Source organism: Schistocerca americana, chromosome 5 (genome assembly GCF_021461395.2).
Source record: "Schistocerca americana isolate TAMUIC-IGC-003095 chromosome 5, iqSchAmer2.1, whole genome shotgun sequence".
Classification (NCBI taxonomy): Eukaryota; Metazoa; Arthropoda; class Insecta; order Orthoptera; family Acrididae; genus Schistocerca; species Schistocerca americana.
This window is the reverse complement of record NC_060123.1, coordinates 78,423,493-78,495,581: the sequence shown is the minus strand read 5'-3', so window position 1 is coordinate 78,495,581 and position 72,089 is coordinate 78,423,493. Positions and strand designations below refer to the sequence as shown.

General features: G+C 42.6%; 1 protein-coding gene and 1 pseudogene across 1 annotated transcript; one reads left to right on the top strand and one right to left on the bottom strand.

The window, feature by feature from the left end:
* Positions 1–20,800: 20,800 nt before the first annotated feature.
* On the bottom strand, positions 20,801–20,918 carry LOC124616906 (annotated as a pseudogene).
* A 16,226-nt stretch (positions 20,919–37,144) lies between these two features.
* On the top strand, positions 37,145–69,451 carry LOC124616062 (ejaculatory bulb-specific protein 3-like). Its single transcript, XM_047144297.1, has 2 exons — positions 37,145–37,417; positions 69,202–69,451. Exons 1-2 carry the CDS (start codon positions 37,207–37,209, stop codon positions 69,384–69,386), a joined length of 396 nt encoding a protein of 131 aa, XP_047000253.1. The 5' UTR covers positions 37,145–37,206; the 3' UTR covers positions 69,387–69,451.
* The last annotated feature ends 2,638 nt before the right edge of the window (positions 69,452–72,089 follow it).

The window sequence follows — 72,089 nt, the reverse complement described above, 5'->3', positions numbered from 1 at the left end:
TACGCGATGTTACACTCTACCGTTATTAAAATTTGATACTAACCCTTTCTAATTCGAAAATACGCAAAGATCCGAAAAATTTCATCACGCAAGCACACAAACACACAAAGTAATTTGAATTAAATCTGCGGAACTAATACGAAAAACTGAATATACGACTAGTTTCTGCTACTGCTGCTCGCACATGTCACTCTGCAAGCACAGATGAAACTGCACTGGCCTCTGTCTGCTGCTAACTGACTCTGCGAAATAAATAGAAAGCACTGGCTATCCAAAACAAACAACTGACTAATGACTCCGCGAATTTATACTTTACAGCTATCAATAAGCAATATAACTCCTCTCAAATACGAGAATACTCAAGGATTTTATGTAATTAAATATGCAAGCGCACAAACACTCGGAAAGAAATTAAGAATCAAACTACAAACCAAATATGAAAGCTAAATATGCGACTCCCTACTGCACTACTGCTGCACTACTGCTGCACTGATTCTTTACCAGCGGCTGCTCAAGGCTCACATTTAAAGTACTCTTAATGTGCTCATCGCACTCAATAGAATAAACTTTTTCATAGTTTAGAGTAGGCAAATATCTAATAAGTAGCGGGTTATTTTATCAAGCAAACTGACTGTTGTGAACGGCGAATTTCTGAAACAATTCTAACTTAAAGCTATTTGAAATTAATTCTCTGCCTGCGAATTCTTTGGTATCAACTATATTTCATATAGAGTTACTGCTCAATAGAGACTGCCGGATTAACCAGTTCGTTTATCTAAGCACTCTAACTAGTCCGAGTAAACCTGTACGTCATGCTGTCTACATCACTATAACGGAATTCACTGAATTCGTCACCTTATGTTAGCCAACATTACTGGATTCCCACAACGTGGAGAACGAGAAAACGGGTAGTCGAGAGCAGTGTTGTGCCAAGGCTTGTAATACTTACATGCATGTCTGAAAGAACACACACCGAGCGAGGTGGCACAGTGGCTAGCCCACTGGACTCGCATTCGGGAGGACGACGGTTCAATCCCGCGTCCGGCCATCCTGATTTAGGTTTTCCGTGATTTCCCTATATCACTCCAGGCAAATGCCGGGATGGTTCCTTTGAAAGGGCACGGCCGACTTCCTTCTCTCCGTCCTTCCCTAACCCGATGAGACCGATGACCTCGCTGTTTGGTCTCTTCCCCCAAACCAACCAACCAACCAACCAAAGAACACACACTGTTAGTAACAATTCACAGCTGTGCAAAATAATTCGAAATCGGGCATAAATTGGGCAGTATAAATTTACATAATACAACAGATCTCAAGTAATTTGGATTCAGAGAATTAATTTCGAATCATAGCCACTGTTAGCTCGTTTCTCATACCCTGGGAGCCTAAAATGGCAACACATCATTCTACCAGCAGTGTGAAAGAATACTATTGGCTTATTTTGCTAGATTATTTGTTTTAGATACAATTGTTGTGTGCAGAATGTGCCAAAATATATGTGTATTGACCTTGTTAACTGCGAAACAGATGCATAGTCCATACTTAGCTTCATTTTTTATTTAGAAGTTTATGAGAGAAAACTGATTTGAAGTTATAGTCATCTCCACAGCTAAATCAATTACCTATTTTTGTTTGTCACTTGAGTCTACAAAGAAAACAACTAGAGGAAATAACTGCAACGCTAAAAAAATCTGACTTAAGCAACACTTAAGGCTCAATGATATAAAGGAGTATGTGCATAAAACAAAGACCTATCATAAAAATATAATGATGAACTTAAGTCTGCCCCACTATTAGATCCATATGATACTCAAGAAACGCATTAAAATGTCAAAAACGTACTCACAAAACACAGAGCAAAACATAAAAAAACGAGCAGCAACAATACTCAGAAGTAATCCCAATATACATAAACACAACAGCCTTATGAGACCTGTTACCAGTTTCAATAATGCGCCCACATACTACATTGCAAAGTTAAAACACTAATACTCAGTTGTATATTACAAACTACAGAACAATAAAACTTATTTAACACTTCTTTTCGTTAGTTCGAAAAATAACATATCCCATCAACTGCGACACTGATTACCTTTGATGTTCAGTACACGTGCACTGTAATCCCACTTGGTGACACAGACAGCCACCATAAAAGAATAGCTGCAGAAATCCCCATTTAGAATAACTGTTGCAAATCATAAAAATAACTGCGAAGCAAACCTACAGTTTGTTTGACAATTCAACAATTTAGAAAGGAAGGCTTCGCAGTGGAATGCCCACTCTCATATGTGCCAACTAATATTTTAATGAATCATACTAAATACAGAATTTTCGTAGAAGTTGGCGAAACGAAGAAGAAAAATATGAAGACTTACATTGGCATACATATGTAAATGATACCATATGCCTCACAGATGAACCATAAGAATATATAAACAGTTTGCACATGCAGATATGTAACATACACCATAACAATTTATTCACTATGGAAACAGAAGCAACAACACATTATCTTGACCTCAATGTCACAAAATCAAACAGCAGACAGAGCTTAAACATATTAAGAAAAGAAAGAGATAGTTTTCGTAGTTATCTGTTTGCTTTATCTATCAGGTACCATAGGACTGTGGGATTGTTTAGGTAATTTTCTATCTGTAGGTGCAGATTGTATAGCTATGACAATGAGCTAAAAATTATGAGCAAACCATAAATGGAAGAAAAAGGAAAAGAAGAAGAAGATGAAAATCAACCTCAGTGTGCGATAATGTTGCGAAAAAAATAGATTAAAATTTTTAATGTAGCGAATAGCAAAGACTTTTCTTCATACCACTTGATGTGACTATTGTACAGTTACTATTAATAAATTATTTTCGAAGAAAACTAGCATACTGTTGACTAATTTCGATATTTAACCAAGACCATTGTGCTTCTAATTTAGCTTTGTGTACTGCTTGAGAGTCGATACGTTACTTTACATAAGTGTAATGTACAACCAAATGATACTGATTACAATTTTAGTTGAATTTCACAATGTTTCTTGTCATGTAGTGTTGTGTGAGGATCTTCTAGTATGTGTTGTTGGTCAGCGATGGAAATTATTGACAGACAGTAATAATATCGTGAATATTTGCAGGCATTCTTTACTGAAGTTGTTGCTTCAGCTATTTTCGTCATGTAATTAAGAACAAATGCTATGCATTCCAATGGAACACAACCTCAGATAGGTCGAAAATCGAAACTAATGAACAGCTATATTAGTCAATCAATAATGTCAGCTATATTTTTCTACTGTGGTACGTGATGTATATTACCTTCTGCCATCAAACCGTGTTTGGTAAAGCAAAAAGCTACTGATAAATTTCTAGAAACATCAGGTGATGATGGTTTGGTTTTTGTAGCTATCTCTCCTTGAAAGTAAATGGCAATAACAAATACTGCCCTCACATCGCAGACAACGCTACCATGAAAATCCTGCACATTTTAGCTGCACAACTGTAGTATTTAGTAAATAAACAACCATTTTACATTTTCACCACAAATAATGTAAAAAATAGCAATGTAGGTTCTTGATTCCATCTTTCCCACAAAATGTTAAAATAAAGAATAAATTTAAAATTGTTTGAGATGCTTACAAGGGTAACACAAGCGTTTAAGTGCATACAGCTCACAGCTGCTATCTTTTAAAGAGAAAGTATAGCACAACGAGCCAACAATATCCACTCACAATAGTATTTGGCTCCCAGACTCGAAACCAACAATAGGGGACTATCAACTATTATTTGCTAGAAAACAAAACATTTATAATTTTTCTGTTGCAGAACATGACGTGTTATAATCTTCTGTCTTAAATTGATGCTTGGTGAAGTGAACCATTATTGAAATTTTTTTGAAAAAACCGCAGATTATGAAAGTTCGTTTTTTATCACTAATGGAACACCCCGACTAGACCTAAAATAGATACTAATACAAAGACATAAGAACCAGTCAACAATGTCAGTTATACATTTCTGTTAGTGTAGAACGTGATGCAGTAGTAGCTTTCCTCTAAACTGGTAACTGGTGAAGTGAATCATTAATTAAAAATCTGTAAATATGTTAGGTGTTAAATATCGATTTTCATACACAGTGTCCTTGAATAATGTTTGTAGTAATAGATATTGCCCCTCTCCACCCCTTTGGACCCCCCCCCCCCCCCGTCACACTGCACATAACACTATTATCAGTACTGGGCTCGTTTTACTTGAAATACAATGACTTAATAGTCCAAAAAACTAATTATATAATTGTAAACAAACCATTTTGCAGCATACATGTCAGTAAATAAAATTGACTTTCAAATATGGCAATGCTATTAACAACCAAAAAGTAGGTTATTGATTTCGTTAGGAATGACAGTAACATCAAATCTTTTTGTTTTGTTTTGAAAACGTCTAAATACAAAATAAAGCGAACTAGATCATCATGCTAGACTTTGTTTTTCACATCCACTAGGTCAACAAACATAAATTGACAAACATACTGCTCACGGTTGCAACATCTAAAACAGAAAATTTAGAAAAATAAGGCAATAATATCCATTCAAATTGCTGATTGTACCATTTTAGGCCCACATGCTACGCAAAAGGAACCAACATTGGCATTGGTATGAATATATTTGAGGCTATGCATACATTATGGTATTGCCAAAATCAGGTAAAAAGTATTTGTGCCTTTTAGACACATTAGGAATTGTATATTTTGAATTAAATAGGTTGAAGGGAGAAAGAGACATTGGGAGCTGAGAAGAGGTGAAAAATAAGAGAAAGGAGAAAGCCTCAGAAATTAACCATTCAAATTCCGGTTAGCAATCAGTATGACTTGTTACATGAAGGAAGAGAAGAGTCTCAACCAGTTTTTTTTACCTACATACAGTGGAGCAAATTCATAGGAACGACGATTAAGGTTATGTTGGTAGAAAAGTCACGTAGAAAGAAATGAATCTTACTGCTAAGTAGCAGTCACAGGAGCGGTGTAGGCCGATTATTGAGGAAAAACGTGGTGTGAAATATTACATCACAAGAATCGTGAAACCTAGCGCCAAACTCAGCCAGGTCACAGAGAATGCAGGATCCTTGTGTGTAGATTTTGATGGAGAGGATAAGTTACGTATAGCAGGAGTAGCAAGAAACAGTCTGGATAGCAACTTAGAATATAGCAATAAAGGAGACATGGAGGAAATAGGAGCAGCAGCAGCACACACTCGTGTGGTGTTTGTGGAGGGCTTGGAGAGGCATGACCAGTCCTAGGTTAACAGACTGTAAACCTTGTGAACAAAGATCAGGGCGAATTGCTTTTGACTAAAGCAAAGTCTCATATCTGCGCCGTGACTATTGCTGCAGTTGGGAGGTGGAGATACAGTGGTCATTCCCTACACCTAAATGGGAGATCGAAGGAAAGATAAGCTGAACGTCTTGTAGGAAGTGTAATGGGAGCCGTAACCACACATGACAAAATCACTGTGATTACTGGAGTCAAAGGGGCACGTTTTTTGGTTTGGCTCTGAGCACTATGGGACTTAACATCTTAGGTCATCAGTCCCCTAGAACTTAGAACTACTGAAACCTAACTAACCTAAGGACAGCACACAACACCCAGTCATCACGAGGCAGAGAAAATCCCTGACCCCTCCGGGAATCGAACCCGGGAACCCGGGCGTGGGAAGCGAGAACGATTTTTTGTTCGAATCAGGTTACAGACAGAGAGTATTGAAAGAAGTTAGAGTAGGACAGGATCTTATATACGTAGCAGTCTCCAGAAAAATAAAATTAACCTGATTTGTGGGAACATTAGAGAGTTGAAAAAACTGGTAGATGAGCTTTTTGTATGGCTAGGAGTTGTAGAAAATTCTGAAATGATAGCTGTTCTGTGCCTCTCTGTGCATCACGTAGCCAAAGGGATGGAGAAGTTAAATATCATGGATTGTTCACTAGCATCACTATCATGTAGACATAACTTGGAAAAAGGAGAAATTGTAACATATGTAAAAGTTGGACAGAAAGTGAAAAATAATGAAATAAGTAGTTTTTGTGTTGATGAGAATTTAGAAGCATGTCGTTGTGAGTTGTTACTGCAGATATTTGTCTGATAATTGTAACAGTCTGCAGATCGCGTCTAGAAGAAATGTAGATGCCTTATTGAGCAACCCATTGGACATGAAGAAACAATTAGTAGTTTATGGAGATTTCAATTTAGATTTATTAAAAAATACACACAGGAAAAATGAACTAAAATCATTATTTGGGTGTTTCAATCCAATGTAAGTGATCAGTTTTCCTTCTTGCATGCAGGAAGATAATAGCACACTGACTGACAACATTTTTACACATGGTGCTCAGGCTTAAACAACTAATCTGTACCCTGTCGTTAATGGGCTACCTAATTATGATATAATATCAATGAAAATAAACAATGTGACACATTCAACCCTGAGGGTTCATACGAAGCAGAGAGGCTTATTAATGAGAACAGGATACAATATTTTTATAGTAATTCAAAAGGCATGGTACAGGATGGGGTATGTATAGAAAGAGATGCTAATGTCAGATTAATTTTACTCCATAGTGAATGTGTATCAATATTTGAAGTTTCTTTCCTGGAAACTTATTAAGAAGGTCCATTAAGAAAAATAATGAGCAATGGATAACTAAGAGAATTAGAATCTCAAGCAAGAAGAAGAGGAAAATTCATATAAAAGCCAGAGGAAGTCAAGACCTGACATTACTTGCATACTGAAAAAACTAATGTTGTATTTTAAGGAATGTCATTAAAATGTCCAGAAGTATGCTCATCCTAAAAGAAATAAATAATATGGATAGTGAGATTAAAATTATATGGGATATTGTCAAATGGGAGACAGGACAGCCAGTCACTGTACAAGAATACATAAGAATTAAACTAAATGCCAATGTTGTGACTGATAATTCATAAGCTGTGACTGTTTTTAACAATCACTTTTTAAATGCAGCAGCAAAAATAGTATTAAATGATTCAGTTGAAGAAGCAAAATATTATATTAAGGATGACATACAACAAACCTTTAAGCATCTAGAAGAAGCACCTACATCCTTCGCTGAAATTCGTAGAATTATAAAAATTTTAGAACATAAAGGCTTATGTGGTGCTACTGGAATAAAAAAAAAATCTGAATAGTTCTTCCAACGTACTGAGTGATGTCCTCAATGATATGTGCAGCGAAACATTGGCACATGGAATCTTTCCAGACATGTTGAAACATAGTATTGTTAAACTTATTGATAAGAAAGGTGACCAGACAGCACTTAACAACTGTCATCCACTTCCCTTAGTAACACCTTTTTCCAAAACACCGTAGAAAGGCACGGGTTCAAGAAAGTCTCACTCGTAACTGCCAACAATTTACTTAACATAACAGAGTTTGGATTCGAGAAGGGTTGCTCAACTGAGAATGCTTTTTATATGTTCACTCATCAAACAGTACAAGGCTCTAGTGTCCGCCCCCGATAGCTGAGTGGTCAGCGCGACAGACTGTCAATCCTAAGGGCCTGGGTTCGATTCCCGGCTGGGTTGGAGATTTTCTCCGCTCGGAGACTGGGTGATGTGTTGTCCTAATCATTATTATTTCATCCCCACCAACACGCAAGTCGCCGAAGTGGCGTCAAATCGAAGCACCAGGCGAGCGGTCTACCCGCCGGAAGGCCCTCGTCACATGCCATTATTATTATTATTATTATACAAGTCTTTAGCAATAAAGTATCGGCAGTTGATATTTTCTGTGATCTTTACAAGGCATTTGATTATGTAGATTATGTTACTCACTTACAAAGAAGTCAGATTTTATGAAATTGATGGCGTTTCACACAGCTGGTTTGAATCACACTTAACAAACAGAATGCTGAAGATTGCACTGACAAATTAAAAAAAATGTAAGAAGGGTAGAAAACTTTAGTGACTGGGGAGAAATCACAAAGCTAGCCCCAAAGAGTTAAACTTGGGTTCACTCCTGTTCCTTACATAGGTGACTAACTTCCACTTAACATACAACAAGCAGAATTGGTACATTCTGCAGATAATTCTAATGTTATAATAAATCCTGTTACAGAGAAAACAACAGAAGATATGGTAAAAGATATTTTCCAAAGAATTATAAAGCGATTCTCACAAAACAGACTCTCCCTAAATTTTGAAAAAGAGCCACACTATATTCAGATCTGTTCAACAAACTGAGTCATAATAACAACTGAAACAGTATATGAGAGGAGTAAGTAAATTTGGTAGAATGCCTCAGATTTGTGGATATAAAGTTTCACAAACACTAGAACAGGAAGAATCATATTATCAAGGTTCTCAAACAATTAAGTGCAGCTTATCATCATGAGGTTGAAGTTCTTTTGCCTGTGTTTGCTTTAACAATCCATATATTTCTGGGTAAATAAATAACAATAATAATGAAAAATCCTCAAACCTTCTCTCTCTCTCACACACACACACACTCTCACGCACACACACACAAACAAAATGTCACATACATCTGTGAAAGATTCAAAACAGCTGCCAGGAACACCTTCAACTATTCTACTGTCCGCCATCTTGTTTTCACACCTTCAACTGTTCCACTGCCCGCCACATAATGTAAATAGACACACACACACACACACACACAAACACACACACAAAACCTTCCACTTAAAATTAATTAAGAATTTTTTACAAGTTGCAGCCCTGTCAGCAACTGTGATAAATTAATATGTCAAAAATCCGTCTCAGTTGCGAAATGTTACTGGTCTTTATCCAGGTTTCAGCTAGAGTAATCTAGCATTCTTCAGAAGCACAAAATAAAGTAATACATGCCAGAATAAGGTACGTTCAAACATAGAAAGCTAAAGTACCGCAGTACCATGTCAAGCTACGTCACTTAGCTGAGGAACAGCCCCGACCCCACTTCGTGGAAAGCGGTCGGTAAGCCGCGGACGCTACGTTGGAACTGACTGTGGCACGTGGATGTGCACCGAGAAAGACGGCGGATCACGCGCATGCGCGCACGGAAAGTGAAAGGTGCCTGCCATTGGCTGTCTTTATGTTATGTACTGGAAAATGTTAAACTGTAAATTTGTGTGCACGTAGGCAGTCCGGTGTTTATGATCAAATTTGTTCCAGAATGGACACACCCTTCCTCCCGTGATCCAAAATGACTATTGCTCTCCTCTCATGACCATAATGCCCACTGAACTCTTACTTTAGGTCAAAAAAGAGTGGTTTTCACCTGCTGCTGACAAACTGGATTTAGCGATGACAAAAGTGCACCAGTTAGGCCTAGATACAGTTCCCCAACCATCGTGTTACATGAACTACAGTACACTCCACTCCTGTTTTCTCACCGAGAGTAATTCTTATAGGTAAAAAAATTGCTTTTTGTTCCACTGATATAACATACTGGAGTGAAGAACCCCTCGACGAATGAAGATGTTACCTGCGACGTAAACTAGAAGTTGAAGAGCCGAATACAACAGATTTCCTGGTGGAATTAAAAAAAGTTGAATCCAGTTCATCGAGTTCGAGTATATTACGTTACACTTTTTTTCGAAAGTGTATTTAACAACGCACTCTTTCACGACTAATATTATTGAGGAAATATATCTGGTTGTCAGCCGAGTGGTAGCGACATCTTAAAGCAACATTCAAACGAATTTATTACAACACATATCAAAAAAAAGTTTTGCATCAGCTCGATTCCGAGAGTTCCGGAACCTGTACAGAAAATTGGAATCGAGATCAACATAAACATCACTTCTGCCCTTTTTATTACTCATGAAAACTACATAATTCATGTTGTACCACCATACAGCGTGAGCTTCGAAGGTAGTGGTCCAGATCGCTGTACTCACAGGTACCTCTAATACCCAATAGTACGTCCTCACGCCCTCTTGCACTAATGCATGCCTGTATTCGTCGTGGCATACTATTCACAAGTTCATCAAGGCACTGCTGGTCCAGGTTGTCCCACTCCTCAACGGCGATTCGGCGTAGATCCCTCAGGGTGGTTGGTGGGTTAATCTATCCCAAGCATGTTCGATAGTGTCTGGAGAACATGCTAACCATTCTAGTCGAGCGATGATATGGTTGCACTATCGGTCGGAGGATGGCATTCACGTATCGTACAGCCGTTAAGGCGCCTTCCATGAGCACCAGCGACGTACGTCGGTCCCACATAATGCCATCCCAAAACAGCAGGGAACCTCCATCTTGCTGCACTCGCTGGACAGTGTGTCTAAGGCGTTCCGCCTGACCGGGTTGTCTCCAAACACGTCCCCGAAGATTGTCCGGTTGAAGGCACATGCGACACTCATCGGTGAAGAGAACGTGATGCCAATCCTGAGCGGTCCATTCGGCACGTTGTTGGGCCCATCTGTACCGCGCTGCGTGGTGTAGTGGTTGCAAAGATGGACCTCGCCATGGACGTCGGGAGTGAAGTTGTTCATCATGCAGGCTATTGCGCACAGTTGAGTCGTAACACGACATACTTTGGCTGCACGAAAAGCATCATTCAACATGGTGGTGTTGCTGTCAGGGTTTTTCCGAGCCATAATCCGTAGGTAGCGGTCATCCGATGCAGTAGTAGCCCTTGGGCGGCCTCAGCGAGGCATGTCATCGACAGTTCCTGTCTCTCTGTAACTTCTTCATGTCCGAATAACATCGCTTTGGTTCACTCCAAGACTCCTGGACGCTTCCCTTGTTGAGAGCCCTTCCAGGCACAAAGTAACAATGCGGACACGATCGAACCGCGGCATTGAGCATCTAGGCGTGGTTGGACAACAGACAACATGAGCCGTGTTCCTCCTTCCTGGTGGAATGTCTGCAACTGATCGGCTGTCGGACACCCGCCGTCTCATAGGCGCTGCCCATGCATGGTTGCTTATATCTTTGGGCGGGTTTAGTGACATGTCCGAACAGTCAAAGGGACTGTGTCTGTGACACAATATCCATAGTCAACGTCTATCTTCAGGAGTTCTGCGAAGAAAAACTTTTTTTGTTGCGCTTGTATACGCACAAGAAATGTATTTACAATTGCGAATACATTTTATGTATTTCCTAACATCTGCAGTCACCACAGTGCCTGTTCTTTGGATATGCACGCATGTTCAAAGGAACATTGCATCATAATTCGGAATAACACAGGCACTGCAATAACATAAAGGTCGTAATTTCTTATTAGTTATCATCAGTTCTGAAGACACTTCAAGGTAACGTTGCTAGGCGAATGATAACCCAAGAAGATCCCACCAGTAAAGTTATTTTATGTACTTGCATATATTTTTACCGAGACTGTCAATCAACATCCTACTTTTTATAAAGAAAGAAGCTACCCATGGCGCTAACAAAGACTGTAAGTTGCCAAATCAATGATACCATTCAAGTAAGTTAAGGGATAGCAGCCGAGTAAACTGATGTTTTTACAGCCCCGTCCATGCCACGCACAGCGATCTCTTGTCCCATTTGTGCCTTAAAAATGACGGGGTGGTCATTTTTTGAAGTTCAGTTACTGTAGAGGACGTTGCCAGATTTCATTTTCGTAAGTTGAAGTTCAGTTACTGTAGAGGACGTTGCCAGATTTCATTTTCGTAAGTTATTTTAATATTCGGTACGACGGGAGGTACTTAGGTTTCATGATGCCAACGTGTTGAGTTAAATATGTAGCATATACAGGGTGTTACAAAAAAGGTACGGCCATACTTTCAGGAAACATTCCTCACACACAAATAAAGAAAATATGTTATGTGGACATGTGTTCGGAAACGCTTAGTTTCCATGTTAGAGCTCATTTTATTACTTCTCTTTAAATCACATTAATCATGGAATGGAAACACACAGCAACAGAACGTAACAGCGTGACTTCAAACACTTTGTTACAGGAAATGTTCAAAATGTCCTCCGTTAGCGAGGATACATGCATCCACCCTCCGTCGCATGGAATCCCTGATACGCTGATGCAGCCCTGTAGAATGGCGTATTGTATCACAGCCGTCCACAATACGAGCACGAAGAGTCTCTACATTTGGTACCGTGGTTGCGTAGACGAGAGCTTTGAAATGCCCCCATAAATGAAAGTCAAGAGGGTTGAGGTCAGGAGAGCGTGGAGGCCATGGAATTGGTCCGCCTCTACCAATCCATCGGTCACCGAATCTGTTGTTGAGAAGCGTACGAACACTTCGACTGAAATTTGCAGGAGCTCCATCGTGCATGAACCACATGTTGTGTCGTACTTGTAAAGGCACATGTTCTAGCAGCACAGGTAGAGTATCCCGTATGAAATCATGATAACGTGCTCCATTGAGTGTAGGTGGACGAAGCTAAAATGAGCTCTAACATGGAAATTAAGCGTTTCCGGACACATGTCCACAGAACATCTTTTCTTTATTTGTGTGTGAGGAATGTTTCCTGAAAGTTTGGCCGTACCTTTTTGTAACACCCTGTATAGGAGAAAATCACAATACGAAGCAGTGTAGCAGAATTAATGAGGACATGTTTTTAAAAGGAACCCTGTTCAATCAAGTAGAACATAAGGAAATTGTTCCTCTGCACACATTGTGTGTTGCCTGCCATAGTGAAACAGAAACGGAGAGTGTCGTTCGAACGCAGTGCGCACTGACGTCATTAGCACTGCACCTCGGCGTCGCACGGACACTTCCAGGAACGGTGGCGTCACCTCTGTCCTGGAAGCAGTGAAGGCAAGGCTGACTTCGCGTTTCAGTGAACGCTTTTTGGAACGTGGGAGGCTGTTTGTGGTCTGAGCACTGGCGCAAGTCACTTTAACCTGTTACGGTAATAGAACGGTTTATTGGCATCGCCTCCTCTCTCATGTTGGCATCAGGCTGGCAACCCGTCACCAGGGCGGATGTGTGTGATTTTCAGTGTAAGCTCTCGACTACGTCTTCATCTGATTTTACAAGACTGTATTTTCTACATGAGTGAAGTCAGAAACACAATCTGGGACAAACAGCAGCGAAACACTACAGGGCAAGAAAAATGCAACGTTTTGATAGTTAAAGCGACGCTAGCGCTCCAAGTGGCTGGCACGTAGTAATAGAAGAGTGGTACGATGTAGATTGAGAAACTGCTATTTGCTATTTTTAATGCATATTTACATACTTCCCAATCACTAAATGTGGCGGTGATGTTTCCAATACAAATAGGAAAATGTAACTAAGGTTTCTAGTACAACAAAAAGCCAGCCAAAGTTGCGAATTTCACTTGTTTTTATAAACTCGATGGCTAGTTTCAGACCGGGACGCATTTGCAAATCATCGTAACAGATGTCAAAACGGGTTTTCCGAAAATACAAAAGCCATGTGAAAAAAATATACATATTATGAAGTGCAAATGAAGTTGCAGTACATACAGATATCTGTATGCCCTGTGACTGTTCATTTGCGCTCTACAATACGTACATATTTTTGATATGATTTTTGCATTTTCGAAAATATCTTTTGACTATCTGTTAAGATGATCTGAAAATGGGTCCCGGCCCGAAACTAAGAAATAAAAAAGAAAGCTAAATTCGAAACTTTGGCTGGTTTTTCGTTGTACTACAAAACAGTAGTTACATTTTCCGCTTTCGCTCTGTCCGCCCGCGGTAGCTGAGTGGTTTTCGACGCAGGAGAAATACATGCCGCCCACAATGGCAGAAATGGTCAAGATTATACGGCTTTCTGCCAGATTTATGATGCGACACCACGTGCTGCAGGTATTGTGATGCAGAAGATAACTCCATTTTCACTCCCGCCCGTGACTACGACTGACATTTACTTTATTCATGTTACAAAAAAAATAGAAAAAAAGAGGGCGGCCTTTACGTTGATTTTATGGTTTCCAAATTGTTTTTTCTGTCTCGATACTTTTCTTATCCCTAGGATAGCACAATTGTACGAATAAAGATTGTTTGTTTACCCTGCCTTCCTGTTCCCAAAAAAAAAGTGGACGCGTTGTTGGACCATAAAGCGGAGGAACCGCGTTTTTATTTTTCTTTTATTTTTTCTTAAAAAAGGACCGGCAGGCAGTTTTAATCTGCGAGGAAGTATCAATATAAATTGTAAAAAAAAGAAAATAACAAAAAAACGGTCTAAGGCAATAAATAAAAAAAGGTTGGTAGAGCACTTTATCAAAAAAAAAAGGACTGGGTGTTGTGTTGTCCTAACCATTACCATTTTATCCCCATCGACGCGCAAGTCGCCGGAGTGACGTCAAATCGAATGACTTGCACACGGCGGACGGTCTACCTTGCGGGAGGCCCTAAGTCACACAACATTTACATTTATTTAGCTCTTCATGTTATTTGTTTTATATGGTAATTCCACTTAAGGTCGAACTGGACAGTAAATCCTTGACATTTTTCTTCAGATACGGTTTCCAGCAGTTAGTAATCAATAACGTAGTTGTACAGTAGTGAATTTGTTTTCCTATGTATGCCAAATATGAACGTACAAGAAAATTGAGGAACTATAAGATGACGATCAATTTGGCTTTAGGAAAGGCACCAGAAAGTTAGTGCTGGAGTTGCTCTTGATAATGAAAGTAAGACTGAAGAAAAATCAAGACACTTTCATAGAATTCGTCGACCTAGAAATGATGTTCGACAATGTAAAATGGTGCAACATGTTCGATAATTTCAGGAAAATACGTGTAAGCTACATTGAAAGACGACCAATATGTAGAAGAATCAAGAGGGAGAAATGTGAGAGGAAGAGCAAGAACGAAGTGTTCGGCTGACAAAAATTGAAAGACATAGACGTAGTCTCCCACCCCTACTGGTCAGTTTTTACTTGAAAGAAACAATGATGGAAATAAAAGGAAGGTTCGATAGCTGGATCAAAATTGATGCGAACGATAAAATGCGCTAAAGCCATTGCTATCCTTAATGAAAATGAGGAAAAATTGGAAGACATGTTAAGTGGAGTGGACAGCCTAATCACTAATGTACACACACTATGGACTGAGAGAAAATCAAGGAAAGACAAAAATAATCAAGCGAAGCGGGAACGAGAGCAGAGATACACATAACATCAAAACTGAGGCCAACAAAGTAGACGAAGTGAATCAGTCTGCTATCTTGCGAACAAAGTAACAGCCGGCAGAAGTGGCCGTGCGGTTCTAGGCGCTGCAGTCTGGAACCGCGAGACCGCTACGGTCGCAGGTTCGAATCCTGCCTCGGGCATAGATGTGTGTGATGTCCTTAGGTTAGTTAGGTTTAACTAGTTCTAAGTTCTAGGGGACTAATGACCTCAGAAGTTGAGTCCCATAGTGCTCAGAGCCATTTGAACCATTTGAACAAAGTAACACACGACGGACTTTGGAAGTACGACACGAATTTAAATTCGTGGCGGGCAGCATCTAACCAGTCAGAAGTATAACGGTAAAAAGAGAGAGAGAGAGAGAGACATACAGAGACAGAGAGAGAGAAAGAGAGAGAGAGAGAGAGAAAAAGAGAGAAAGAGAAATGTGGATGGCCCGACTGGGATTTGAAGTGTCGTTGTCTCGAATGCTAGGGCATTTTCTTAACTACTGCATCCCCTAGTTGATCTGTCAGACATTTAGGTTTTCTGATGTTCGCTAGATCTCAAATGGTGTTTCGTTTTCAGCAAAACAGCAGCTTTTGTCTTGCCCTGTTCTTTCTCAGGTCGATTTATTTACTCAGACACCAATAACTTCGATGTGGCCAGGAAGTAAGACCCTAACTTCTTTAGTCTTTCGGTAAAAGGAAGGAAGACAGTATGATTATCTTGTAAATTGCGATGGTCAAAGTGGAACTGATGCTTGGTCATGTTAGAGAGAATAAATGTTAATTCGGGACATATGCACAGTATTTTCGAAGCGGATAAATTCTTCGACAGTGTAGGTTGAATAATAAGTGTGAAATCCTGAGACGTATTGCGATAAAGTATAGAAACAAATGAGTAGTGTACTTTATCCACAAAAAACAAGTGGTAGCAATCTGTAGTAATACATAAAGGGAAAACATTGTTAGCGAAAATTTCGAAAAGTTCTTCAACGATTTACTTGTAATCTTTACGTGATACTTTACTGAACAGTCGTACAGACATAGGCTATCCATTTTTTTGTAAACTTCTCGTTTTCCACTCCTAAGACTGGAGCGGGGTGTTTGAAATCCGGCTCATTATAGGTTCGCGGTTTCGGCATACGCCTTGAAACCAAGGTAAGCCTCCCGAAAACCTTGGTCGGTGATTGGAACAATTTATTCCTGTGAAAACGTCCTCGTTGTGAACGCTTTTGCGGCCAAATATAAAATTATTGTGTTTGTGTAAGACTGTGCATATGTTGGATGAGCATGTATGTGATGCTGTACAAAATGATGTGTTGTGCCACAGGCTATGAAACTTTTTAAATAGCAATATACAGATTTTCTGCTAAAGTCGACTACAAGAAGGAAAACGCTATTCTTTGCTACGAAAATGTGCGGTTTCCATTTCTTTCTCACAGTCGGTTCTAAGTACGATAGCAGGGCATTTAAAGAACTACACAAGTTGTTGGTCTCTTATATGGTTCTCCGGATATATAATCTTAAACAAAAGTTGTACACACAACAAAGTGCTTATATAAATTTTCTCCCCCGCAGCCGGTTTTAACAGAAAACCCACATATTTTGAAAGTTACAGGCTGTTGGATTCTGCCGCGGGTTTTTCAACCGACGGTTCTGACGCCTCTATGGGGCGTACTGCTGAAATTTCCGAAAACCCGTCATCCGGCCTACCACCAGCAATGGAGGATGAAGCTTTTGAGAATGCGAGTTATTCCATGCTGGTGAAACGCCAGAAACATCAGCAAACAAATATCGTCCGGAGAACCTGACATAGGCTGCTTGCAGTTCCCAGAATACTCAGTACCTATAGCATTCTATGGCGTGGAAATTAATCTTGTAAATCCGGAACAGAGGAAACTATAAGTATTTGGAATGCGGTGTTATCGAGGAACTTCAAACGTATTTAATGACCAAATAAGGTGCAACAAGAAGAGGCAATGAAAAGAGTAGGCGAAGGATGAAGTCTACAGCAGCCCATACCAGAAGAAGGGAGATAAACTTTTGTATGGTGGAAGGAATACAGTGAAAAAATCGTAGTGATGGACAAAGACCAGAAAATATAAATCAGATCATGTCGGTTGTTGGGTGTTCGAGGTAAGTAAGAATGAAAAGATTAGTGTAAGATGGCACCAAACCGGCACGAAACACAATTTCATCTGGAGAAATAAAAACTTCTTAGGATGAAACGTGCGAAAGAAGTGTTACAAAGCTTACATATTACTATGTTTGAAGACAGGCCTACTTGTAATAATTAAACTCCTGGCAAAAAGGTATGAATATTGGGCGTATAAAAATTTACAGTTATGTGCTGGAGTTTATCTAACTTACGCCGCTGCGTTTCCTACAGCCGCCACCGCGGCACTGGGGCGCTGCCGTCAACGATTACACCACTGCCAATGAGACGCACGCACCCCCTCTTCGGAACTCCAGCGGCGGGTGTACGTAAGTTCGAACATTCATGCACTGGCCCCCATTTTGTGTTTGCCAGTCGAATAACACTTACAGACATAAGAGGGTCACTCCAAAAGGAATGCATACTATTTTTCTTAAAATCCATCTTTTATTCTGCATGTTTGAAAGTTTTACAGTGTGTAGATACATCCTTTAGGAACAATATTTTCATTTCTCCACATAATTTCCATCCCTCTCAACTGTCTAATGCCATCTTGGAACCAGCGTCTGTGTACCCGCACGGTAAAATTCTGGACCAACCTGTTGGAGCCACTGTTTGGCAGAGTGCACAAGGGAGTCATCATCTTCAAACCTTGTTCCACGAAGAGAGTTTTTCAGTTTCTCAAAGAGATGATAGTCACATGGAGCCAGGTCAGGACTGTAAGCCGGGTGTTTCAGTGTTGTCCATCCGAGTTTTGTGATCGCTTCTATGGTTTTTTGACTGACATGTGGCAGTGCACTGTCATGCAACAGCAAAACATCCTCCTTTTGCCGATGTGGTCGAACACGACTCAGTCGAGCTTGAAGTTTCTTCAGTGTCGTCACATATGCATCAGAATTTATGGTTTTTCCACTTGGCATGATGTCCACAAGCAAGAGTCCTTCGGGATCGAAAAACACCGTAGCCATAACTTTTCCAGCAGAAGATGTGGTTTTGAATTTTTTTTCTTGGGTGAATTTGATGATGCCACTCCATTGATTGCCTCTTCGTCTCTGGTGAAAAATGATGAAGCCATGTTTCATCACCTGTCACAATTCATCCAAGAAATCCATCTCCACCATTCTCGTACTGTTCCAAAAGTTCGCAGCATACAGTTTTTCTTGTTTCTTTGTGAGCCACTGTCAACATCCTGGGAATCCACCTGGCACCAGCCTTTTTTAACGCCAACGCTTTCAGTATTCTGCAAACACTTCCTTCCCCTATCCCAACGTAGCGAGACAATTCGTTCACTGTGATGCGTCTGTCAGCAGTCACCAATTCGTTAACTCTCTGCAAATTGTCTGGAGTGTGTGCAGTTCGAGGCCTGCGGCTGTGAGGACAATCCTGAATATTGCCGTGCCCGCTTTCATCACGTAACCTGCTTGCCCACCGCCTAACTGTACTGCGAACGACAGCAGCATATCCACACACCTTTTTCAACCTTTTGTGGATGTTTCCCACTGTCTCGTTTTCACAGCACTGGAATTCTATGACAGCACGTTGGTTCTGACGAACGTCAAGTGTAGCAGCCACCTTGAAGACATGCTGTGACGGCGCCACTCACGGGAACAGGTTGAACTAAGTTTGTGAACAAGCGGGAAGGATATATCTGCACACTGTAAAACTTTCACAGATGCAGAATAAAAACTGTATTTTTACAAAAATAGTATGCATTTATTTTGGAGTGATCCTCGTACATACTGGTCAGGGATCGATGCCTTCTGAATACCCATTGTATTGAAGAGTGACATATTTGTAATCCTTTTTTATCTGCATATATTTCTACATTCAGATTTACTGTTAGCGAAGGATGCTGCAAATATAGCAACAGAGTTACGTGCGATTTTTTTCTTTGATATTAGATGTAGAATAAAGAAATATCTGAATTCTCTGTTCATGAACGGCTTCTGCTCCTCGTTCCTGTATCCACTAAGCAGCCACACAGCGTACAATGGAAGTCATAACAAACGGGAAGCGTTAACCCGAATATTCATTTATACACAAATTTTAGTTCGAATAAAGTTTACAGTTGATGCTTTGTGACGCATGGTAACGTTTCTTAACACTGCATTGGCTTAAATGAATAAAAGAGATAAAACAGGGAGAAAAGATACAAAAGTAAAACCTTAAAATTGAGGCTTCCCAGCTTTTTGTTGTTTATGTGTCTTTCGGAAGCACGTGATTTACTTTAAACGATACTGTGCTTCAAATTATCCCGCCGAACTGTGCGTGTAATCATTTCAGAGCTTGCAGTAATGAAGAAATTCTTTTCTTCGATATTTCGACAGGCTCAAAACAACCAGGCCCTCACCAAGGCGGGAGGATGACTGCAAATATGTTCTCATTTGCTTCTGATGTGTCGAGAACTGTCAGCTACAGTCTTGGTTTCTCGTTGACAGCACAACATACTAATAACACGTAGCCTCACGCTCAAACATACGCCATCTTCACGAGTTATCATCAAATACTTCCTGGAACAAGAGTCAATGTTGGTTTTGCGCACTTATACATCAGAGACTAGCCGACGAATAACAGAATCGTAAAATTTTTACGGTTGTACACTATGTGGCGTGCCGTGATAATTGCTTAACGTTGTGAGATATTTGTATGTCATTACTCACCTAGTCACTAACAATGTACCTGAGTGGAAGTAGAGATGTCATAGTAAGTACACAGGGTGCGTTCAGTAAGAGTCACTGCGTGAGATGGCAAGTCTTATGTGAAAATCGGAGGTAATTATTTGAACGCATTACACAAGATATCGAGTTAACTTGCGAAGCAGTCCGTCGTCATAAAATAGTGAAATGGCAGGACACATTTTTCTTCGTGTGGAAGAGATTAATTTAGTTTTTAATTTAATAGTGAGGAGTGTCACGGCCTTTGGTCGTGAAACGAAACAACACAGTAGAACTTTTGCAGCGGATAAAATTTAAGATAATAAATATTATTCCCCACTAATACTAAATGCGATCTTAGTGATAAACGGCATTAACCAGTGCTACAAAATTCCTCTGTGGACGAGGTTATTGTCGAATGTTAGTGCTCCACCATTCAAGCGAAAGACTGCTGGTTAAAAACCAGATAACAGAACAACTTATATTACCAATTTTGAATCGAAAAGTGCAAAAGCGAACCAAGTTTACACCTCCCAAGCACCAGTCTGAGCACCAACGTACCGCGCTGATTCACGAATTTCGCCGCAAATATTTCCGAAGTGGCATGTGACGCTAATTCTGACTTATGTTTCGGAACAGGAATCGGCAGACCTTACTGTGAGAAATGTGCTATACGGTGGCAAGGCGTTTCCTGTCTTACTTCATTTCACAACATAGCCACCATAAACTAAACTCTGTCCGATCAGGACTTGGAAGGCCCAACGGTACCGTCATCTTCTCAGCCCAGTGGCGTCACTGGATGCGGATACGGAGGGGCATGTGGTCAACACACCGCCCTCCCGGCCATTGTGTTTTCCTGAACGGAGCCGCTGCTTCTCAGTCAAGTAGCTCCTCAGTTTGCCTCACAAGGCCTGAGTGCACCCCGCTTGCCAACAGCGCTCGGTAGACCGGATGGTCACCCATCCAAGTGCTAGCCCAGTCCGACAGCGCTTAACTACGGTGATCTGACGGGAACCGGTGTTACCACTGCGGCAAGGCCGTTGGCTACACCCGCCCATAGCAACACAAATAAGCTGTCGAGTCGCATTAATGTGACCACCTGTGGAAAATCTGACATTTTGAACCGCGAACCGCTGGGAGACGTGCAGGAAGGGAGTGAGTGAGGTTGTGGAAGGTACAGACAGGGATGTGGAGCCATGCCCACACCAGTGCAGTGGCCAGCTACCCAGGTTTCTCAGTACATGATGCGTGGTGCGAACAGCCCTATCAAGGTGGTTCCACAGATAATCGATTGGGATTAAATCGAGGGTGTTAGGTGCCCAGAGGAGTCCGCAAACTCACCCTGGTGCTCTTAGAACCGAGCACTTATACTGTGAGCTGTGTGACACGTTGCATTCTTCTGCTGGTAGGTGCCACCGTATCAAGGAAAAACAAACTGCATATACAGGGTGTTACAAAAACGTACGGCCAAACTTTCAGGAAACATTCCTCACACACAAATAAAGAAAAGATGTAATGTGGACATGTGTCCGGAAACGCTTAATTTCCATGTTAGAGCTCATTTTAGTTTCGTCAGTATGTACTATACTTCCTCGATTCACCGCCATGATTTCGTAAGGGATACTCTACCTGTGCTGCTAGAACATGTGCCTTTACAAGTACAACACAACATGTGGTTCATGCACGATGGAGCTCCTGCACATTTCAGTCGAAGTGTTCGTACGCTTCTCGACAACAGATTCGGTGACCGATGGATTGGTAGAGGCGGACCAATTCCATGGCCTCCACGCTCTCCTGACCTCAACCCTCCTGACTTTCATTTATGGGGGCATTTGAAAGCTCTTGTCTACGCAACCCCGGTACCAAATGTAGAGACTCTTCGTGCTCGTATTGTGGACGGCTGTGATACAATACGCCATTCTCCAGGGCTGCATCAGGGATTCCATGCGACGGAGGGTGGATGTATGTATACTCGCTAACGTAGGACGTTTTGAACATTTCCTGTAACAAAGTGTTTGAAATCACGCTGGTGCGTTCTGTTGCTGTGTGTTTCCATTCCATAATTAATGTGATTTGAAGAGAAGTAATAAAATGAGCTCTAACATGGAAACTAAGCGTTTCCGGACACATGTCCACATAACATATTTTCTTTCTTTGTGTGTGAGGAATGTTTCCTGAAAGTTTGGCCGTACCTTTTTGTAGCACCCTGTATACGTCAGAGTAATCCCGAAGAATGGATGTATTTGTGTTGATCCATTGTGCCTATCAGAATGACGAGATCACAAAGGGGATACCACGAAAACATTGCCCAGACCATAATGCTCGCTCTTCCGGCCTGGAACCCCCTGACGATTGTTGCAGGGGGTTTGCTTTCAAACGTTTCACGGCGTACACGCTCACGACCATGCGTCCGATGGAGCATCCGAAAAAGGCTACCTGTCACCACTCGGAGAACGTCCAGCTGTGGTATTGGCGTGCAAGTTGCAGCCTTCGTTGCTGACAAACAGCAGCCAGCATCGGTTTATGAATCAGGCGCCTTCTGCGGAGTCCCGTGCACAATAACACTGACACGACGATCGTTGATGAGACACTGTTGGCGTTCCCCTGGTTGATCTGGGTGGTCAGTTGCTCAACATTTGCACGCCTATTCGCCAGTACACATCGTCACAGCCGCCGTTCACCTCTGTCATCTGTGACCCGTGGTGCATCACAGCTGCATCGTCGTTGGTCTTTGAGAGCACCATTTTGCCATGCACGGCATACTTTGACCACGGCGGCGCGCGAACAGTATGCAGAGTTTGCTTTTTCGGAAATTTCTCCTCCTTTTTCCCGAGAGCCAATAATCTTGCCCTTTTGGACGTCAGATAAATCGCTCCGTTTCCGCATTACGACAGCGACTTCACTGTTTTCCGCATGTCCTCTCCCCCTCCTCCAATCACGCTTTATATATCGTACACTACAGTGCTGTCATCTGTCGTCTGTGAGTAATTATTGAATTTTGACGTCGAACACTGGCGGTGATGTCATCGGTGTGACTGGGCCGTGTGTACCGTGGCACTGCACAAGCGTTCACCCCTCTCACACAACCTACGAACATACTATTCGTAATAAGCTGGAGGAAGACACCAAGAAAGCACCTAAGCCTAGAGCTTAACCAGAGCGACAGTTAGTGTTTCTCTCATTGTGGCCAAGAATGATTGGCTTCTTATGGGACAGACGTCGTCCAACTCATGTTGTGTATCGCAGAAGAATGTTGGCTCTTCCATGGTTGTATTCTTCAGTATAAAACCATCAATTTTAAGTTGTACACTCATTATGTATAAGAAAAATCTGCGTATCATGAAAGGCCTCAAACGATACTGAAGTTTATAAACAAAATTTATTTTTTTAGTAAAAATAAACTTTCACTACATCTACATCTACATCTACATCTACATTGATACTCCGCAAGCCACCCAACGGTGTGTGGCGGAGGGCACTTTACGTGCCACTGTCATTACCTCCCTTTCCTGTTCCAGTCGCGTATGGTTCGCGGGAAGAACGACTGTCTGAAAGCCTCCGTGCGCGCTCTAATCTCTCTAATTTTACATTCGTGATCTCCTCGGGAGGTATAAGTAGGGGGAAGCAATATATTCGATACCTCATCCAGAAACGCACCCTCTCGAAACCTGGCGAGCAAGCTACACCGCGATGCAGAGCGCCTCTCTTGCAGAGTCTGCCACTTGAGTTTATTAAACATCTCCGTAACGCTATCACGGTTACCAAATAACCCGGTGACAAAACGCGCCGCTCTTCTTTGGATCTTCTCTATCTCCTCCGTCAACCCGACCTGGTACGGATCCCACACTGATGAGCAATACTCAAGTATAGGTCGAACGAGTGTTTTGTAAGCCACCTCCTTTGTTGATGGACTACATTTTCTAAGCACTCTCCCAATGAATCTCAACCTGGTACCCGCCTTACCAACAATTAATTTTATATGATCATTCCACTTCAAATCGTTCCGTACGCACACTCCCAGATATTTTACAGAGGTAACTGCTACCAGTGTTTGTCCCGCTATCATATAATCATACAATAAAGGATCCTTCTTTCTATGTATTCGCAATACATTACATTTGTCTATGTTAAGGGTCAGTTGCCACTCCCTGCACCAAGTGCCTATCCGCTGCAGATCTTCCTGTATTTCGCTACAATTTTCTAATGCAGCAACTTCTCTGTATACTACAGCATCATCCGCGAAAAGCCGCATGGAACTTCCGACACTATCTACTAGGTCATTTATATATATATTGTGAAAAGCAATGGTCCCATAACACTCCCCTGTGGCACGCCAGAGGTTACTTTAACGTCTGTAGACGTCTCTCCATTGATAACAACATGCTGTGTTCTGTTTGCTAAAAACTCTTCAATCCAGCCACACAGCTGGTCTGATATTCCGTAGGCTCTTACTTTGTTTATCAGGCGACAGTGCGGAACTGTATCGAACGCCTTCCGGAAGTCAAGAAAAATAGCATCTACCTGGGAGCCTGTATCTAATATTTTCTGGGTCTCATGAACAAATAAGGCGAGTTGGGTCTCACACGATCGCTGTTTCCGGAATCCATGTTGATTCCTACATAGTAGATTCTGGGTTTCCAGAAATGACATGATACGCGAGCAAAAAACATGTTCTAAAATTCTACAAGAGATCGACGTAAGAGATATAGGTCTATAGTTTTGCGCATCTGCTCGACGACCCTTCTTGAAGACTGGGACTATCTGTGCTCTTTTCCAATCATTTGGAACCCTCCGTTCCTCTAGAGACTTGCGGTACACGGCTGTTAGAAGGGGGGCAAGTTCTTTCGCGTACTCTGTGTAGAATCGAATTGGTATCCCGTCAGGTCCAGTGGACTTTCCTCTATTGAGTGATTCCAGTTGCTTTTCTATTCCTTGGACACTTATTTCGATGTCAGCCATTTTTTCGTTTGTGCGAGGATTTAGAGAAGGAACTGCAGTGCGGTCTTCGTCTGTGAAACAGCTTTGGAAAAAGGTGTTTAGTATTTCAGCTTTACGCGTGTCATCCTCTGTTTCAATGCCATCATCATCCCGTAGTGTCTGGATATGCTGTTTCGAGCCACTTACTGATTTAACGTAAGACCAGAACTTCCTAGGATTTTCTGTCAAGTCGGTACATAGAATTTTACTTTCGAATTCAATGAACGCTTCACGCATAGCCCTCCTTACGCTAACTTTGACATAGTTTAGCTTCTGTTTGTCTGAGAGGTTTTGGCTGCGTTTAAACTTGGAGTGGAGCTCTCTTTGCTTTCGCAGTAGTTTCCTAACTTTGTTGTTGTACCACGGTGGATTTTTCCCGTCCCTCACAGTTTTACTCGGCACGTACCTGTCTAAAACGCATTTTACGATTGCCTTGAACTTTTTCCATAAACACTCAACATTGTCAGTGTCGGAACAGAAATTTTCGTTTTGATCTGTTAGGTAGTCTGAAATCTGCCTTCTATTACTCTTGCTAAACAGATAAACCTTCCTCCCTTTTTTTATATTCCTATTAACTTCCATATTCAGGGATGCTGCAACGGCCTTATGATCACTGATTCCCTGTTCTGTACATACAGAGTCGAAAAGTTCGGGTCTGTTTGTTATCAGTAGGTCCAAGATGTTATCTCAACGAGTCGGTTCTCTGTTTAATTGCTCGAGGTAATTTTCGGATAGTGCACTCAGTATAATGTCACTCGATGCTCTGTCCCTACCACCCGTCCTAAACATCTGAGTGTCCCAGTCTATATCTGGTAAATTGAAATCTCCACCTAAAGTAAGGTCATCGAATAAAATACAGGGCTACTATAAATAATGCTTTCGTTTTCAGGTCTCTGTATTCTCGGAAGTGTTATAATTACCAATGTTTTTTTGTTGTGGTCTTCAGTCCAGAGACTGGTTTGATGCATCTCTCCATGCTACTCTATCCTGTGCAAGTTTCTTCATCTCAGAGTAACTACTGCAACCTACATGCTTCTGAATATGTTTAGTGTATTCATCTCTTGGTCTCCATTTACGATTTTTACCCTCTGAACTTCCCTCCAATACTAAATTGATGATCCCTTGATGTCTCAGAGCGTGTCCTATCAACCGATCCCTTCTTCTAGTCAAGTTGTGCCACAAATTCCTCTTCTCCCCATTTCTGTTCAGTACCTCTTCATTAGTTACGTGATCTACCCATCTTATCCTCAGCATTCATCTGTAGCATCACACTCCGACAGCTTCTATTCCCTTCTTGCCTAAACTATTTATCGTCCATGTTTCAATTCCATATATGCCTATACTCCATACAAATACTTTCAGAAAAGACTTCCTGACACTCAAATCTATACTCCATGTTAACAAATTTCTCTTCTTCAGAAACGATTTCCTTTCCATTGCCAGTCTACATTTTATATCATCTCTAATTCGACCATCATGAGTTATTTTGCTGCCCAAATAGCAAAACTCATCTCCTACTTTCCTAATCTAATTCCCGCAGCATTACCTGATTTAATTCGATCGTCATATTATTTCTAGTTCAAACATGCTCACGTGTCGCTGCTGGTGTAACAAACCCATAAATCCTCCTGTCAAGACACTGTCCAATCCGTTCAACTGCTCTTCCAGGTTCTTTGCTGTCTCTGACAGAATTGCAATGTCGTCGGCAAACCTCCAAGTTTGTATTTCTTCTCCACGGATTTTAATTCCTACTCCGAATTTTTCTTTTGTTTCCTCTACTGCTGGCTCAATATACAGATTGAATAACATTGGGGATAGGCTATAACTCTGTTTCACTCCCTTCTCAACCACTGCTTCCCCTTCATGCCACTCGACTCTTATAACTGCCATCTGGTTTCTGTACAAATTCTAAATAGCCTTTCCCTCCCTGTATTTGACGCTTGCCACCTTCAGGATTTGCGGTCAAAATTATCAAAAGTTTTCTCTATGCCTACAAATGCTAGAAACGTAAGTCTGTCTTTCATTCATCTACCTTCTAATAAAAGTTATAGGGTCAGTGTTACGACACTTGTTCCAACATTTCTACAGAATCCAAACTCATCTTCCCCGAGGTCGGCTTCTACCAGTTTTTCCATTCGTCTGTAAAGAATTCGTGTTAGTATTTGGCAGCCTTGACTTATTAAACCGATAGGTCGGTAATTTTCGCACCTGTCAACAGTTGGTTTACAAATATGATTGATGAAAGAATGGAACGGAAAACTGAACAAGTTTGCATCCTGCATTCTAAAAATGGTCTATGAGTGCCCCTCTAGCCGTACGCCAAATGTCTATGTGGTAGTCCAGCTCGTTGTGTACCTTATGCAGCAACGTCCCGTCAACTGTCATCACAGCAGCGCTGATGCATTCTCTGTGCTGTTCCATTGTTCTTGGCGGGAGTGGGGGAAGACGTAAACACTGTTCTTAATGTACCCGCAACGGAAAATTTCACAAGACGTTATGCCAGACGAGCTGGCGGTCAAAGGAAACAGAGCAATAGCTTCACCACTATGCACTTTCAGAGATGCGAAAGTTCGTCGTTTAGGTAGTGAAGGAAATCGATACCAAAATGAGGGGTGTCCCGTCTTATTGGAAGGTCAAATTCTGGGAAACAGTAGTCTGTTTTGGAAACACAACAAATGCAACATATCTCGGTAAGACTTACGACTTACAGGCTTCTCACCGGATAACATTTGGTACGAAGGAAATCCGCAACTGAAATTCATAGTAGAATCAGTCAACTACTTCAGACGTAAACAGTTTCATTGGTTCAAAAATATGACTGGTTTCGGGTAATTATAAGCTCATCTTCAGGTGTACAAAAAACATGGGGCTCGTCGTCACCAGGCTCACAAGAAAAACGGCGCATACAGCTTCGTATGTGACACTGCACATGAAATATTAACCTTCGCCGAATATCGCTCATGCGCCGCAATTTCATGAGTAAGTTTAGTTCAAATGGTTCAAATGGCTCTGAGCACTATGGGACTTAACTTCTGAGGTCGTCAGTTCCCTAGAACTTAGAACTTCTTAAACCTAACTAACCTAAGGACATCACATACATCAATGCCCGAGGCAGGATTCGAACCTGCGACCGTAGTGGTCGCGCGGCTCCAGACTGTAGCGCCTAGAACCGCTCGGCCACTCCGGCCGGCAGTAAGTTTAGTGCCCCAACCACTCACTTTGTGGGGAATAACCTTTCCAGATTAATGGAAGGTTGCTTAATCGCTCAATAACAAAGTAGAGGCAAAACGTTCATTCCAGTGTTCCCTGGATTGCGATGCAAAACTGAAGATGGTGGCCATAATCATTCACTTGTAGTCAATGCACGAGGTTGGTTTGAAATGCAACCGCCGTCGCAAAGTTTTCCACAGTTTGCTGTCGTACACCAAGCTCCTGGTTTGCGCGGACCGTTGTCTTTCTTGGACCGCGTTCGAAACTGTACCTCACCCCCTCCTCGGTTGCATCTGGCGTACTTGGTCGACTGGTACTTTTCTGTCAGCAGAGATGACCGGTGTCCCTAACTAGCCGATACCAAGGCACAATGCTCTGTTTACATGGCGGAGTATGTGCATGTGACTAGGGCCTCTCCTTTGGATAGACCAGTCACCTGGTGCAAGGTTTTTAGTTGACACTACTTCGGCGACCCGCGCGTTGATGAGGATAAAATGGTGATGAGGACAACACAACAACAATTTCCGAACGAAGAAAAATCTCCTACTCGTTCGGAAATCGAATCCGGGCCCCTTTCATGGTATTTTGTCGTGTTCACCACATTTGTTTAACTTGGTTTATTCACACCAGCGATATACAGAGCTTGACCCCGTTAAAAATGTTACAACTCATACCATTAAAGTGAAAGTCGTTGAAGAGTGGCCAACAGCAGGGTGACTACACTTTTAAAGACGTACATGACATCCATTATTCATTCCATTATTTCACTGTAAGACCGTAATCGGTGCAGGAGATGTACAGCTTCAGGCTTCTTCTTAGGAAGGACAGCCGTCGATGAGGTGAAGTGTAGCCGCAGTCGTCTATGCTCGCCTTCGCAGCATGAGAAATCAGAACTCAGTGACTGCATCAAGTTGGTCTTCACGAAGAGTAGTTACCTGGTTTTCCGTTTCGTGTCAGGTATGTATCCACACTCTGGTTTCCCGAGTTTGGGTTTCTCTGTTTATCTTCTCTAAGCTCTCAGCGTAACGCTCTGAAAGATCCTTTCTCCCAGCTTGCCGGCTGGTGCGGCCGTGCGGTTCTAAGCGCTTCAGTCTGGAACCGCGTGACCGCTACGGTCGCAGGTTCGAATCCTGCCTCGGGCATGGATGTGTGTAGTAGTTCTAAGTTCTAGGGGACTGATGACCACAGATGTTAAGTCCCATAGTGCTCAGAGCCATTTGAACCATTTTTTTCTCCCAGCTTGGGTGCATCAGAATATGAGGAGGATATCACATTCATATAGTGGGTTTCTTCTTTTGGTATCCAAATGAATGTTGCACTTCAATGCTATCCGCAACAAATAAACGTAAATAAAAGGAAGGAATGAAACTTCCTGGCAGATTAAAACTGTGTGACCGACCGAGACTCGAACTCGGGACCTTTGCAAAGGTCTCGAGTTCGAGTCTCGGTCGGGCACACAGTTTTAATCTGCCAGGAAGTTTCATATCAGCGCACACTCCGCTGCAGAGTGAAAATCTCATTCTGGAAAAGGAAGGAATGTCGCTTCTTCTGTGGTGGTAGCTTCTCACCATTTGGAAATGAAATTTACTCCGCAGCAACATGTAACCCTCAGTTTCAAATAAAGAAAATAAAAGCAAAGGAAAGATTTCTCCAGCAAATTACATAGCATTCCTCCTTTAACTATTTAAAGCTTTCTTGACAGATGTGTGTACATGTGGCTTTGTCGCCCTTGCACTCCTCAACAATGTGTAAGTTGCCTTTCCGAATACGAAGTAATGCAATGTGGAATGACTCAGTTTTGAGGTAAAGTGCAAATAGAAAAGTTTTGGAACAACTGTTTATATTTAGGATGTTTTTCCAAATTACGATGTTGTTCCTGAATATACGAAATGAATGCTTTGTGGTCTGCATATTGTTGCGTAACAATGTGGTACGCAGATTGTCCGAGGAGCCAGGTTCTTCGCGGAAGGGAAGGCGGAACACATGACGGGTCTTTTGCATTATTTCTTCAGACTGCACGCTGCGCTGTTGTAACAGATAAAAATTTCGCATTTTCTAAGACATAAAAACTCTTTTCTTGCTTTGTCATCATTTTGTCAAGCCATTGCACTAGTTGGGTCGCTAACATAAGACATTGTTGCAAGGGATCTACAAAACGTTCTTGAAACCAACAAAAGCGGATTATGACGTAATAAATATCGCACTCGAGGTCACATTATTCAGGCTGAATACAAACTCAGTGTGGTCCAACATGCTGAAAGTAAAGTGCTCCAATACTACGAAGTTGTAAGGTTTTGGTAGTGATGTTGGAGAGAAGTTCGTCAGCACTGACTGAGAGACATTACTTTGCAAACTACGTGAAATTAAACTTAGTGCAGAAAAGCGCTCTAACGTGCAGCAACATTGTAATACCTTCAAATACAGCAGCTGTGTGAAGACAAGTGCAGAAAACGACAGCACACAAACGCCATAATTTGACAAAAAGGTCCATCTTCAACCGTGTAAACATTCGTGAACGACTTGCATGAGATGATGGTATCCCGCAACATCAACGCTTTAGACAGTTCTTGAAGAAATATGCAACACGTTCACCTCCAGTTGAATTGAACTACTTATCCGTTTGCTTGGAGGAGATGCTCAAGAAACTGTCCACAACTGAAACCAAATGTGTGGGTGACCGTTTTGCTGCAAATTTTGTTGTTGTAATAAGGGAAAGGCAACCACTCATCTATAGTTGATCGATGCGTGGAGCACAGTAACACATAAGAGAGAACAGTATGCACACTAGCTTTCGGGCACTGGTTCTTTTTCCAGCAGTAGTACACAGATTCTAACAAACAACCACACAGACACCCAAACGCGCACTCCTGTGGCCAGTGCTCGAAAGCTGGTGTGAAAGCTGTTCTCGTTATGGGTTACTGTGCCCCACGCATAGATTCGCTATAGGCGAGTGGTTGCCCTATTTTATGTATTGCCCATCCAAGAATTTCCAAATGATTTTGCTGTGGTTCTAAAAGTCGACGGGCCTGGAGAAATGTTCCTCCTAACGTGTTAAGCTCTCCAGAGAATAAATACCTCGACAACGGCCCTTTGTTTGGCATTTCTATGAAGCTGCTGTGGTCATATAGTGTGAACGAGACAACGTTTTGCTGCTAGTAACAGATGGTGCTTCATACGTGGCTAAAGCAACCAAGGGGCTTCAGATTCTCTAACCCAATATGATGTAGTCAGTTGCCCTGCACGTGCGTTACACAGAGATACAGAATAGGTGCGATTACCCCGATGTACACAAATTAATTTTTTGGGGAAAGGAAACGGAGCGAAAGTTTCACTATGGGTGCAGAAATTCAAGGAACAAGTATCCTCCCTGTCGGTCCCCCCCTTAGCCTGTTCTTGTAAGATGGGATTCTTGGCGTAATGCTGCTGATTATTACTGCACCAACTACACCAACATAAAAACAGTCTTTTGTGAGCTTCACTGTGATGAATCAAGTGCTATCAAAACTTTGAAAGAGGTCTTTGTAGATACCTTGTCTGGAAACTTGGTACACCTCAAAGTCAACTTCTCAGTCGCGTCAAAAGCCAGCGTAGCACTGGAAGCTGCTTAGACTCAACTGTGTGCCACCCTCGATATTGTGCAACGTGTGCGGAGTGGGTGGGTCGAGCGCGTGGTCATGTGGCTGACGAAGTGAACAACAAGTTGTAAAGTGTTCTCCAGTGAAACCCTAGATCTTTCTGGGAATGCCACAACATTTGAATACAATGAACCAAATCTGCTCCGCTGTGACCTTGCCGCCTTCAGAGACGCTCCTGTCAGTCGTGTGAAGTGGAGAGGGGCTTTTCAGGTACAAAGCTACCCTGAGCGACAACTATAGATATTTGAAAAAAGAAAACCTAAAAATGCCCTTTGTGATCGAGTGCTACTCTGCGGATACTGAAAATTGACAGGACTTCTTAACCAATTTGGAATACTTTAAACAAGCAGCGTGCAGCAGTAAAAGCGTGGTTCTTTTGTTTGGATAGATGTTATTGTTTTCATACTAACTTTTTTTTTTTTAAAAAAAAAGCACATCCATATATTTTAAAAAGAAGTGCTAGTTAGTTTCAAATATTGTAAAAAAGTACATACTATACCCACAATTTGTTCAGAAGTGTGTTCTGCATTACAAGGTATATAATAAATCAACAAGAATGTTTTAAATGAACATGTGCAAAGTCATATTTTATTTCTTAATCTCATACTTAATTAATTTTTAGGTAACAATAGCTTGCATACTTCACTCTTTTTAGATAATTTAGATCTGTATCCTACTTATAATCAAACAAGACGAGCCAGTGCAATGCCCGTTACCTTCACTGAATAATAAGAGAACGGCCGTTGGGTTTGGCCATCCTGCACTATAGTAATACGGTCACACTGAGAGCGACAAGCTCAGATGTACACCAGACTATCTTTGTTATTAATGGGTCGCCTTACAATGGAGAAGTTGTAAGACTATTTAAAGGACCTTGTAATTTGAATCACTTCTGAGTGTAACAGATTTTCATTTGTTCTAACTATGGGACACGATACATAGGTCGCCAGCAGGGAGCAAAGTTTTCTAAGACTCTAGACTGAATTCACACAAAATGACGCTAATACTATAGGGAGGTACCAAATTGTATGAGAGGCTGCACTGAGAAGACGCAACAAATTATCCTTATCTGGACAGCTCCGGAATTCGGTGTTAATGAGACAAAATCATACACTACTGGCCATTAAAATTGCTACACCACGAAGATGACGTGCTACAGACGCGAAATTTAACCAAAAGGAAGAAGATGCTGTTATATGCAAATGATTAGCTTTTAAGAGCATTCACACAAGGCTGGCGCCGGTGGCGACACCTACAACGTGCTGACATGAGGAAAGTTTCCAACCGATTTCTCATACACAAACAGCAGTTGACCGGCGTTGCCTGGTCAAACGTTGTTGTGATGCCACGTGTAAAGAGGAGAAATGCGTACCATCACGTTTCCGGCTTTGATAAAGGTCGGATTGTAGCCTATCGCGATTGCGGTTAATCGTATCGCGACATTGCTGCTCGCGTTGGTCGAGATCCAATGACTGTTAGCACAATATGGAATCGGTGGGTTCAGGAGGGTAATACGGAACGCCGTGTTGGATCCCAACGGCCTCGTATCACTAGCAGTTGAGATGACAGGCATCTTATCCGCAAGGCTGTAACGGATCGTGCAGCCACGTCTCGAACCCTGAGTCAACAGATAGGGACATTTGCAAGGCAACAACCAGCTGCACGAACAGTTCGAAGACGTTTGCAGCAGCATGGACTATCAGCTCGGAGACCATGGCTGCGGTTACCCTTGACGCTGCGTCACAGACAGGAGCGCCTGCGATGGTGTACTCAACGACGAACCTGGGTGCACGAAACAACACGTCATTTCTTCGGATGAATCAGGTTCTGTTTACAGCATCATGATGGTCGCATCCGTGTTTGGTGACATGGAGGTCAACGCACATTGGAAGCGTGTATTCGTCATCGCCATACTGGCGTATCACTCGGGGTGATGGTATGGGGTACCACTGGTGACACGTCTCGGTCATCTCTTGTTAGCGTTAACGGCACTTTGAACAGTGGACGCTACATTTCAGATGTGTTACGACCCGTGACTCTACCCTTCATTCGATCCCTGCGAAACCCTACATTTCAGCAGGATAATGCACGACCGCATGTTGCAGGTCCTGTACAGACCTTTCTGGATACTGAAAATGTCCGACTACTGCCCTGGCCAGCACATTCTCCAGATCTCTCACCAATTGAAAACGGCTGGTCAATAGTGGCCGTGCAACTGGCTCGTCACAATACGCCAGTCACTGCTCTTGATGTACTGTGGTATCGTGTTGAAGCTGCATGGGCAGCTGTATCTGTACACGCCATCCAAGCTCTTTTTTACTCAATGCCCAGGCGTATCAAGGCCGTTATTACGGCCAGAGGTGGTTGTTCTGGGTACTGATTTCTCAGAAACTGTGCACCCAAGCCGGCCGCGGTGGTCTAGCGGTTCTAGGCGCTCAGTCCGGAACCGTGGGACTGTTACGGTCGCAGGTTCGGATCCTGCCTCGGGCATGGATGTGTGTGATGTCCTTAGGTTAGTTAGGTTTAAGTAGTTCTAAGTTCTAGGGGACTGATGACCTCAGATGTTAAGTCCCATAGTGCTCAGAGCCATTTTTTTGTGCACCCAAGTTGCGTGGAAATGTAATCACATGTCTCATCTAGTATAATATATTTGTCCAATGAATGCCCGTTTATCATCTGCATTTCTTCTTGGTATAGAAATTTTAATGGCCAGTTGTGTATATTGTAGTCTTCTGCCGACAACAGGACCCCGTGACCACAGCGGGAGTGCAGCAAATCCTTCCTGCCAAGCTCACAAGTCCAGTAGTAGAGAATAAAACAAAACAGCTCAGCGACATGTGACAGTAATGTCAGCTACGTTCTACACGACATCTATAACTACAACTGAAATGGGCATGCGACCATTGGCACTAAACGTAGGCTCAGTGGCGGAGCGTTGCATGGTCTGATGAATCCCGCTACCTTCTTCATCATGCCGATGGGAGGGCGCAAATCCTTTACTGCGGGAACGATACGAGCAGGTGACGGCTCCATTATGCTGCGGGGGACATCCACGCTGGCATCCGTTCGTCGAGTGGAGCTCGTTCAAGGCATCATGACGGCCAAGTAGTACTGCATGCCAGTTGCAGACATGACGATCATGTTTCCCGACGGCAGTGGCATTTTTCAGCAATATAATACACCGTGTCACAAGGCGAGGAGTGTAACGGAGTGGTTCGAAGAACACAGTGGCGATTTCCAATTGATGTACTGGCCCCCTAACTCGCTACATCTGAACGCGATCGAACACATCAGTGATGTGATTGAACGTGGCGTCAGAGTTTATTGCTCCACTCCCCGGAATTTTCGGTACAGTTCCCCACAGTCGTTTAATCAACAAAATAAGAGCATATGGACTATCATATACCAATTGTGTGATTGGATTGAAGAGTTCCTAGAAAACAGAACGCAGCATGTCATTTTCAATGGAGAGAAGTGTTCCGAAGTAAGAGTGATTTCAGGTGTGCCGCGGGGGAGTGTCGTAGCACCGTTGCTCTTCACAATATACATAAATGACCTTGTGGATAACATTGGAAGTTCACTTAGGCTTTTTGCGGATGATGCTGTGGTATATCGAGAGGCTGTAACAATGGAAAACTGTACTGAAATGCAGGAGGATCTGCAGCGAATTGACGCATGGTGCAGGGAATGGCAATTGAATCTCAATGTAGACATGTGTAATGTGCTGCGAATACATAGTAAGAAAGATCCCTTATCATTTAGCTACGATATAGCAGGTCAGCAACTGGAAGCAGTTAATTCCATAAATTATCTGGGAGTAGGCATTAGGAGTGATTTAAAATGGAATGATCATTTAAAGTTGATCGTCGGTAAAGCAGGTGCCAGACTGAGATTCATTGCAAGAATACTAAGGAAATGCAATCCGAAAACAAAGGAAGTAGGTTACAGTACACTTGTTCGACCACTGTTTGAATATTGCTCACCAGTGTGGGATCCGTACCAGATAGGGTTGATAGAAGAGATAGAGAAGATCCAACGGAGAGCAGCGCGCTTCGTTACAGGATCATTTAGTAATCGCGAAAGCGTTACGGAGATGATGGATAAACTCCAGTGGAAGACTCTGCAGGAGAGACGCTCAGTAGCTCGGTACGAGCTTTTGTTGAAGTTTCGAGAACATACTTTCACCGAGGAGTCAAGCAGTATATTGCTCCCTCCTAAGTATATCTCGCGAAGAGACCATGAGGATAAAATCAGAGAGATTAGAGCCACACAGAGGCATACCGACAATCCTTTCCACGAACAATACGAGACTGGAATAGAAGGGAGAACCGATAGAGGTACTCAGGGTACCCTCCGCCACACACCGTCAGGTGGCTTGCGGAGTATGGATGTAGATGTAGATTTACGGGAATTAGGTGATCTGTGTGTGCAGATGTGGTGCCAAATCCCTCCAGTGACCTACCAAGGCCTCACTGCTTCCACGCTACGACGATCCGCCGCTGCTATCCGTGCCAAAGGTGGATATACCGGCTGTTAGGTAGCTGGTCATAACATTCTGGCTGATCAGCGTAATTTATCCAGAGCGTGGTCAATAATTCTTTTCAACTCAGCCATAGCTCCTCTACATGCTCCTGTCCCGAGCTAAATGTTTCAAGTTCCCGATTAATATTGGACGTTACCACTTCTTTATCTACTTTATCAAACACACAAATTTTTGTAATTGTTTTAGTTTCCCTCTGTTCTTTGGTGATTTTTGTTGCTACAGCTGCCTCATGGTCATTGATATAAATTTCGATGTGGTCACCCTCAAGCAGGTTAGGTCTATCTGTTTTTATTAGATCTAGTACAGTTTCATCTGGAGTGGGTTTCCAAACTGTCTGGTCTAGACGGATCTCAGGTAAGGCACTTAGGATGTCTTGTCACTCCCCTCACTTACAAAATTGTAATTATCCCAATTGAGCGGTGGGTGATTAAAGGCTCATCTGACGATGATAGCCGTTATGTACGGTCAGTAGTTCCTCGGTTTTTTTTACGGCGAAACGCTCTAGAAATGCGTTAGCTGGTGTCAGAGCGGTAATTGTTTCTCCAAGAGGTCGCCTCAGTTCTCTCGGAGACATCAATTCTTTTTCTAATAGACGAACAGATTTTTTTTTTCGAGTATAATTATAGGTATAGCGGATAAAGAAGAAGATCGGTGGAGGCACACGGAATATCAATAAAATAGGTTTAATGAACTGTGTCGACACGAGCAGAACACGTCAGTTCTCGGTAAAACCCTGTCAGCAGGTAAACTCTGCTCAGTGTTTGCGTTGAGCAACCAACGCCTCACGAGGCAGGGTCTCTTTGCCAAGTCGCGTGTGCAAACGAAGCCGAGCATTAGCACCTGGCCGGCTTACGCTAATAAAGGACCGGCGCGGTCTTGCACGCTGCACAGTCGCTGGAAGGCACCGCTCCAGCACTGACAGACAGACAGACAGGTAGCTTCGTCGAGCAGACCGTTGTGGACCGGCCATGGCACGCGTGTCGGCGGGATGGGCAGTGCTGCTGTTGGCGCTGGTGGCGGTTGGCGTCGCTTCAGCGGCGGCCGCCGGTGGCAAGTACACGACGCGCTACGACAACATCAACTTGGACGACATCCTGCACAGCACGCGCCTGCTTAACAGCTACATCAACTGCCTGATGGAGCGCGGGCCCTGCACGGCCGATGGCAGGGAGCTCAAGGGTGAGTCGCCGCCCTCTTCCTCTTTCTTGCCTTATGATTTCTCCTTCTCACCTTCTCCTCCTCCAACTCCTACACCTAACTCCTCCCAGTCCTCCTCCAACTCCTACTCCTCCTCCTCTACATCTACATTTTCACCTACATACACATCTTCATATACATTCCGCAAGCCTCCTTATGGTGTGTGGAGAAGGGTGCTTTACGTAGCACTACCACTTCCGGCCTTTTGTGTTCCACACGCGGAGGGTGCGCGGGAACAACGGTAGTTGGTAAGCCTCTGTGTGAATTCTAAGCAGTCTCATTTTAACGTCATGGCCCTTTCGTGGGATGTAGGTGGGCGGAAGTAATATATTGGTTGACCCTTCAAGCAATGTACGCTCTCGGAAGCTTAACAGTAAATGACAGAGCATTGCGTAACGTCTCTCTTGTACCGTCTACCACCGGTGTTGGATGATGATGGCCGTGACGCTTTCGTGCTTACGACGAGAACACGGCAAGTGCCATAATCCGATTTCCTAGAAACTTCGCTCGGTGAAAGAGAAGTGAAAATAAGGGAACACTTGTCTCGGCTTATCCGTACATACTCGAAAGTTTCTGAGAAAACGATGGTCAAAGTTTCCGACGTAATTTAGATGCGTTTTTAGGACGCAATAATCTCAGCCGAAACGGTGGCACAGTGACGAACGACACGACCTCCCAGTTTTGCGCGCCGTTTTCGAAGCTAGATTACCGTTCTTATCCTTCTATTTTATTTTCATTTATCTATCCATGTCCATAGAAAGTTACAAAGCACGAATATTTCTTACGAAGTTATGGGATACAGGGACACTATATCAACAGTAAAATTATAACTGCATTTCACAGTAACTGTCATATGTTTATTACATATGTTTCTACGGTTTATTCAGGGTCACAATATTTTTTTTTAAATTCTGCTGTTCTTATATTTCACTCTTGAATCTATTCTTATATGAAATCTTTGTTTTATGCTCATTTTTATTCTTCAGGTACATTTAGTGCATTCCCTTGGATGATACCGATCGCAGAAACATTCGAAACATAGAAATGCCGAACACTAAGAGCATCGGGCGAGGGTAGTGGTATTTCTTCGCATCAATCTCACTCGGAAAAAAAACGTCGTTGCTGAAGATTTCACAAGTTGGCAATACTTTCTTGGCAAAACACGCATAACGGGCAGCTTTAACAGAAACTGCATCCATGAAATTTATTATTAATCACGATACACCACAGGAATTTCAACGAAAAAAATGTCAAGTAATTTTCTCATTTATTTATTTATATATCTGTAACCATTCACCAGACATACAATTAGTAGACGAATAAGGACAACGATATTTCCATACACATTGGAAAACGTTCGTGTAGTAATATTCTACGGACACGGGTAGAAAAGTGAAAAGCAAAAATAAAAATAGTAATCGAGTTTCGAACACAGGGCTCAAAAGTGTGAAGCTGTGACGCTCGCCACTACGCCAGCTAAGAGACACATAAAGTACCTGTGACGAAACGTGAAGCTCTTCTTTGGATCTTCTCTTGTGACACTATCAGTCCTACTATGTAAGGGTCCCAAACTGCTAAGTAATTCTAAGTATCGGTCGAAAGAGGATTTTGTAAGCTTCCTTCTTAGCAGAACTGCACTCTCTGAGGATTCTTTGAATGCATGTGCCTGACATCCACTTTTCCTGCGATTAGTTCTACGTCGCCGTTCCATTTAAAATTCACCCATACGTTTACTCTCATAAATTTAATGAACGCGTCTCTTTCCAGTGATTATTCACCAATCGTTTACTCGTACAACAACAGGCTTTTCGGTGTGCTTGCCCGAAATTCTGTACGTATGTCTATGTTGAGAGCCAACAGCCAGTCCTTGCAACATGTGTCTATCCTCTGCATCTCTTCCTGCATTGCGCTGCATTCTTATAGTGTTTTTTCTTATCTACGGGATGTAGGCCTATCGTAATAAATAGCGAAAGCTGACACAGCTTGAAAATGTACGGTGAAAGGACCAAAAACATTCCAGTAAACCTGAGTCATCAAACCAGCTTTTGGCGAGAGAACTGCGAATGTATGATTACAAGCCACCACTGATTTCAGCACGACGTACTGTACTGTCCCGGTTTGTATAAATGTATTTGAAACGTAAACTGTAAAAGTCCTCAGCTACCTGCGCTCGAATTTCACACATATGTCTCGAAAAGTCCAAGGAAGGTAAAATTACAGATATTCCAGTTAAACGGAGGCTTACCAACAACCGATCTTTCCGCGCAGCTTCCGCGACAGAGACATGAAAGGAAGAAAGTGGCAGTGAGGCACACTGTGTGTTGACTTGTGGAGCATAGAGGGTGTGACAAAGGTAGTAGGAAACATGCCTTATACATAGGGGAAGAGAATATGTTCTATGGACATGGACCCGGAAACGCTTTGTTTCCATGTTAGAGCTCATTATCTAGTTCTTTCATTATCACATTAAACATGGGTAACACAAAGAAACACAAAATACCAGCATTACATGAAACGTTTTCTAACATGAAATGTTCAGTAGAGCGTCTTACGGAGCGTGGGCCGGTGAAGCCTACTACTCGCGACTGGAGGAGGGCTAGAAGGTCGGGGGCACAAGCTGGAGGAGAAAAGTCTTCGTACACTTTATGAAAACCCTAGTGGCAGCGTAAGACAGCTGTAATAAGTAACGTCGACCACATGGTTCTCTGTAAAACGCTACATAAGAACCCGCTGTATCCGTACCGTGTACAGCGAATGCAGGCAATAACGGCAGCCGCTTTTGCTGCACCGCTACACTTCTGCGAATTGTTCATTCAGTAACGTGTCAACTCTAGAGCAAATGGGCTGTTCACGGATGAGCGTTCGTTCCAACGTAATCAGACTGTGAATTTTCACAGTCGACACGTATGGGCTGTCGAGAATCCTCACGAAATTGTGCAGTCACGTTTTGAACAAAGATTTTCTCCCAATGTTGAGGTGGCATTGTTGGCGACTGTTTGTTAGTCTCATTTTCTTCCATCCAGGCTCAACGGAGAAACCATGTTTTCTTGCAGAACGGTGTACTTGTTCTGTTAGAACATGTGTCTTTACGAGTGCCTCAAAACATGTACTACAGGCACGATGGAGGTCCTCCTCATTTCATTGTTAATGTTCGTAGGCGTACAATGTAAATGACGAATTCCTTGACAGATGGATAGGTAGGGGTGGACCAATTGTTTGGGCTCCTCGCTTTCCGGACCTAAACCCACTCTGCGCGTCAGGGTTTTAATGCGACGGCGATTTGACTCATATATCCTCGCTAAAGGAGTGCAGTTTCAACATTTCATTTAGGAAACTGTTTTATACTGTGCTCATATATCCTTTTCTTGTGTGTTTCCCGTTATTAGTGTGTTGGAGAAGCTGCATCTGTATTTGCAGGTATAGAGGAGCAAGAGAAGGAGGTGGAGAAGTTAGGAACTGTCAGTTATTATTATTATTATTATTATTATTATTATTCTTATAATCGTGTCAGAAACATACACATTTAACAAACATTACATTGTATAAAATATGACCGAAAGTCTGCCACTTCTAGTGCATTCTCCGAAGCAGGACTACTGGTAAAATATCGATTTATTGGCGACCCTTTTCCCACGATATATGGGCACCAAAATGAAAATATCGAGTGCTGATATATTTTTTTTTCACAATTTTCGTTAAGTATTTGGACTGATCTTTTGAAATTGTAGTCGAACATAATTTTACTTTGACTACGTGGAGTCTTACTACTTTCCGAGCTTTCATCGGTTCCAGTCTTCCTCCTTGACTGTGTGAAGCAAGTACATATGGCAAAAAAGAAGCGTCCGATTACACTGTGGCGTGGCGGTGCGGACGGAATAATATTTCCGATATGAATAAATATAAGGGGCCTTCAAAAAGAAACAAGCCGGAGGCATAATTACTGGCTCAAATGGTTCAAATTGCTCTGAGCACTATGGGACTCAACTGCTGTGGTCATAAGTCCCCTAGAACTTAGAACTACTTAAACCTAACTAATCTAAGGACATCACACACATCCATGCCCGAGGCAGGATTCGAACCTGCGACCGCAGCGGTCGCGCGGTTCCAGACTGTAGCGCCTTTAACCGCTCGGCCACTCCGGCCGGCTGAATAATTACTGAAACCAGTGCTTGTATGTTAGGAGTATTAACCCTGGCTGTTGAGACACTTGTCCCACCGTGACACAAGGCAGTGAACGGCTGTCATAAAATTTCCGGGGCTGCGATGTTAACCAGTTCCATATGTACAGCTGGACGTCGTCGTCCGAGGTGAATCGTTCGCCCCTCACAGCATTTTTAAGGGGTCCAAAAATGGCGTAACCACAGGGAGAGAGGTCCCGACTGTATGGAGGGTGGCGGAGAACCTCCCATTTGAATTTCTGCAGGAGTGCCGCGACTGTGTTGGCCGTATGAGGCTTTGCATTGTCTTGGAGCAGAATGACCCGTCGGGTGAGACTGCCCGGTCATTTTGATTTGGTCGCTTGGCGAAAGGTGGTCAATGTCTGCAAGTAATGCTGGTCTTTCACTGTTGTCCATGTGATTACACCATTTTTGGTCCCGTTAAAAAGACTCTGAGATGCCAACGATTCACCTCGGACAACAACGTCCAGCTGTACGTGCGGAACTGGTTAACATCGCAGATCCGGGAATTTTATAACAGCCATTCACCGCCTTGTGTCACAGTGGAATAAAGTGTCTCAACAGCGAAGGTCAATACTTCTAACATTCAAGTATTGGTTTCTGTAATTGTGCCTCAGGATCGTTTCTTTTTGAACGCCGCTTATAGAACACAAGTTGCGTTAAAGAACAAGTTTTAACGCAACTGGCGTGCTATTTCTTTACATCGGCATTCTCCAAAAACAGTTGCTGAAAACTATGAACAAAAATATAAACGATGAGACTGGTCTTTGCGGTGGGCGGAGACATGTGAGGGGAAATGCTGACGTAATCAGCGCTCAACGCTACCAACACAAACTACAGCTGCTTCACCACGCAATTTTGACTTTACAACTGCTAGGTCGCTGGCGTTGGCAGAAATGTAAAAACAAGCAGGTCGACATGAAGTGTTCGGAAAAATCCGATATGTGATGAAATCGAACGACGGACCCATCGGACACCTTTCATTGTGCCACTTACATGCAGTTACCATCGTTAGGAAAGTGATTATCGTCAATCGTGAACGTTCATCGTTCTCCTTTCCATTCTTTCTGTAAGGGCTTATAGGCAGCTGCTAGGTTGTTGACGCACATAATGTGTAATGATAATAAATAGTTAAAAATATAGCTCTAAAACTGGCAGTATATATACAGCGTGCGGCCGATATTTTTATAGACCGGTACGTCGTTTTTTCCATCGATATATGATACTTTCTTTCGATATTTCGAGAGCCGATAATGATATTTTTTTGATTATCGATTTATCGGATTGTCGATACTTTTAAGAATGTCAACAGTCCTTCTCCGAAGCCATTATGCAAGTCACCTTCCGCGTAGGAGTTCGGACACGGTCGACGCTGAATCACATGTTTAACTGCCTGGCCATCTCCACAGTCGCATCTGGGATTGTCTACTTTATTGTAGCTTCATCTTGCTAAATTAACCCTGAAAGATTCAAAGATCCTCGTTATGATCCGGTGGTACAGTTTCAGATATTCATTTCCAACCAGGTGAAGGACGTCCTTTCCACAATCGTAACCTGGCTGTTTGATCTGTGGTTGTGAGTACTTCTGATGTGTGAAAACTCTTGGTGGATCTTACAAGAGGCGGCCAAGACGTTCGTACCATGAGTTTTCTTCAAACTTTGTTTGGATTTAGCAGTCCGTTAGGACAACAGAATGTGCAAGAAGGAAGGCGTACTACTTATACAAGTTCGATAAAATCTCAGGACAAAGCTTACGCGTCGGTGATGTACGGGTGGTTTGCGCCCCTCAGTATGGGATGGATGGCGGTCATGTGGCTAGCTTTCAAGCTCCGTAGTCGGTGGATCGCTAGATCGACATAAACTCATTTTTATTTGCATTTTTTAAAGGTAATAAAACGAAAAAACACTTGTATTTGCATGAACTTTTGTTTCATTTCCACCGTGATTTAGCTGTTTACTAATTTTTATTATTACAACATGTTTTACATTTGTGATTATCGACAAGTAAACGACCAAACGCATAAAGTTTTCCTGAAAATATATACCTGTCCTGATTTGCAAAAGTCCTGATACCTGCCATCGGGTGATTTAACCAGAATTACTTTGCACCTGCGCGCTACGTCGTTTAGACACAAGTTGCAAGGGCGAGGGACAAGCTCCGTAAAGCCAAATCAAACGTCCATAAATAAAGTTGCAAAATGACTTTATTCAATAATAAAATGAATTGAAATATGCCAAAATAGAAGAGTAATGTACGATTAAGCATCGAATGTGCTTTTGACATTGCAGCTTTTATGTTTTCTTCCCATCCATTTGCATCGTCCTTTCTCTTTTAAATTTCGAGAACCTTTTATCTGGAGGTTTTCTAGACCCCACGTGGTGTGTTCTTTTGCCAGCCTCATTACTTTTATTTTTGCCTCCTACAGAATGTATTCGACTGTCCTTTTCGGGTGGCTCATAATCCTCATAGTCGTAAAAACCTTCACCTTCAAGGAATAAACCATATTCATCGACTTTGTCGGAATGAACGAGGTCCTCGTTAGTAATAAATACCTTTTCTCCTACACTTCGACAGTATACTGAAAAAGTTCTTCTCCAATCGTTACTGCATCTGCAGAAGTCGGTGTTGATGATTCTGTATCAGTAAGGTCCGCTTCTTGAAGAAGACTATCATAGTACGCGAACGCGTCTTTTAACTCACACTTTGCAGCTGCATTATGCATTGAATCTTCATGACTTTCACTACCTTCAGCACCCGAAGGATCGTGAGTCACCTCCCTATTTTTGGAATAAAAATTTTTGCAGAACTAGCACTCCTGCAAGAAAAGATATTGCGGAGACATGGCTTAGCGACACCCTGGGGGATGTTTCCAGAAAAGAGATTTTCACTCTGCAGCGGAGTGTGCGCTAATAAGAAACTTCCTGGCAGATTAAAACTGTGTGCGGGACCGAGACTCGAACTCGGGACCTTTGCCTTTCGCGGGCAAGTGCTCTACCTCTCTAGATTGCCGGCCGGGGTATCCGAGCGATTCTAGGCGCTACAGTCTGGAACCGCGGGACCGCTACGGTGGCAGGTTCGAATCCTGCCTCGGGCATGGGTGTGTGTGATGTCCTTAGGTTAGTTAGGTTTAAGTAGTTCTAAGTTCTAGGGGACAGATGACCTCAGAAGTTAAGTCCCATGGTGCTCAGAGCCATTTGAACCAAAACTCTCTAGTTGTGCAAGGTATGCGGGAGAGCTTCTGTGAAGTTTGGAAGGTAGGAGAAGGGTACTGGCGGAATTACAGCTATGAGGACGGGTCGTGAGCCGTGCTTGGGTAGCTCAGTTGGTAGAGCAGCTCGCGAAAGGCAAAGGTCCCGAGTTCGAGTCTCGGTCCGGCACAGAGTTTTAATCTGCCAGGAAGTTTCAATAGCACACTAGTTGCGTTAAAAACAACTGAAGTGCTACTTCTTCGCATCGGATACCTGGTTATTCCATACACACTGCCGTCCCCAGCGCAATCGGATTTCTTTGTGACATCTATACTTACTTGAGGGCAACGGCCTTGCCGCAGTAGTAGCACCGGCTCCCGTCAGATAACCGACGTTAAGCGCTGTCGGGCTGGGCTAGCACTTGAATGGATGACCATCCGGTCTGCCGAGCGCTGTTGATGAGTGGGGTGCACTCAGCCCTTATGAGGCAAACGGAGAAGCTACTTGATGGAGAAGCAGTGGCTCCGGTCTCGGGAACTGACATATGGCCGGGAGAGCGGTGTGTTGACCACATGCCCCTCCATATCCGCATCTAGTGACGCCGGTGGGCTGAGGATGACATGGCGGCCGGTCGGTCCCGTTGGACCTTCCAAGGCCTGTTCGCACAGAGTTAGTACTTAGTTAGTATACTTACTTCACACAGACATACAGAAAGACTGGAAGTGATTAAAGATCAAAAAGTAATGAGAATCATTGACACAGTGAAAGTAAAATTACACTCTATTACAGTTTCAAAACAACAACTTCAAACATTTATCGAAAATTGCGGAAAAATATAATATAAAATAAAAATATTGGAACTCGATATTACCCTTTCTATATAGATATTTCGGTGAAAGATATACCTCCATTTATATAAAAGGATATTTTTGGGATAAATATCGATACATGGGTGCATCGGTATTTCAACAGGTCTAGGCGGAAACACCAGGAAGGCGAGAGAGAGAGAGAGAGAGGGAGAGAGAGAGAGAGAGAGAGAGAGAGAGAGAGAGAGAGAGAAGAGGGGAAGAGTGAGAAGAGTGGGAGGGGGGAAGAGAAGGAGAACTGCTAGCTACAACCTTTCGTCCTTCTGCCAAGGTCTGTGTCCTTGCGCCATATGTTTCACGTCGCTTACACATTCAACCAAATATTAAAATCGTAAAACTTGTTTTTCGCCTTGTGAACGTTATGTAACCATGACTAGAAATTTTACACTTCCGAAGGGTACTCTGTGATATTTTATTATGTGACCCCGTTCTTCATACAATAGTCATTTAAATGCCATCAATATATTGATATTCTACGCGTGTAAATAGTACTGTATACTTTCGACTGATGACATAACTTTCATATTGTCGCACATTATCATCACGATATACATGGTGAACATAAAACAGACAAACTTCTGGGACGGAATCCCTATTGGAAATGGAGGAACAAAGGTCCTACGAACAAGTGTCCGGAAATGCACCGTTGCCACGGTAGATGGCGCTGACGAATGTAGGTCCCTCTGACCACGTGCCATGCGTTGCATTTGGGTAATTGACGCAGCGTACTGTAAGCAGCAGAGTGATACGGTGTTCGTGTCGGGAACAAGCCGAGATGGTGTCTGTGTACAGCCAAACAGATGGAAGTGGTTGAGAGGAAGCACGTCTGCACCAAAACAAGTGCGCTCACACACACCAACCACATCACACAACATTTCAATTCCTTTTTGAGCGTCTGTGTGATCATGGGTCCTTTCAGACAGACGAACGTGCGGGGAGGCGGCCGACTGCGCGTACACCAGATTGGGAGGACCAGATTGTATAGCGCAAGGATTAACACCAGCGGATTTCCTTCCTCGGGAAAGATTTTGTCAGTGGTTTTCACACCAGACCATCACAGGTACGGTATTTCTGTCATCAGTCCTCTTTACCGACGAAGCAACATTTACCAGAACGTGTGAAAGCGTACTTTGTATTCCACGGAGGCCACTTTGAACATCTATTGCGACATGGATGCGATGCAGCTCTGTTCTATGTTATCGTTGCACGCACACCATCCATTTCCGGACACATGTTAAGAGGTCTTTTTGCCTCGCTTTCCAGTCAGGAAAAACTGTTGTCGGTTTTATTAATGTTTACCCTGTATACATCTGTTAAAAGATAGGTTTCATCTGCAGTTTGTTACGTACGATGTCCTACTTTCGTTATTCCCTTAGTTCTTGGTACAATATTCATGCTATCAAACCTGTCAGCATGCTATATCTACTTCTACCTCCTTTTCTGTCTTTAGACCACGTCTTTGATTCAGCGATAGTTTTCCTCAAACAGTTTTTCCTGAGTATGTGTTCGAGTCAGTTCTCTTAACTCGTGCTAAAGTACTTCAGAAAACTGTTTGTTTCATTTGCTCTTTCGAACTCTTTAATGTTCCTTTCCCTCACAGCCCATTCAATTTCCGCCACTTATTCTCCACAGCCAGATTTCAAAGCTTTCCAAAAATTTCTGCCCTTCTCTTTTTAACGTACAATTTTCTGAGCTACGTGTAGCTATCAAGCACTATGGGTACAGTACTATGAATATGGAATAGATCTACTAATGACCTTCCTGGACATCGAAAAAGCGTATGATAGTGTAATTAGAAGCAAAGTGTTGAATGTTCCGGAGAACAGAGGAGTAGCAAAACAGATTATTTGGAGGATAAGGAAAATGTACCATGGAAGTGTGAGCTATGTGAAAGTGGGAGGAGAGAGATCAGCTTGGACCGAACAGAGGAATGGCTTGAGGCAGGGAAGTGCACTTTCACCATTACTCTTCCAGTAGCGATGGATGATATGAGTACAGTAGCACAAGTAACTGGTGAAAGGAAGATGAAAGCTATGGTGTTTGTAGATGATCTGATGATTTGGGGGTGATAAGGAGGAGGAAATACAAGAGCAGTTGGACATATGGGAACGAACAGTACAAGAATATGGGATGAAATTTAGTATAAGTAAGAGTGAGAAGATTATCACAACAAGTTTCAGGTACCTAGGAAGCCTGATACAGGAAGATGGAAAAAACAACAGAGAAATAAACGAGCGGGGGAGAAAAGCAGAAGCATTTCGGAAGAGTGTCAGAAGCCTGATGTGGAGCAAGGATGTACCCCAAATCAGTAAAAAGGTTATATACCAGTCATACTATGTCCCGATCCTGACATATGCATCAGAAACCAGGGTTATGAAAGAATAGAGAAAAGCAAAGTACAATCTATTGAGATGCAATTCTTGAGAAACAGTGTTGGAGTGACAAAGATAGACAGGTTAAGAAATGAGAGGATCAGAGAGTTAATGAAGGTGGAGCCACTACAGGAGGAGATAGAGAAATCAAGGCTGAGATGGTATGGACACGTTAAGAGAATGGACGAGAAGAGGATACCCATTAGGATACACGAGATGAAACTGGATGGAATGAGACCAAGACGAAGACCGAGAGACAGATGGCTGAAAGAAGTAGAGGAATGCCTCCAGTAGAAAGGAGAAGACTGGACCAAGGTGAACACGGAGATGAAACTGGAAGGAAAGAGACCAAGAGGAACACCGAGAGACAGATGGCTGAAAGGAGTAGAGGAATGCCTCCAGAAGAAAGGAGAAGACTGGACCAAGGTGAAGACGGAGAGATGGTGGCAAGACAGAAGACGATGAGGAGCCCTATGTTCCACACAGACCCGGCCAGATGCTGGAAACTGTCCAAGATGATGATGATATGATGATGATGAAGCTACCCAACAAATAAAACAATTTTGTATTCCTATTTTCAGTCGTTACATATATACACCGAGCAAGTACGATAAGACATTTCAGAAGAACAAAGGTGTGAACAACGATTATCGTGTATCATAAGTAGAAACGGAAATGCAAATCTAAACTAATTTGTCAACAAGTAAAGTGTAGCAATGCTTCAGCTATTGTTGTCGGAAGTGGACGGTGTGTGTGTAGGAGGGGGGGGGGCGAGGAGGGGCAGTCGGCTTTGAATCGATATTCAGATTGTCCTACAGATTTTGAGCGTATATCCTGGAAGACTTCTGAGCAATGCCGGAACTGCTCTTTATGGAATGCTGTAGTTGATTCATATCCTTTATTCTTAAAAAAAGAGATATTTTTCTTATCACTCACCTTGACGTCGATGAAAGGTTAACCTTTAACCTACTTTATTCTTGTTTCTCCTAGTATATTATTTTGTCATGGAAACGCTCTCACAACTCCCTCGTACACGCAATGCAGCACACCAATAACGCCAATTTCAGTATGAAGTGAGATACTCATTTGTATTGCTATGCACTGTTATGACACGCAGTGCACTTCAGTCACTTAGCAATAGACCCACTATTTCTTTACTTGGTTGTCCGATGGAAATCAGTAGTTACTACTCGGAATGACGCCTGTATTCTTGATGTAAGTCTGTTCCTTTTGTTCTTCTTCTTTCACTATCACCAGCCTCCTCCTGGTTTGATCCTGTCCTTCACATTGCGCTGGGGCATCTTGGTCTCAGACTATCCTTTAAACGATCAGTCCACCTACCTGGATATGTTCCACGTTGTTTGCCCCTTCACGCCGCCGGCCTGAATGGCCGTGCGGTTCTAGGCGCTACAGTATGGAACCGCGCGAGCGCTACGCTCGCAGGTTCGAATCCTGCCTCGAGCATGGATGTGTGTGATGTCCTTAGGTTAGTTAGGTTTAAGTAGTTCTAGGGGACTGATGGCTTCAGAAGTTAAGTCCCATTTTTTTGAACGCTTCACTCTGCGATGGTATATAGCAGTTTAGTCGACAAAAGCAGCGTTGACGAAAATTAGACTAAATAGCCACCACGCAAATGCCACATAACTCCAATCCATGGGCAGTAGCTGAATTTTAGTTAAACTATCAAGCGTTCGGGGTTCCTGCATGACTCGTTTGAAAAAAATGTCTAAACTTTCCTTTAACCTCTAAGTTGGTTTATTGTCTTTAAAACGCGGAAAGTGGATATCAAGTCCATATTTAATATGAATGTTCACACGCGAATATCTCCTAGAAGAAACCACTCTCAAAGTACAGACTTTCACAACATACTCAATGCTATAGCCGCCTTTCGTCAACGACGCGAGAACCGATCAAACGCTCGAATTTATTCATTTTGGTGCAAATTTGGTGACCGTGGTTTAACATAGATGTTTACCAGGAGACATCTCCCGAGCGACTCCATCGACTCCTAGATCTCAGGCACAAAGCCCTACTCAAACGCGCTGATCTGTACTAACGCTATTTACGATCTTTCATAGTAACTCCAGTATGTTCGTCCCAAACAGAGATCCTCATTTCGTGTCTCCTCTATCGCCAAACCGACTACTCCTGGATGCCTTATCGCATGTCGTACAAGTAGGCTGTTTCTCGGGGTACTAGTTCCCCAAACTTTAGCTACAAATATATTGCCTCTACACTCTATACAAATAATTTTTGACACCACTTCTAACGCAATATATCTTTTTTGCTACTCTCCTGCTGCTTACGTTTCTCTTTGGTATGTGCTAAATACAAAGCAAACGGCTTAAGGGACTTTCACCTAGCGAGATGGCTTCTGGATCCTAGTCACGGTATGGTGATTTTTTCACATTGCTTCAAGCAAACGATCTCACCCATAAACTTTTTCTTTAAAAAAGAAAAAGCTAACTAACTGAAATTTCCCATTCGAACGAGATTCTTTTCTTCTTTTTTTTCCTTTACTTGAACGTTAGCCCGTAAAATTGAAAAATTAAGTGACTTTGATGCTATAAATTTTATTTCAGTGAATTCTGGCATAAATTGTTTAATGGTTATACTGTTTTCGACTGGACCTATCAATAGCCCTAAAGCCCTGCAACCCTTTAAAATATGGGGTATTTATTGTCAATAACGATATATCCCTATAATGCTGTAAATATAGGGCTAGTCATTATCGTTAGCGCTATAGCCCTGTAACGCTATAAGAATATAGGGCTATTGATGTAGACCAGTAACTCGAAACCAGTAGAACCATTAAACAGTTAATGCGCGAATTCATTGAAATAAACTTTATAGTTAAAAGTAATACACTAACTGTTGCCCTCTTCCAGTGATATTACAAATGTAAATATATATTTTTTTGAAATTTTCTAAGACTTTGCATATTTTTCTAAAATCTACGTCTGCATACATACTCCGCAAATTGAGTGAGGGAAAAACGACTGTCTGTATGCTAATGTACAAGCCGTAATTTCTCTTATCTTGTCTTCGCAGTTCTTATACCAAATTTGCATTGGCAACAACAGAATTGTTCTGTAGTCAGCCGCAAATGTCGGTTCTAAATAGTGCTCCACGAAAAGAACGTGGTCTTCTCTCCAACGATTTGCTTGAGTTCGCGAAGCATCTCTATTATACTAATGTGTTGATCGAACGTACCGGTAACAAATCGAGCGGTATGCTTCTGAATTGCTTCGACGTATCCATTCTGCTGGGGACACGAACATCAAAACAAAATATTTGTAGCTAAGCAAACGAGATATTTTTGTAGAGCGCTGATGAGGCAAAACGCAGTTAGATAAAATATGTTTGGTTAAAAATAATAATAAAAATTGAGTTGCAACAGAGAATTTCGATAGTTCTTATTTACAAGACAAACTACATAAACTGCAAATATTTGTCGCATTCGTAAATTACCAATTTCATACATACACGAAACTACCTCCTGGGAATCTGATTTTGTGACTCAGTACGTATTTCGGTTATGCGATTCAAATGGATTGGTTGAAACTGTGAGTCAACAACATCTTTACCTCGAAACGTCGGCAGCTGTAGCGTTGGTGCAAAATCTCTGACGACTTGGTACTGCGTCAGAAAGAGGGCAAAGGTTAAACACCAACTAACTTCGTGCGAGCGGCCAAGCACGGTAACTATGGTTCCAAACCATCATTGTTGACAATAATGGGAAACTTCATGTAAGAGATTAATTAGATGCTTCGTTTCTGGCTTCAACTGCGACCTTAAATTGTCAAAAATACTCTAAAGACGTCGTGAACATTAAAAATAAAACGATGCAAAGAGATGACAGGGTTAAGAAGAATGTTTGAACGATATAGGTTCTGTGTTTTTAGTGCGCTTCCCAGTTCTCCGTGTTAGCAATTCTAACATCTACGAGTTCAGGAAAGCACTTCACTTTTTGTCTTTGATACTATAGCAGACTTCTTTGTCATTATCGAGTCCTTCGAAATGTCGATAACGTTTTGTTACGATACGAGATGATACATTATTGTTATCACAGCAAAAGGTAGTCGATCTTGTCATCAACTTAGATGTGGAGAACCAAGTAGGATGGAGAAAGAGGAGGAAAGAAACGATAGCCGTGATGACTTGAAAGAACCAGAGTATATTAGGGGAACCACAGGAGGCATTTGAACCTCGTTTCTCCAGAGAGCGGGAACACTATATATAGCACTCAGTCATCAGCCTCGCGCGGTACTTACCGCGTTTAAATCGCTATTAATTATTTGACCGGTGTTCGCTTAAATGGTTCGTCGATTCATGAATCGAGCAAATAAACAACTTCCGCATATGCGGTTAACCTGTATTTCAATCGGTGTCATGCTTGTTAAGCAATAATATATGGTAATCAGACCACGACAGAAAGTACATGAAAATTGGCGTTTGTCGCGTGAATTTTGAAAATAAACTTGACAACCCAATAGTGTAAAGTCAATTTCACATAACGAACGCTGTGCCATAACCATTAACTCAGTAGTGTGATGTGATGTGGATACGAGTTTGAAAACGGTGCAGCCATGCGAAACGAAAGCGCAGCAGACCAAACGTTAACGCATCGGAGCAGTTCGCAAAATATTACCGCAACTGTCGCATACACGAGTTATTTCGTAATCGACAATAGCCTCAATTTAGCGTGTGTCACGTGAAGCAGTTACTTGCTATAGACCAGCAATGTGAATACGGAGAAAAGTAAAGTAAGTTTCGTGCATTGCATGAATAAGGGAGAAATGAACTGTTCCGTGGTGTTAAATACGCTAACCGTCAAGATCAGCGGAACACAGGACAGGAAAATTCTTGACAACAATATTCGTTTTAAGGTCATATGTAATTCATTCCGAACAAACAGTCAGGTGAGAGAATGAACATCAATCGACATGTGCTGTTGGACATTCATCATATGCGAGCACTACACTGTGGAATGGGACTCGAAACCAGGTCACTGACCTGCCTACATAATACTCCAAAAATTCAGTTAAAGGAATAGGTTTCGCGCACCTACTCTTTGTTACAGGTTACCCCAAGTTCCAGTCTACTCTCTCAAAACTCAGCAGAAGCTCGGAAAAAAAATAAAAAAAACGTAGTTGAACTAGCACAACCAGGAGACAAAATACATGGCAGAGCGTTGTTGCGAGAAACAGAAACTTGCTTTACCCGTGGATGTTAATGCAACTATGTTCGAGGACAGCCTCATTAACGTATCGAAGAAACGGAGAGAAACTGATAGTAAGTCGAGAGAGACAGAGATTGGGGGGGGGGGGAGAAAGGGGCATTTCTTCGTACAAATGTTCAAATGTGTGTGAAATCTTATGGGACGTAACTGCTAAGGTCATCAGTCCCTAAGCTTACACACTACTTAACCTGGATTATCCTAAGGACAAACACACACACCCATGACCGAGGGAGGACTCGAACCTCTGCCGGGACAGCCGCACAGTCCATGACTGCAGCGCCTTGGACCGCTCGGATAATCCCGCGCAGCATTTCTTCGTACGTTAGATTATTTAGTATTGTCTGATTTTGACATATAAATGTGCCTGATCTGTAGCTACGTCTACATCTATACAGTTACTCAGCAATTCACAATAAAGTGCCTGGCAGAGGGTTCATCGAACCACCTTTAAGCTACTTCTCTACCGTTCCACTCTCGAGCTGGGAAAATCTAACGCTTAAATCTTTCCGTACGATCACTGACTTCTATTTTTTATTATGATGATTATTCCTCCCTATGTAGGTAAGCACCAAAAAAATAGTTTCACGCTCTGAGGAGAGAGTTGGTGATTGAAATTTCATGAGAAGGTCCTGCAACAGCGAAAAACTACTTTGTTTTAATGACTGCCACCCCAATTCGTACAACGTATCCGTCGCACTTTCTCCCTTATTTCGCGATAATACAAAACGAGCTGCCTTCTGTGACTTTTTCGTTGTGCTCCGTCGAACATAGCTGATGCGGATCTCACACCGCACAGCTGTACTCCAGAAAAGGACGGACAAACGTAGTGTAAGCAGTCTCTTTAATAGACCTATTACATTTTCTAAGTGTTCTGCCAATAAACAGCAATCTTTGGTTTGCTTTCCCCGCAGCACTATCAATGTGATCGTTCCAAAGTAAGTTATTTATCATTGTAATCCCTAAGTATTTAGTTGAACATACAGCCTTTACATTTGTGTGATTATCTTGTAACAGAAATTTAGCGCATTCTTTTTAGTGTTCACGTGGATGAATTCATACTTTTCGTAATTTAGAGTCAGTTTCACCATACAGACGTCTGCTCTAAATGATTTTGCAACTCGTTTTGATCACTGATGACTTTACATGAAGACAAACGACAGCATCATCTGCAAACAATGTAAGAGACCCGCTCAGATTGTCTCCTAAATTGTTTATGTATGTCAGGAACAGAATTACTCTTAAATGCAAGTTGGTTTAGCTGGTGTGTAGGCTTTTTATGTATATACAATATCTGAAAATGTAAGGTCAATATTTATCATCCATAAATAGAACTAAAATATGCTGTCGGAGAGAATAATTGCTCCATATTTAAAAATTAGGGACTACTTCTGCGGACAGAGCCCAGAATGACACAGTACGCAGCGAAAAACATTTACCCACATCGTCAAGTATGCCCAACGTAAATGTTGTATTATAATAATTAGTGTTCAAAATGGTTCAAATGGCTCTGAGCACTATGCGACTTCACTTCTGAGGTCATCAGTCGTCTAGAACTTAGAACTACTTAAACCTAACTAACCTAAGGACATCACACACATCCATGCGCGAGGCAGGATTCGAGTCTGCAACCGTAGCGAACGCTCGGTTCCAGACTGCAGCGCCCAGAATCGCACGGCCACTCCGGCCGGCTTTAATTAGTGTTCTCAATATCCATGAACGTATTGGATTAGCAGACAGGGGCTTTAGGCAGATGTTGCTACTGTCTACCTGAAAGTATTGTTGTTCCGTAAGGATAAGTACAAGTGATACTAAATGTCAGATATCTTTAAATTTGAAAAAAAATGTAAAATAATGTCCATAGTAAAAAGAAAGTATCCGACCTCAGGGTTAGTGGTGTACCTTTCGAGCTTGTGGCACTGTTCAAATATCTAGATGAAATATTTCTAAACAAAATGGAATGAGCAAAACACACGAAATCAGTTGCGGTGTCCCATAAAGAAAAAATTTTTCAAATACCTGCCATTTCTATTCTAGCGAACTGGCAGAATTGAATCCACGATTTTCACCTGTTTTCTTTGTGGTTAGTAGCATAGCGCTGCACGACAGAGCGTTTTTATCACAATGAAAACTTATTTCAGATGTGGTGAATGTTGTGCAGAGACCATTCACAAACTTCGTAGACTGTTTGGTCAACATAATTTACTGAATAAGTCGACTGTGACGAGAATGATTGCTAAATTTGAGAAAACCGGTCCGGCGGTTGAAATTAAACCCTCGGGAGTTCCTCGTGTTAGATGTAATGCGGAAAACAGCGCCTTAATGAGAGATAATGTGCTGCAACTCCGGTGGAATCCGTTCGCCAACGTCCGCAACAACTGATAGTCCCAGAACCAGCATGGAACGAATTCTGAAAGCAGATTCTCACCATTGCGCCTATAAAATCCTACTGACACAAGAACTGAAACAGAGAGCGGACAACAATTTCATCAAGAAGAAAATGTTCACTGATGAGGTACACTTTCCGTTGAATTACTTCTCGGGCGAACAGAATTGCAAAATGGCTCTGAGCACTATGGGACTTAACATCTAAGGTCATCAGTCCCCTAGACTTAGAACTACTTAAACCTAACTAACCTAAGGACATCACACACATCCATGCCCGAGGCAGGATTCGAACCTGCGATCGTAGCAGTACCGCGGTTCCGGACTGAAGCGCCTAGAACCTCTCGGCTACAACGACCGGCGAGCAGAATTGCAGGATTTGGCGAACCCATTACATCTACGAGTGACTGTGTGGTATGGCATTTGGGCTGAGGTCATAAGTAGGGTATTAATAGTGGACTGTGAAGGCTGAAGCAATTTGTTAATAGAATTTTTAGGGTCTAAAGTGGATCGTGTTAATACTGAAGAGGTTTCGTAACTTAAATTGCAATACTGTATAAATTATTAATTTCATCAAGAAATTTTGTATCATTAAGCAGTCAAAAGATGTGTTCTTTACAGCATACCTTTTAGAAAAGGTGAATGGAAGACGTAGATTATATAATAATACTCTAATATATCGGATGCATCTTTAAACAAAATCCAGTACGAAACCCAGGCGTGGCCTGCTCTGAGCTATTAGTCCAGTTTTTTCGAGTCCTTGTCCAGCGAGCACAACAGAAAACTTCGAAGGAATTAGGAGACTATTACTAGGATTGTAATATGCCATAGGAAAGTGTAACGAAAATGCTCGGTGAAGTATAATGGCAGTCTCTATAAGACACACGTCGCTGTTTTCTTGAAGCCGTGTGGGTAAATATGTTGTTGTTGTTGTGGTCTTCAGTCCTGAGACTGGTTTGATGCAGCTCTCCATGCTACTCTATCCTGTGCAAGCTTTTTCATCTCCCAGTACCTACTGCAACCTACATCCTTCTGAATCTGCTTAGTGTATTCATCTCTTGGTCTCCCTCTACGATTTTTACCCTCCACGCTGCCCTCCAATACTAAATTGGTGATCCCTTGATGCCTCAGAACATGTCCTACCAACCGATCCCTTCTTCTGGTCAAGTTGTGCCACAAACTTCTCTTCTCCCCAATCCTATTCAATACTTCCTCATTAGTTATGTGATCTACCCATCTAATCTTCAGCATTCTTCTGTAGCACCACATTTCGAAAGCTTCTATTCTCTTCTTGTCCAAACTATTTATCGTCCATGTTTCACTTCCATACATGGCTACACTCCATACGAATACTTTCAGAAATGACTTCCTGACACTTAAATCAATACTGGATGTTAACAAATTTCTCTTCTTCAGAAACGCTTTCCTTGCCATTGCCAGCCTACATTCTATATCCTCTCTACTTCGACCATCATCAGTTATTTTGCTCCCCAAATAGCAAAACTCCTTTACTACTTTAAGTGCCTCATTTCCTAATCTAATTCCCTCAGCATCACCCGACTTAATTAGACTACATTCCATTATCCTTGTTTTGCTTTTGTTGATGTTCATCTTATATCCTCCTTTCAAGACACTGTCCATTCCATTCAACTGCTCTTCCAAGTCCTTTGCTGTCTCTGACAGAATTACAATGTCATCGGCGAACCTCAAAATTTTTATTTCTTCTCCATGAATTTTAATACCTACTCCGAATTTTTCTTTTGTTTCCTTTACTGCTTGCTCAATATACAGATTGAACAACATCGGGGAGAGGCTACAACCCTGTCTTACTCCCTTCCCAACCACTGCTTCTCTTTCATGTCCCTCGACTCTTATAACTGCCATCTGGTTTCTGTACAAATTGTAAATAGCCTTTCGCTCCCTGTATTTTACCCCTGCCACCTTTAGAATTTGAAAGAGAGTATTCCAGTCAACATTGTCAAAAGCTTTCTCTAAGTCTACAAATGCTAGAAAGGTAGGTTTGCCTTTCCTTAATCTTTCTTCTAAGATAAGTCGTAAGGTCAGTATTGCTTCACGTGTTCCAGTGTTTCTACGGAATCCAAACTGATCTTCCCCGAGGTTGGCTTCTACTAGTTTTTCCATTCGCCTGTAAAGAATTCGTGTTAGTATTTTGCAGCTGTGACTTATTAAGCTGATAGTTCGGTAATTTTCACATCTGTCAACACCTGCTTTCTTTGGGATTGGAATTATTATATTCTTCTTGAAGTCTGAGGGTATTTCGCCTGTTTCATACATCTTGCTCACCAGATGGTAGAGTTTTGTCAGGACTGGCTCTCCCACGGCCGTCAGTAGTTCCAATGGAATATTGTCTACTCCGGGGGCCTTGTTTCGACTCAGGTCTTTCAGTGCTCCGTCAAACTCTTCACGCAGTATCATATCTCCCATTTCATCTTCATCTACATCCTCTTCCATTTCCATAATTTTGTCCTCAAGTACATCGCCCTTGTATAGACCCTCTATATACTCCTTCCACCTTTCTGCTTTCCCTTCTTTGCTTAGAACTGGGTTTCCATCTGAGCTCTTGATATTCATACAAGTCATTCTCTTATCTCCAAAGGTCTCTTTAATTTTCCTGTAGGCAGTATCTATTTTACCCCTAGTGAGATGGGCCTCTACATCCTTACATTTGTCCTCTAGCCATCCCTGCTTAGCCATTTTGCACTTCCTGTCGATCTCATTTTTGAGACGTTTGTATTCCTTTTTGCCTGTTTCACTTACTGCATTTTTATATTTTCTCCTTTCATCAATTAAATTCAGTATTTCTTCTGTTACCCAAGGATTTCTACTAGCCCTCGTCTTTTTACCTACTTGATCCTCTGCTGCCTTCACTACTTCATCCCTCAAAGCTACCCATTCTTCTTCCACTGTATTTATTTCCCCCATTCCTGTCAATTGCTCCCTTATGCTCTCCCTGAATCTCTGTACAACCTCTGGTTCTTTTAGTTTATCCAGGTCCCATCTCCGTAAATTCCCACCTTTTTGCAGTTTCTTCAGTTTTAATCTATAGGTCATTACCAATAGATTGTGGTCAGAGTCCACATCTGCCCCTGGAAATGTCTTACAATTTAAAACCTGGTTCCTAAATCTCTGTCTTACCATTATATAATCTATCTGATACCTTTTAGTATCTCCAGGGTTCTTCCATGTATACAAGCTTCTTTCATGATTCTTAAACCAAGTGTTAGTTATGATTATGTTGTGCTCTGTGCAAAATTCTACAAGGCGGCTTCCTCTTTGATTTCTGTCCCCCAATCCATATTCACCTACTATGTTTCCTTCTCTCCCTTTTCCTACACTCGAATTCCAGTCACCCATGACTATTAAATTTTCGTCTCCCTTCACAATCTGTATAATTTCTTTTATTTCATCATACATTTCTTCCATTTCTTCGTCATCTGCAGAGCTAGTTGGCATATAAACTTGTACTACTGTAGTAGGTGTGGGCTTCGTATCTATCTTGGCCACAATAATGCGTTCACTATGCTGTTTGTAGTAGCTTACCCGCATTCCTATTTTCCTATTCATTATTAAACCTACTCCTGCATTACCCCTATTTGATTTTGTGTTTATAACCCTGTAGTCACCTGACCAGAAGTCTTGTTCCTCCTGCCACCGAACTTCACTAATTCCCACTATATCTAACTTCAACCTATCCATTTCCCTTTTTAAATTTTCTAACCTACCTGCCCGATTAAGGGATCTGACATTCCACGCTCCGATCCGTAGAACGCCAATTTCCTTTCTCCTGATGACGACATCCTCTTGAGTAGTCCCCGCCCAGAGATCCGAATGGGGGACTATTTTACCTCCGGAATATTTTACCCAAGAGGACGCCATCATCATGTAATCATACAGTAAAGCTGCATGCCCTCGGGAAAAATTACGGCTGTAGTTTCCCCTTGCTTTCAGCCGTTCGCAGTACCAGCACAGCAAGGCCGTTTTGGTTATTGTTACAAGGCCAGATCAGTCAATCATCCAGACTGTTGCCCTTGCAACTACTGAAAAGGCTGCTGCCCCTCTTCAGGAACCACACGTTTGTCTGGCCTCTCAACAGATACCCCTCCGTTGTGGTTGCACCTACGGTACGGCTATCTGTATCGCTGAGGCACGCAAGCCTCCCCACCAACGGCAAGGTCCATGGTTCATGGGGGGGGGGGGGGGGTAAATATAGAAATGCAATATGCAACGGTTCTGGTGTCTCCATGGCATGTCCTGGAATAAGGGTGAAGTGTGTTCCATCCGCTGCACACCGTACAATGACCTTTGGACTACAGGTGTATATATAGGCAGAGAGTGACAAATAGTGGTGGAAAGTACCCACAGTCAAGAAATGTACGGTACATTATGTAGACGCAGACATAAAATTTCCATTTAGACGGTGTACTAGTGCAGACTGAAAATTATGGTAATAAAGCGATGTAGAATTCGTTTCTGTTTCACAGTATACTCTCCTGCCAAGGATGTACGCAGCGGTATTGCAATTTTTTCGTGCTGTCGTGGAAGTTGGCTTTGTCAGCCTTTTGAAATTAAACTGTCTGTAGGTATCACTTCATCGTTTGATGAGGGCAACTTTCAAGGTAGGTCACAGGAAGTATTCACTTAAGCTCTATGTCAAGAGAAACAGCTAGACGAGAAACCATTTCGAATCCCAAGTGATCACCATTTTAGGCGCCACAATGTTTACTGAAGCGATGATCAAGACAAAGAACACTTCCCTGTGTGTCAGTCGAGGTCGTAGTAAAATCAAACTCTGGTTAAGACGACCTCGTAACGCAACACGTTAGAAGTTTGTCATGGTTTCTCCTCCGTCCTTGTCATCTGACAGGATTATACTTTGTGAATTCTAGAATGTAGTTCTCGCTATCTTCCCATGCGACAATACATCCACCTTTTTTAGATGAATTCTCACAAAGCTTTTGTTCGCGATTTTAGTGATTGCTCTGTCCGTCCACGAGAACAGAAAGCTGTAGACACAGGAAGGCATTAGATACTATTCCGCACGCCCTCCTAATGAACAAAATATGAGCGTACGGAGTATCAGCCCAACAGTGGGACTGGACTGAAGAGTTTCTATCAAACAGAATACTCGAATTCATTCTGAACGGGGAGATGTCTTCAGATGTGAAAGTAACCTCGGATCTGCTCCAAGGGAGTGTTTTTTTTCTCTTCTGAGTCTTCAGTCTTCTGTGTGGTTTGATGCGGCCCGACACGAATTCCCCTGCTGTGCCAACCTCTTCATCTCAGAGAAGCACTTGCAACCTACGTCCTCAATTATTTGCTGGATGTATTCCAACCTCTGGCTCCCTTATATATATCTTAACGGATATCCATCATCCTGTCCCCTCTCCTTATCAGTCTTTTCCACATATCTCCGATTCTGCGCAGGACCTCCTCATTCCCTACGTCATCAGTCTTGGCATTCGTCTGTGCACCACATCTCAAATGCTTCGATTCTCTTCTATTCTACATTTCCCACAGACCACGTTTCACTACCATACAATGCTGTGCACCAAACGTACATTTTCAGAAATTTCTTCCTCAAATTAAGGCTTATGTTTGATACTAGCAGACTTTTCTTGGCCAGGAATGCCGTTTTTGTCAGTGCTAGTCTGCTTTTGATTTCCTCCTTGCTCCGCCCGTCATTGGTTATTTTGCTGCGAAGATAGTAGAATTCCCTAACTTCATCTACTTCGTGACCATCTATTCTGATGTTAAGTTCCTCGCTGCTCTCTTTCCTATTACTTCTCATTACTTTGTCTTTCTTCGATTTACTCTCTGTCCATATTCTGTACTCCTTCCGCTGTTCATTCCATTCAACAGATGGTATAGTACTTCACTTTCACTCAATATAGCAATGTCACAAGTGAATCGTATCATTGATATTATTCTTTCACCTTGAATTTTAATTCCACCCCTGAACCTTTCTTTCATTTGCATGACTGCTTCTTCCCTGTCTTACACTCATTTCAGTCCGAGAACTTCTTTCATGATCATCCACTTTTATTATTCCCTCTTGGCTCTTGCACGTATTGTATATTACCCGTCTCTTCCTATAGCTTACCCCTATTTTTCTAAAAATTTCGAACGTCTTGCACCATTTTACACTGTCGAACGCTTTTCCCAAGTTGACAAATCCTATGAAGGGAAGTGTGATATGACCATTACTTTTCAAAGTATCTATAAATGACCTAGTAGATAACGTCGGTAGTTTCATGAAGCTTTTCGCTGATGACGTTGTATACAGACAGGTAGCGACGCTAGAAAATTGTAGTGAAATGCAGGATGACATGCAGACGATTGACACCTGGTGCAGGGAGTGGTAATTAACGCTCAACACAAACAAATGTAACGTACTCCGAATACATACACAGAAAAACACTTTACTGTATGATTACACAACTGCAGAACAATCACTGGAAGCAGTTACTTCTCTAAAATATGTAGGAGTATCGATACGAAGCGATCTGAAATTGTACGACCACGTAAAATTAACCGCGAATAAGACAGATCCAGACTGAGAATCCTCAGGACATGTCGTTCATCAACAAAGGAAGTAACTTACAGAACACTCCTTCGACCAATACTGAAAATTGCTCTTCAGTATGAGATCCGTACTAGATAGGACGGATAGAGAAAACGGAAAAAATCCGAGGAATAGCTGCGCGTTTCGTTGCAAGTTACTTTAGTAAGCACGAAAGCGTCGCAGAGATGATCAACCAAATCCAGTGGCAGACGCTGCAAGAGAGGCATTCTGCATCACATTATGGTCAACTGTTTAAGTTCCTAGAGCGTACGTCCGTGAAGATAAAATTGGAGGGATTCGAGCCCACAGGGAGGCAACGGTTATTCCAGCGAAGTGTTAGCGACTGGACTGGGAAAGATGGGGAAGGACAGTGGTGTAAAATGCACCCTCCACCACACACCTCAACGTGGCTAGCGGAGTATAGATGTAAATGTGGATCCTGCACAAAAAGCCCTGTGGACTGTTCCTGGATATTGTTAGATTCTGGGTAAAAAAGTTTCCCGTAACGTTCACCTTTTTTTTCATTAAAAAAAGTACGCCTGTAACATCATTTACGTCAAGCACGTGCCTTTTTCAACCTTTCTTCAACATACAATGAAGCTTTTCTACCATTTCTTGTGTGGTGACCACCACAGTGGTCGAATATGTAATCTTTTATATGCTGTCTCGTGACCGTGCAAGAGTGGGCACATCACTCCTATGCACTCTGTAGCAACCATTTATTCGAAGACAAAAGTTTCGATCACTAGGATTACACCTGAAAATCGTGGTATTCACTGTGAGGCCTATAAAATGCATCTGGTGGGGCTCTATCGTAGAAACTGAATAGAATACTGAGCAGTAATACATGTACGTATTTTCTCCCCGGATATACTAAGTATCTGCACCCAGACTTTTCTGTAATCAAATTTTAATTAGTCTCTAAGATTTTACTTCCTCTTCCAATATAAAAAAAATTAAGCTACATCTACAAATAATACTCTTACTTTAGCTTTCTGATTCATTCGTCACGAAGGATATTGCGGAGACATGGCTTAGCCATGGATAAGCCATGTCTCCGCAATATCCTTTCTTTCAGGAGTGCTAATTCTGCAAGGTTCGCAGGAGAGCTTCTGTAAAGTTTGGAAGGTAGGAGACGAGGTACTGGCGGAAGTGAAGCAGTGAGGACGGAGCGTGAGTTGTGCTTGGGTAGTTCAGTTGGTAGAGCACTTGCCCGCGAAAGGCAAGGGTCCCTATTTCGAGTCTCGGTCCGGCACACAGTTTTAATCTGCCAGGAAGTTTCATATCAGCGCACACTCCGCTGCAGAGTGAAAATCTCGTTCTATCGTCAGACTGTAAAAACTTATCTGAAACTGCCTCTGCCCCACTTCGCGACCTCGATGCGGCAGCCACGAGTGCTGTACTGGAACTGACAGTGGGGTCATGAGCCCCGCCTAGGCAGACACAATACCTTGCGCCTTCGCATAAACTGTTTGATAGGTACTTGTTGGGACAAGACGCGAACCTAACTCCTGACCTTGAATTTACTAGTGAAGTGAAATAAAAGAAAGGTACAGCTGAGGAAAAGGGCGTATATGTTATTCTGTGCAGAACGTACTTAGATCGTAAATAATTACTATTAAAAACAGTCTTGATCACGATTTATTTAACAAGGTGACCGGTTTCGACCACTACTGTGGTCATCTTCAGACCATTGAGTAGGAACCCCTTTCTGTTGGAAAATCACAACAGAAAGGGGTTCCTACTCAATGGTCTGAAGATGACCACAGTAGTGGTCGAAACCGGTCACCTTGTTAAATAAATCGTGATCAAGACTGTTTTTAATAGTTTTTTTTTCCCAACAGAAAGGGGTTCCTACTCAATGGTCTGAAGATGACCACAGTAGTGGTCGAAACCGGTCACCTTGTTAAATAAATCGTGATCAAGACTGTTTTTAATAGTAATTATTTACAAGACATTGATCACTGCTGTTCCCGTAATGCATTCAAAAGTACTTAGATCGACTGTCTTAACACTTATGACGTATTCGTTGGTCATGATATGAAGAAGACATCACGTGCTTACAACGTATGGCCTGTCTAGGAAAAATTTGTGCTTAAGCGCGAAGTTTAATCACCTAAAAATAAATTATTATGACTAGGTCCAAAAATTTTTTTGAGACGTAAATTTTAAGCATTTGCTTAGTTTTGGTTACAACGGATGAACATCCTATTGACTTAGCACACAAATGGTCATGAATGAACTTATGAACAAGTCTACATCTAATCTGTAACATCCGGCAATACGGGTCATATAAAATTGAATGTCACACTAGGCTAATTTGAGGCCACTCTGTCGAATGGACACGTAAAAATCCACTTGCAAAAGAATTTCGTTTTTGACGGGAAACAAACAAACGTCTTCCGTCAACACCAAGCATTGCTTGAAGGACGTGGTGAGCAGTACATATCTGAACTGACTCCAGTCACATGTTGCAAAAACGAAAAGATTCGAAACTTTTCGTAAAAGTATCCGACATATGCGTTGAAGTTGAAAGGCAAGGTTGCAGGAATTGTGCTTTGTGGTTTAAACATCAGTACCCTTACATGTCGACATGGGGCTGTCACAGCATACTTGATTGTAATAATAAACGTCTAAGTTACTGAGATAAAATATGTATTTGTTGCCCCTACTTTATGCGGAGTATGTAGAGGGTGAGCTACGGGTGTTGTAAATAGAACTGCATGTCAAATTAACAGCATATCAGAAGTGGCTTCGGAAAAGTATGTCAAGTGTGTGAAGTAACTTTCATTATTTCTTGTTTTCGTTTTATTGGTCTTGACTTCTATATTCGCAATATACGAAAAACGCTCTTATTTACTTTGAGTATCATATTTTCACATACCTGCAAGGCAGGCGAGTTGGCCATGGCGTATTTAAACAGAACTGGTTAGGTTAAAGATATCTGGTGCAAACATAACAAAACATAAAAATTATGAAAAACAGTCTGTCGTACAAACGAACAAAAAATTCATAAAGCAAAGTTCCTGTAAAGTCTTGCCCCTCTTGTCCGGAAGAGCTATGCACTGTGAGAGATTGAATTTCATCGCCGCAAGGCAATTCAACGATAATCTGAAAATTTTTATGTCCGCTTGAAACTTATCTAAATAAATAAAAACAAGACTGAAGTATTGTTTCTGACTGTAAGATCTGACATGTAATAATGTATGAACTGTCGTAATGAAACGTGTACTGTTGTAATATGAAGACAAAGCTCCACTACAGTAATAATTATTGTAATGTAAAGTGAAGACTTTCATAATGTAAAAGTTAATAGTCTGACACCAAGAGTCTTGAACAGTATAAACTGCGTGAATAATGAACTTTGACGTAAAACCTACTATAAATACACTCCTGGAAATGGGAAAAAGAACACATTGACACCGGTGTGTCAGACCCACCATACTTGCTCCGGACACTGCGAGAGGGCTGTACAAGCAATGATCACACGCACGGCACAGCGGACACACCAGGAACCGCGGTGTTGGCCGTCGAATGGCGCTAGCTGCGCAGCATTTGTGCACCGCCGCCGTCAGTGTCAGCCAGTTTGCCGTGGCATACGGAGCTCCATCGCAGTCTTTAACACTGGTAGCATGCCGCGACAGCGTGGACGTGAACCGTATGTGCAGTTGACGGACTTTGAGCGAGGGCGTATAGTGGGCATGCGGGAGGCCGGGTGGACGTACCGCCGAATTGCTCAACACTTGGGGCGTGAGGTCTCCACAGTACATCGATGTTGTCGCCAGTGGTCGGCGGAAGGTGCACGTGCCCGTCGACCTGGGACCGGACCGCAGCGACGCACGGATGCACGCCAAGACCGTAGGATCCTACGCAGTGCCGTAGGGGACCGCACCGCCACTTCCCAGCAAATTAGGGACACTGTTGCTCCTGGGGTATCGGCGAGGACCATTCGCAACCGTCTCCATGAAGCTGGGCTACGGTCCCGCACACCGTTAGGCCGTCTTCCGCTCACGCCCCAGCATCGTGCAGCCCGCCTCCAGTGGTGTCGCGACAGGCGTGAATGGAGGGACGAATGGAGACGTGTCGTCTTCAGCGATGAGAGTCGCTTCTGCCTTGGTGCCAATGATGGTCGTATGCGTGTTTGGCGCCGTGCAGGTGAGCGCCACAATCAGGACTGCATACGACCGAGGCACATAGGGCCAACACCCGGCATCATGGTGTGGGGAGCGATCTCCTACACTGGCCGTACACCACTGGTGATCGTCGAGGGGACACTGAATAGTGCACGGTACATCCAAACCGTCATCGAACCCATCGTTCTACCATTCCTAGACCGGCAAGGGAACTTGCTGTTCCAACAGGACAATGCACGTCCGCATGTATCCCGTGCCACCCAACGTGCTCTAGAAGGTGTAAGTCAACTACCCTGGCCAGCAAGATCTCCGGATCTGTCCCCCATTGAGCATGTTTGGGACTGGATGAAGCGTCGTCTCACGCGGTCTGCACGTCCAGCACGAACGCTGGTCCAACTGAGGCGCCAGGTGGAAATGGCATGGCAAGCCGTTCCACAGGACTACATCCAGCATCTCTACGATCGTCTCCATGGGAGAATAGCAGCCTGCATTGCTGCGAAAGGTGGATATACACTGTACTAGTGCCGACATTGTGCATGCTCTGTTGCCTGTGTCTATGTGCCTGTGGTTCTGTCAGTGTGATCATGTGATGTATCTGACCCCAGGAATGTGTCAATAAAGTTTCCCCTTCCTGGGACAATGAATTCACGGTGTTCTTATTTCAATTTCCAGGAGTGTAGTTTTACTCAAGTCACTGCTGGTGCACCGGTTATTCTTTGTGTTTCATTGTTCTTGTCGGCTATTGTACCAACAAAACAGCATTTGCACGAAGTGTTTCTCTTCTGCTTTCATCTCAAGAAATCTGCTGCGAAAGTCATCGTTCGCTTGTGGAAGGGTATGGACAACACGCTCTGTGCCGGAAGTAATGTGCGGGAATGGGTCTCGAAGATTCAAAGACAACGATTCTGACGTGAGTGAGAAATGCGTCTGCATCGGTGTTGTGCACCATGAACTGCTGCAGCCTGGTCGGACAGTGAATGCTGAACACTACGAAGCACAAATACTCAGTCTGGGGATGTCAGTCTGGGGATGTCAAATTGATTTCATATTTTTAGATTTCCAGGAGGCTTTTCCGTCTATCACTACGAACTGTGACCTTTCTGAGAGGAAATCACGAATCCAGTCGCACAACTGAGGCGATACTCCGAAGGCACGCAGTTTGGTTAGAAGACGCTTGTGAGGAACGGTGTCGAAAGTTGCAAATCGAAGTATTTTCGGAACACATTTGGTTCCTTTTCTACTTTTGAAAAAAACCATGATCAGTTAAAAATTGTAAGAGAAAAGTAGGTGAAAAATGGCGCTGCAGTAATAAAAGCTGGCCAGAGTGGCCGAGCGGTTCTAGGCCCTACAGTCAGAAACCGCGTGACGGCAACGGTCGCAGGTTCGAATCCTGCTTCGGGCATGGATGTGAGTGATGTCCTTAGGTTAGTTAGGTTTAAGTACTTCTAAGTTAAAGGGACTGATGACCTTAGAAGTTAACTCCCATAGTGCTCTGAGCCATTTTTTTTAATAATAAAAGAGTGACTTCAAAAAACTTACCTTAGAATTCCTCTTGACGTAAATAAAAGATTTCATTACACTTCCTACTTCACAGACCAGTTTCAATTACATAATTATCTTAATTAAATACATCGATAAATTGAGACTTTACGTTTCAAACATAAAATTACAAATGCTTCCTCACTTTAACACAGCTAACCACTATCTGCCACTGCACCTTCGCGCACACCAAAGATAAGAACCTAACTTTCGCGATACAGCTTTACAACATCGCTGCTCGCTCACAATCGGTTCAGATACCAAAATTATACATGACACCTATCACTCAGTAACTAGGAGCGTTTTGGTTCAAATGGTTCAAATGGCTCTGAGCACTATGGGACCCAACTGCTGAGGTCATTAGTCCCCTAGAACTTAGAACTAGTTAAACCTAACTAATCTAAGGACATCACAAACATCCATGCCCGAGGCAGGATTCGAACCTGCGACCGTAGCGGTCTTGCGGTTCCAGACTGCAGCGCCTTTAACCGCACGGCCACTTCGGCCGGCTAGGAGCGTTTTCACGCTGAATAGTATGTCTCATGCTCCTCAATTTCTGGATTAGGGCGTCAGGCGCTTGTTTCCGTCGTTGACGCCAAATTCCCGTGGGATTAAGACGTTCTTTGTATCCGTATACACAGCAGGTCTAGTCCGTTCCTCCTGAGTCAGCTCAGAAGTTAGTTGTAGAGTCCGTGATTAAATAAAAAAAACTGTTAGCGTGAATGATACTAAAAACAAAGCAGAAACCGTAAGTTAAGTGTCAAACTTCACCACAAGATACCATATAAGTACATCACTCAGTTTTGCAAAGTTCTCTGTGTGGAATAAACGTTACGGTACAAATTGTGACAGCCAGAGTGTCGTATTATTGGTAAGTAACTACTTATGAACAGTCTTCAACCCATTTACAATTGTTTCAACTGTGAGTGAATTGCTAAGGGACCAAACTGCTGAGGTCATCGGTCCCTAGACTTACACACTACTTAAACTAACTTAGACTAACTTACGCTAAGGACAACACAAACACCCATGCCCGAGGGAGGACTCGAACCTCCGGCGGGAGGTACAATTGTTTGTTATTTGGTTATTTGCAATAACATGCCCTGTTATGTTAAAGTATTACTTTATGCATGAAGTGTAATTTCTAAACTTTCATCTAATTCCGCTTTCAAAGCTAATTTGCTGTATCTTGTCAAGCACCTAACACTTAGGAGAAACGGAGGACGTTTTCACGGCCACCCTTTCAGGAGGACTAATTGTCATTCCTGTTTTCCTTGTGCAGACAACCTGCCGGATGCCCTGCAGACGGACTGTTCCAAGTGCAGCGAGAAACAGAAGGACGGCGCTGAAAAAGTTGTCAACTTCCTCATCGATAACCGGCCGGATCAGTGGAAGGAGCTGGAGGCGAAATACGACCCCACTGGTATCTACAAGCGCAAGTACGAGGCGCGTTTCAAAAAGCAGTAAGAGGCATCGGTGTCACGACGTACTGCTGTGACGTGAGCACCAGCGACGTGTCTGACAAGAACCTCTCTCATATATGCAACTCACAAAGAAAGATACTTTGTTGTACGCCAGTTCGCTCTATAAATAAATAAAAGCACCTTTCATTTCTTTTACTGTACTTTTTAAATGTTGTAATGAATGTGTGTGAGCATACCAGCGACAGTACATCTACCACGGGATATTACAATGATTTTTGTTTTTAACTATACTGATGGGATGAAAAGTTTTGTTCTGTGAACTCCTCGGCGAAACGCTACCAGACTAATACTCCAGTAGTTCCGTGACTGTGTTGTTTTTTCCTGTAAGCTAGAGTGGGCAGAGGTCATTGTTGACTATAGGAATAAAATAATAATTGGATCCCTTCACCGACCTATCAATTCAGATGATACAATTGATGAAAAATTGATTGAGAACTTGAGTTTGACTTCAAACACATACACGACTCATACAATTGTAGTTGGTGATGACTTTAATTTACCCTCAATATGTTGGCGAAAATACATGTTTAATTCCGGAGGTACGCATAAAACATCATCCGAAATTGTGCTAAACGCATTCTCTGAAAATTATTTCGAGCAGTTACTTCATGAGCCTCTAGCGAATGGTAAACTTTTGTGAAAACACACCTGACCTCTTACCAACAAATAATACTGAGTTAATAATGGGCATCAAAAAGGTTACCGGGATTAGTGAACACAAGGTTGTCGTCACGAGACTGAATATTGTAACCCCCCAATCCTTCAAGAATGAAAGAAATGTATACCTATTCAAAAAAGCAGAAAAAATTTACTTGACGCCTTCCTGAGAGACAATCTCCACTCCTTCCAAATTAACAATATAAGTGTGGACCAGTTGTGGCTTGAATTCAGAGAAATAGTATCGGCAGCAATTGAGAGATTTATACCAAATAAATTAACAATCGATGGAGCTGATCCTCCTTGGTACACAAAAGTGATCAGAACACTCTTGCAGAAACAACGAAAAAAGTTGCCAAATTTAAAAAGACGCCAGACGCAAATTCTCCAAGACTGGCGATCTTTAACAGAAGCTTGAAGTTTAGCGCGGACTTCAATGCGAAGTGCTTATAATAGTTTCCACAACGAAAATTTGTCTCGAAACCTGGCAGAAAATCTAAAGAGATTCTGGTCGTATGTGAAGTATGTTAGCGGCAAGACACAATCAATGCCTTCTCTGCGCGGTAGGAGTGGAGATACTATCGAAGACAGTGCTGCCGAAGCAGAGTTACTGAACACAGCCTTTCGAAATGCCTTCAAAAAAGAAGACGAAGTAAATATTCCAGAACTGGAATGAAGAGTAGCCGCCAACATGAGTAACGTGGAAGTAGATATCCTCGAAGTAGTGAAGCAACTTAAATCACTTAATAAAAACAAGTCTTCTGGTCCAGACTATATGCGAATTAGGTTCCTTTCAGAGTATGCTGATGCAATAGTTCCATACTTAAAAATAATACACAATTGTTCGCACGACGAAAGATCCGTACCCAAAGACTGGAAAGCTGCACAGGTCACACCAATGTTCATGGAAGGTAGTAGGAGTAATCCACTAAATTACAGGCCCATATCATTAACGTCGATATGCAGCAGAATTCTGGAACATATATTGTGTTCCGACATTATGAATTACCTAAAAGAAAACGGTCTATTGTCAGAGTCAGTACGGATTTAGAAAACACCATTCTTGTGAAACACAACTAGCTCTTCAGTCGCACGAAGTGTTGGGTGCTATCGACAAGAGGTTTCAAATTGATTCCGTATTTTTGGATTTCCGGAAGGCTTTTGACACTATGCCACACAAGCGGCTTGTAGTGAAATTGCGTGCCTATGGAACATCGTCTCTGTTACGTTACTGAATTCGCTATTTCCTGTCAGAGAGATCACAGTTCATAGTAACTGACGGAAAGTCATCGAGTAAATCAGAAGTGATTTATGGCGTTCGGCAAGGTAGTGTTATAAGCCCTTTGCTGTTCCTTATCTATAACGTGCGTTCAAAAAGAAACGAGCCGGAGGCATAATTACAGAAACCAGTACTTGTGTGTTAGAAGTATTGACCCTGGCTGTTCAGACACTTGTTGTACTGTGACACAAGGCGGAGAATGGCTGTCTCATAAAATTCCCGGGGCTGCGATGTTAACCAGTTCCGCACGTACAGTTGGACGTCGTCGTCCGAGGTGAATCGTTTGCCCCTCAGTGCCATTTTAAGGAGACCAAAAATGGCTTAATTACAGAGAGAGAGGTCCAGACCGTATGGAGGGTGGCCGAGAACCTCCCACTTGAATTTCTGCTGGAGTGCCGCGACTGTGTTGGCCTTATGAGGCTTTACACTGTCGTGGAGTAGAATGACCCCACGGGTGAGATTGTCTGCTCGTCTTGATTTGATCGCTTGGCGAAGGGTGGTCAGAGTTTGCGAGTAACGCTGGGCATTCACTGTTGCCCCGTGCTGCAGGACGTAAATCAGAAGGGACCCTTTTTGGTGCCCTTAAAAAGGCTCTGAGGGGCAAACGATTAACCTCGGACGACTAAGTCCAACCGTACGTGAGAAAGTGGTTAACATCGCAGCCCCGGGTATTTTATGAGACAGCCATTCACCGCCTTGTGTCACAGAGGAAGAAGTGTCTCAAGAGCCAGGATCAATACAGCTAACATA

Excerpts from the sequence above, each read along its gene's own strand:
- LOC124616062 (XM_047144297.1), top strand. The coding sequence starts at position 37,207 with ATGGCACGCGTGTCGGCGGGATGGGCAGTGCTGCTGTTGGCGCTGGTG. Across the intron at positions 37,418-69,201 it reads CGATGGCAGGGAGCTCAAGG|ACAACCTGCCGGATGCCCTG; the intron begins GTGAGTCGCCGC and ends TTCCTTGTGCAG.